This window comes from Polypterus senegalus, chromosome 2 (assembly GCF_016835505.1).
Source record: "Polypterus senegalus isolate Bchr_013 chromosome 2, ASM1683550v1, whole genome shotgun sequence".
NCBI lineage: Eukaryota > Metazoa > Chordata > Cladistia > Polypteriformes > Polypteridae > Polypterus > Polypterus senegalus.
The window spans coordinates 85,214,280-85,286,368 of record NC_053155.1 but is presented as its reverse complement, the minus strand read 5'-3'; the positions used below and the strand labels follow the sequence as shown (position 1 = coordinate 85,286,368).

Sequence of the window (72,089 nt, the reverse complement as noted above, 5' to 3'; positions counted from 1 at the left end):
GTGGGTAGAAATAGTTAGACAAGCCGGTAATAAAATGTGATCACCTTTAGATTTTGAGGTTTGCAAGGCTTCTGGTAGCTAATATACAGTATATGGTATTTTAGATTTTAAGTTTTCAAGTTATTTATTCACTTTCTTCTAGCTGATGGCCTTTACCCAGATATGTCAAATTAGTTAATATCTGCATATACTGTAAATTTGATTCTGTTTACAGAAAACAGGTAGAACTATGCAAAAACATGGAGAACCTGGCATAGAAGTGAATAGAAATATAAAGATAGTAGCTTATGGGTCTGCAGAAATTGTCAAACGCAATTGTGGTTTGTTTGCCTTGCACACTGTCATGGTGTGGTCTTTTTTAAGAATGTTTTCATAACTCATTTCTCCATTAAAGAATTTGTAGAGTGATTTTTTTTTGGTAATAAAATTTACTTTTTTAGTCTCACATACAGTATTTGCATTCTTGGGACTGAGCAATAGGCAGGCTTTTTTTCAGACCTACTAAACAAACTTTTCAAAGTTTTTATCATTTTGCACATCTTCACTTTCAGACACCTGTCTTTCACTCATCATCTGTTACAAAAGATTGATTTTAAATGTAAAAAGACATCAGGCACAATGCAAAGTTAAACCAAGGCAGATTTCTATGGGTTTCTCACAAGCGTAGTATGCACACCACACCAACACTTTGCTCAGTATGGGGCAGGACTGCCTCAAAGAAGCAAGAACTTGTGCTATCCAGCTGGATAAAGTAAAGAATATTTGAAAGGTGCTTCATATTACTTCATTATGTAAAGCTGTCCAGAATGTTTTCCTGCACAATTTTTTATTGCTAGCTAATTTATTGAAAATTAGCTTAAACATACTCTTAGGATATATTGATGTATTTCTACACTTCTGATTTATTCTACAAAATCTCCATTTCAACAACCTTGTGTTAGTGAGAAGGAAGTACACGTTTCCCATTCCTGTGCCAGTCTGAATCCTGCATTCAGAGCCAGGTCTTCAATAATCTTGTCGCCACTTACAAATCTTTTCCTACCGATGTCTTCTTTGATGGCCACTAAGGGGTTGAAATGCAATTGTTAAAGGCCTGTGAATATGTAATACTGATACTTTCTCTTCCACAACAGATTCAAAAAGCACTAAATAAACTGCAAGCATTTCTTGTAATTTTGAGTAGAAAAGGCTACCTTCATACAAATCAATTATTGGGACATGTGATACAGCATGTATTTGTTGTAAAATTTCAAGAAAGCAGCCATTTGTACTCCTCGAACTATCCTCATGATATTGCCAGTGAGATGGCTTCCTTATAAGTTATCTACAGTATAACTGTGGATATTTATCACACATTTGTATGAAACCAAAGGCCAAGTTATGTACATCGCCTCCACTTTGGGGTCAAGTCAATTTATTTTTCTATAGTGCACTTCACAGAGTACAGCTTCAGAGTGCTGTAACAAACTCCAATACAAATTAAATATTGAGCAAAAATATATATAAATTTACATATATACCCACATATACACAACAACCAGAAACAATTGTACCTCCTGTGTTGTAGCACATCTTACAAGTAATACATTATTTAGTTGTATATTTTACATTTAAGCTGAAAAATATAAGGAAGAGAATATATCTAAATTAGGTAAGTATATACTAGAAAAAAAGAGAATGTCAAAAAACTGAAAACAAGCAAAGAGAAAAAAATGAAAAAATAGATACCTAACCTCAGCAACTAAGAATTAGTCATTATTATCCAACCCACTATATCCTAACACAGGGTCATGGAGGTCTGCTGGAGCCAATCCCAGCCAACACAGGGCACAAGGCAGGAACAAAACCCTGGGGAGGGCACCAGCCCTGAATTAGTTAAATCATCAAAATAATACACACAGGTTGTGAACCAGTGACCATGAAAAACAGACATAGTTAAATGAATTCACTTGTCAGTAGGCACCTTAATGAAGTAAAATTAGCAGATTTTGTACTTTACATATAAACCGTAAACTCTCAGTTAACCACAGTGCCAGAAACAGTGAAAAAAGCAGCGAAAAGGAAAAACAGTCAAATTGTGTCCTATTTATAAGAAACAGGACAGTTCATGGAATTAATTCATGAAAACCCTTCCATACAGGGGCCAAACATTTTTTAATGTATGTGTGTGAATGATACCAATTTTAGTTGAAGTAAAACACTTTGTGAATTTTTTTTTTACTAAATGAAAACTTCACTGAAATTCAATTTTGCATGAATCGTAATTAAAATTGAGATTGACAATGGAGAAAAGGAAAACAAAACCTCCAATTAGAAGTATTCCTGGAGATGATAAAGCTCTGGACAGCCATGGTCAGTTATAACAGACAACAACACAAAGTCAGACACAGTCACAATTCTGGTGACTTATCTCAAATGACCTCCTGTTCCCTCCTGGGTGTCAATAATATTACATAGGATTTTTTTGCTCCTGTGATTTTCACTAAAATTATACATCAGGAATATTTATAACACCTCCTAATACAAGTCATATCAACAAAATGGCAGGCTCCTTAACCACATTGCCTATGCCTCATTTATATCTGCAGTATGGCGTATAGGCAGACATCATGAGTGAGGTTTCTGAATTGGTGGAGTTTCTCATTTGTTCTACTTTACCTATTAAGTGGAGTAGAGATACATGGATATAGGGAAGTTTTGAAAGACGAACAATGGATTTTCTTAATGGTAGATGAGAGGGTTGAAAGAGATTCACAAGAGTCATTTCAAGAACATCTAAAGAAATCTCTTAAAGTATGGAGGATGACATTCTTAACTAATCACTTCAATCACAACTTGTTTTTAGGGTAGCCAAGTGAGCATTTAACAAAGACTTAATGGAGTATATTTAAATGGTTAGGCAATTCTAATAATTATTAATACCTGGAACAAATATATACATACAAAAAAGTTTAAGTATGTAGATTGTTTTAATTAAACCCTATTATAAGCTTAAAAGACCAATAAAGCAAAGCTTGTCTTCCATTTCCACAGATGTAATTTTAACTGAAACAAGCAGGACACAGCTTGTAATTCCTCTTCAAAATCCTGTTTAAAAGGTCAGAAGATTCAGTGTCATACCCTACTTCTAGTTGCAGATGGTTTCACAATCAAAAGAAAAATCGTAAAATATTTTTAGCCTCCTTCTATTTTCCAAGTCCCTTTCTCTCTCATGATTGGAAAAGAGGGCTTCAATGTCACGTGCCACTTTGCTTGGATACTCCAGACAGGCCACAGAGAAAATATATCTGAGATTCACTTTTCAAATTCATCAGTAAATTATAGCCTGGTTGTTAGAGGGAAAAACAGGCATGTGTCAAAATCAAATAAAGAATGAGTGAGTTTTTAATTAAATTATCTAATTAGAAGATGGTAAGACTTACTAAAATAAAATTAGGTTACAAAATCCAAATTCAAGATCTCACTAAGCAGTAGTCTACAAAGGAAAATTGGGTTCCAAAGCAGGAGCCAACCTTGGTCAGGGTATCAGTCCATTGCAAGACTCACTCATGCATACAGCCAACTTATGATGGGCCAACTTAGAATCACCAATTCACCTAACATATACATCCACATTGGTGTGGGAGAAAATACAGGCTATCCATAGGAAAACCCACCAGGATTTGACAAGAACATGTAAATTCCACACAAGAATCACTGGGGATGACATTTAAACCCCATATGCTGGATCTGTTTGGCAGGAGCATTATCTACTAGGTGAGCAAACTGCATGAGGGGCTTAGAATTCTGACCAGTATGTCCTGCACATGAAAGCAACCTTCTACTTCAGCACAGCTCGAGCTCTAGAAAGCCCTTCTAATGTACAGCCCCATGACCTCAGAAAATTACTTATTTGTGCATTCTTTTGGGGTAGGATAGTTCTAACGATGTTATAGTTAAAATGGGTGTTGCATTACAGCATAGGCAACTGTACAGTTTCTAGATGTATCCATTTTGCTATTGTGCACAAGCCAACCGTATTACCTGTAGCTCAGACTGAACCTGTACATGATGCTGTTCTAAAGGAGTGCAGATCCCCATGTAATCCAACAGAGAAAACATGAAGCCTGCAGGATGTTCAGAAGAGTTGCTGGTAATTACTGTACTTCCCGAGACCTCAGATTTAACTGAGGCATATTGCTTCCCTCAGGTGAGTGGCAGAAAAAGCTGCAAGTGCAAAACAGTTTTGATTTCCAAGTGCCTGTTTTACCAAATTAGTGTTCATATGCAAACGTTCCGCACTTCTGGCCCAAGATTTTGAAAAAGTACCTAGTGTGTTATATTGCATTGACACTCACTGTGTTCTCTGACTTTGCCCAAAGTTTATTTAGAAAGAATGTATTTGTGTATAGAAAGGCTAAAGAATCACACTAGCTCTTTTATCTAGCAATATTTATGGGACTGTTGTCTTTATGTAGACGTACAATTTGCACCCCTAGGACCCATACTCACGTACAGGAAGACAACTTTATTGTCATCTCCCGCATCACTCCAGCGAATGGAGCTGGCCATGTTCACTCTTAGAAATTGTCTCTTTGTGTTTGCATAAAACCCTTTTTGTATAGTCAAGCAATATTGCTTTTCTTTCTTCATCATGCAATAGGACAGGGGTTACAATTTAAAATGTTGTAAATTTGTAAAATAATAACATACTATGATTTAAAGGGATACATTTAAGAATACTGCAATACAAGTTAAAGAAAAAGATAAATGATATTTGTTAGATGGTCTGTCCATAGTTCTTAATTCCTGACTGGAGCAATTACTGCTGTCTTTCCACAAAAACAAGGAACCAAGCAGACCCAGAACAAGGTCTGTTCCAGGTATTTTTCAATATGTAGCATGAATGCTTAAGGAGGTGTTATTAATTACATTAAACATAAGCAATTAACAGATTTTTTCAATACATACATCATGGAAGATGCAGAGGATAGCTTGAAGTGGGTGAAAGGATATGTAAAAACTGACAAAAAGAAAAGTGAACTTTAAAACATCATTAGATTTCATAATCAAAAGTCACAATCATTATTTGCATGGTAAGCTAGTAAAGAAAGAAAATCAAACAATGAGTCAGGCCTGGGAGAATTACAGCTGTTTGATGGGACAGGCTAAATTCCATTTTTGATCACCCTTTCATCCTGACCTAGTTGAAAGTTTTTCCAGGATGGCATGAGTTCAACCTATAGAGCAGGAATCAGAATCTGAAAAAGGGCATGGAAATAAAATGAGAACTATGCCCAGTTCTGGCTTTACCTGGGTTCCTAAATATAACAGGAGCTACTTACCCAGAAAACTACTTACACCGTCAGAAGGTGTACTTGTTTGTTATTCAGCATTGACATCACAAATACTGTAGTTAAATGATGAAAAGTCTGAGATTGTAATCAGTAAGAACCCATTAGAAGCCAGGGCTCCTTAGTGACCCCATAAGCGGATTTATGTAAACTCAGAGACTTAACATTTATTATCTGTTGTGTGCTGTTGTTATTCATTTTGGTAAATTGTATGGAGCAGGAATAGATTACAAAGCAGCTAAGTTCCAATAAAGACTCAACTGTGGACATAGGCCAGGATCTTACATGACTGACATGTGTATGGGCCTCATGATGTACAGCATGTGCTGGTCACTATCAGACTGGATCTGACAACTGGCCAGCTGTTCTAAGAGTTTCATTTTTTCCAAAGTTGTGTACTATAGTGCAGGGACCCCAAGCCTACTCAGGTGTCACAGACAAAATGAAAAAATAAGCACATGCTGAAGTCTGGTAATAGCATATAAGGATCTTAATGCCAACCACACACCATTTGATTAACACTGTTTCCCAAGTGATTAGATGACTTTTACTCAAACAACAAAAAAAAAAAAACAACAATCTTTTGCCAATACTGTCTATGTGTAAATATGTAAAATAGCTTTTGTTCTTACTGTTCAGCTCTTGTAAAACACACAAATTAACAATGAACTATCTTCTGAATAAAAACAAAGAAACTTTTTCGTCTTAAAATATTTTATGTTCTTCTTTTTAGTTTGTTTGAAAATGTGTTAGTGATCTTCATTTACAGGATATATAAAAGCCACATTTGGATATAATAAAATACCAATTTGTCTAGATATATTTGGTGAGTTCCAAAAGTCTATTCACATGGACTTTGAATTTGTTTCCTATGGTGGATTTATTTAACTATTCACAAAAACTTTTTAGTCATCACAGAGACAAGAAATAGAGGTAAAAGTAAATGTGGTGTGCACCCGCTAGTGAACTTTTTAAGAGCAAATGAGTGCTAATGCTGTGCCCTATTTTCATTGCTGTTAATCGATGGCAGAAAGATCATCTTGTCAACTAAGCATTGATTTAGAGAATTGTTCAGAAGTGGTTTGTCCACTTTCATACTTCTATACAAAGAAATGAAAGTTCCCAAAATCTCAAGAGAAGTCGTCTCAAGTGCAAGCTGAGTGGCTGGTTTGTTCACCAGAACAATATTCCGGCACATCGAGCCACCAAGACCATCCTCTTCATTAGTGCCTCTGGAGTCAATCTTTTCAATGCCCCACACTACTTGTCTGAACAGGACCCTTGTGATTTTTGGCTCTTCCCCAAAATCAAGGACAACATACATGGAAAATGCTATGGGGATGTGATCAAGGAGGTGAATGAAAAGCTGGCAAAGCTGAAAAAAAAATATTTTTCCGAGGTGTTCTGAAAAATTAATCTACAGAATGTAAAATTGCTTTGAGGTCAGCAGCAATTATGAATTATATATATATATATATATATATATATATATATATATATATATATATATATATATATATATATATATATATAATAAAAGGCAAAGCCCTCACTCACTCACTCACTCACTCACTCATCACTAATTCTCCAACTTCCCGTGTAGGTAGAAGGCTGAAATTTGGCAGGCTCATTCCTTACAGCTTACTTACAAAAGTTGGGCAGGTTTCATTTCGAAATTCTACGCCTAATGGTCATAACTGGAAGGTATTTTTCTCCATTAACTGTAATGGAGTTGAGCTGGAAGGGCGGAGTTTCGTGTGACATCATCACGCCTCCCACGTAATCACGTGAACTGATTGTCAACGCAGTGCGTAGAAAACCAGGAAGACCTGCAAAAAGCGCTTAAGAAAACATGCATTATATAATTGAGAACGCAGCGAAAAAATAATAAGAAGCGGCGAGTGACATATACTACCATATTCATGAGTGTTGCTGCCTGGAAAGAAAGCAAGGTGTAAACCTAAACTTTAAACTAAGTTCATAGACAGGCTAACGCTGGCGTTTCACATGCCCACAGGTAATGCGGGATACAAGTTTAATGAGAGGACGAGGATATAAACGAGTTTTGATCACTTTATAACTAAGTTAAAATTGTAGGTGAAGGGGTGTGCTTATGCAAATTCAGAGACTGTGTTTGTGGGGATTGACAGTTAAGGCGGGTGGGGAGTCACGTCATCATCTCCCTCCCATTCATCTAATTTCGGTCTGAGCTGAGCTCAGCGGCTAATGCCGTCTTCCGAAGCAACTTTGTCAGACTGCCACCAAATACTCACAGAAAAATCCACAAGTTAATACACACGCTGTCTCTATAGAGTTTCTCCACACTGAATCCTCCAGACACTACTTACAAAAGGTCACATTGACAATCGTGTTACGTTATTTTTAAAATCTTTCCTTTTCTTAGCACAAGCACAGCTGAGAAGCTTCGATGCATGTGCTCCATAACGCTTAAAAATAATGCATTTAATCACACTTTGCATTACAAGCAAAGGGAGCTTTTGTCAATGCATGATTTCCTGGTACTGTACACGATTACATTGATCAGCGCATCCCGATTCATTTTATCCTCGCACCACCTTAGTTTGAGAAGAAGTCTGAAAAAATATGAGGTTAACACAGAAAAACAGATCACCAATTCAAGCTTTATGAATAATCGATTCGCCATCAATAATTGTTTTGGTAAAGCCATCCTCCTTCCATTTTATAATTTTTCCACCAATAGCCATGATTAAATGAACGGTAAATAAAGTAAGAGCAAAGCGAGGGTGACTTATTTAGGCAGGCATATATATGACAGCAACACTCATGACAATGTCAATCATGTTACGTTATTATTAAAATGTTTCCTTTTCTTTTCATTACTTCTTTAACACACTACTTCTCCGCTGCGAGCGGGATTTTGCTATATATATAATATATGAATGACCTCCAAAGAGCGCTGAGACTTTTGATATCATGAACGTGTCTGCAAAACTGTGGTCTCCTGCCCAGCAAAAGTCGAGCAGCCAGCGCGCATGCATAGCTGTGCCGGCCTTTGAGACGCTGACTGCGCTTCTGCTATTAAGTCAAAGTGAGCACTTTTAATTTTTTTCATCCTCCCCCTGCGCTATAGCCCAGACAAGTGCAAACACGGGACCCCTTTTCTACACCACGGCAAAATAATATTAAGGCGATTCACACTTTCTTTTGCACGTATACGATTATGAGGTCCTCACCTCGGATTATGAAACACGCACACGAGTGGAGGACTGACAGTGCCATCACAGCCGATTAATGGCGGGGCGTCTCACCAGTCTACACAAGGCGATCATAACGTCAGCGAACACATCTCTCTATATACTATATAAAAGAAAAAGGCAACTTTCCTTTCTTTACACCTTTTTCCTTTTATCCCAAACCAAAGCCTTTCTCTCTTAACACTGCAGAGGACACAAAACTAATTTTCTTTAAATGCCGGTAAGGCACATTACCACAGGCACAAATTTGAACGTTCACATAGAAAATGTAATTTCTATACCACAGCCGTCGTGTAGCGCCTTTCAAAAGGGATCAACTACCGAGAGATGATCCATATACATTTTAGCTGCTGTTAGTTACTTACCTGTTGTGTTACACAGTCTTTAAAATGTAGTTTACCTGAAACCACTCCAGTAGTGCTCAATGTACCTGTACTTCTTAAAACGTTAATGTTTTACTGTTTAATAACTTATAGACTATATTTTATTATTTTTCCCTTGCACTCAGTGACCAAAGCTATACACCTAGATAGGTATGTATATATATATATATATATATATATATATATATATATATATATATGTAGATATGTATATAGATATGTAGATATGAAGATATGTATGTGTGTGTGTGTGTGTTTGTGTGTGTGTGTGTGTATATATATATGACAGCAGCAATCCAAGCTGTGAGAAAACACTAAAAAGGAGGCATGTCAGACGTTGTGGTACATTTTCTGATGCAGCTAGATCTAAAAACTTTGTGACGCTGCCAAATACACAAAACAATTACTTTGACAATCATGTTACATTATTTTTAAAATGTTTCCTTTTCTTTTCATAACTTCTTTAACACATGACATCGCTGCGAAGCTCGGGTATTTTGCTATATATATATATATATATATCACATCGACACTCATAACAGTGACAAAACAATTACATTGACAATCATGTTACGTTATTTTCAAAATGTTTCCTTTTCTTTCTCTTTCCTTCTTTAACACACTACTTCTACTATATATATATATATAGAGATAGATAGATAGATAGAGATATATATATATATAGATAGATATGAAAACAACATATATATATATATATAGATAGATAGATATGAGAACAACACTCATATCAATGACAAAACAATTACATTAACAATCAAGTTACGTTGTTTTTCAAATTTTTCCTTTTCTTTTTCGTACCTTCTTTAACACACTACTTCTCCGCTGCGAAGCACGGGTATTCTGCTAGTATATATATATATATATACTAATAAAAAGCAAAGCCCTGACTGACTGACTCACTCATCACTAATTCTCCAACTTCCCGTGTAGGTAGAAGGCTGAAATTTGGCAGGCTCATTCCTTACAGCTTACTTACAAAAGTTAAGCAGGTCCATCCATCCATCCATTTTCTAACCCGCTGAATCCGAATAGGGTCACGGGGGTCTGCTGGAGCCAATCCCAGCCAACACAGGGCACAAGGCAGGAACCAATCCTGGGCAGGGTGCCAACCCACCGCAGGACACACACAAACACACCCACACACCAAGCACACACTAGGGCCAATTTAGAATCGCCAATCCACCTAACCTGCATGTCTTTGGATTGTGGGAGGAAACCCACGCAGACACGGGAGAACATGCAAACTCCATGCAGGGAGGACCCGGGAAGCGAACCCGGGTCTCCTAACTGCGAGGCAGCAGCGCTACCACTGCGCCACCGTGCCGCCCAGTTAAGCAGGTCTCATTTCAAAATTGTATGCATAACGGTCATAACTGAATCCTACTCGCATACATATATACAGCCATAGCCTGCAGCTCGGTTGCTGTGTGAGGCGGTTGCGTCACCCATCACCACACCTCCCACGTAGTTGGCTGCCTGCCCATATCAGGCCATCCGTCAGCAGCAACCCAATAGACACGCTGCCGCTCTGAGACATTTGTCATGCCTAAGACAAATGCGATTTTCGCGAGATACAAGTTTAGTGAGAAGACGGAAGGTATAAACGAGACTTTTGATCACTTTGTAATGGAGTTAAAATTTCTGGTGAAGGACTGTGCTTATGCAAATGAAGATGAGATGGTCAAGGATAGAATAGTGTTTGGCACAATCTCAGCAAAAGTGCGAGAGAAACTTTTAAGTGCCGGGTCTGAGCTAACATTAAATAAAGCCGTGGACATCGCAAGATCGCACGAGATAGCAAACCTTCGATGCATGTACTCTGAGCGGCTCACATGAACTGACTGTGAACGTACACAGACAACAAGCAAAAGCTCCAATAAGCGCTGAACAAAAAACGCATTACACAATTGAGAAGGCAGCAAAAGAATATGAAGCAAGTGACGCATACAGGCATATTCATGAGTGCAGCTACTGCGGAAACAAAGCACACGGTGGAAAAAGTCAATGTCCAGCTAAAGGAAGACAGTGTAAAAAATGTGGTAAATTGAACCGCTTCACTAAAGTTAGCAGGACTGGGAAAGGTAAACCCGTGCATGCAGTGTGTGATGTCTCAGATAAAGAGGAAGACAAGCTGTTTATTGATGCAGTAAGAAAGGAACAACCCTCTGAATCTGAACAAGCCTTTGTAGACATATCAATAAGGAAGCAAGGTGTAAAGCTTAAGTTTAAATTAAGTTCATAGACACACTGCTGCTAAATATTCGCAAGCAAATTCATAAATTAATACCGGGAATTCCTATTAAACATCTTAGATTCACAAGTACCAATTTGGGTAGTGAACACTTAGATGAATGAAACCTGTCATCTTTACAACGGTTGACAAACACGGAATATAACTTGAACACAACACATCCTCCAAATATGAACCTGATTGAAAGAAATAATGATAATCAAATCCTTGATGACAGCAACACTCATAACAGTCACAAAACAATTACATTGACAATCATGTTACGTTATTGTTAAAATGTTTCCTTTTTTTTCATAACTTTTTTAACACACTACTTCTCCGCTGTGAAGCGCGGGTATTTTGCTAGTATATATATATATATATGAATGGAAGAGGTCTGTGATACGGTTTGCATATTTGCACCTGGAGATCCACAAAGGGAGAAAATGAATCACGTATCATATCAGAAAGCTCAGGAATAGAAACTACTTTATGATATGTGATTGATTTTCTCCCTTTGTGGATCTCCAGCTGAATATATATATATATATATATATATACAGTGAACTCTCGTTTATCACAGTTAATCCGTTCCAGACTCTACCGTGATAAATGAATTTTCGCAGGATTCTTTATTTATAAATCGAATATTTTTGCAGTTAGAGTATAGAAAACCTGTTTACGACCTTCTAAATACGTTTTTTAACATTATTAGAGCCCTCTAGACATGAAATAACACACTTTAGTCACCATTACACTCATATTACCCAAAATATTAGACAAAATAAGACAAAATAAGACATATTAGATGTTACAAATATCATATTATTACTAGGCTCACTTTTAAGGCGACCGACTTTTATCCTAAATTTGTGTGTGCTCCATGTGTACATCAGGCATGTAATTGTAGGGAATGAGAACATCAAAGTGCCCATTCATAACATCTCCCGAAAACCTACGTTTTTTTTATCCCCTCGAGTGCCTGTCCAAAGTCGTACAATGTCAGCCCGAATCTGTACCGCTAAAGACGGAGTTTCATGCACTAAATAAGCTATAGATGAGAATAAGCAAGCACCATCTCTCCTGATATTTACTACGCGGTGAGGTATTTGTACTCCATCAACATTAATTATTTCCAGAGACATAATTTTGTCTATTTTTGCAGCGCATCGCGCACAAAAGCAAAGGAACGATGGGAGCACCAGAACTCTGCTCACATCGCGTCGCTTCGTACCGCAAGCCACAAGTAGTAAGTCTGTGATAAGATACTCACGGGATGGAAGGACAATCCCAACCGCTTTTATATAGTAGATTATTGTACTGTACATTTAATTACACACACACACAGTTCTTACACACAACCACTAACCTATGAAGGCACAACCTCAGTAGGAGAGTCTTCAGGTGGTGCGTTGTTGTCTTCTACTGCTGAAGGAGTACTAGGAGTAGGCAGTGGTGCGCGACTGAAGAACATCTTGATAGGCAGTTGCTGGCGCTGTCTTTTCATATGCGTGAGGAGGCTTTTGTAGGGTATTGCCATCTTTGATCATATCCGAGAGTTTCACCTTCTCCTGGATAGTAAGCATCTTCCTCAGGCACTTAGTTTTATTGTCAGAAGGCTTAGAAAAAGCAGCACTTTTAGGAGATATCGTGGGGCTTAGATAAAAGTTCTCAGAAAGCACATGCGTAGTGACGTAAGCATGTATGAGAAAAAATCGCGACAGAGTGAAGCTGCGAAAGTCGAAGTGTGATATATATACATATATATATAAACTGCTCAAAAAAATTAAAGGACACTTTGAAAACACATCAGATCTCAATGGGAAAAAGAAATCCTCCTGGATATCTATACTGATATAGACTGGGTAATGTGTTAGGAACGAAAGGATGCCACATCGTTTGATGGAAATGAAAATGATCAACCTACAGAGCCCTGAATTCAAAGATGCCCCAAAAATCAGAGTGAAAAAATTATGTGGCAGGCTAGTCCATTTTGCCAAAATTTAATTGCAGCAACTCAAAATTGTATGCAGCACTTTGTATGGCCCCTGTGTTCTTGTATACATGCCTGACAACATCGGTGCATGCTTCTAATGAGATGACAGATGGTGTTGTGGGGGATCTACTCCCAGATCTGGACCAGGGCATCACTGAGCTCCTGGACAGTCTGAGGTGCAACCTGATTGCATCGGATGGACCAAAACATAATGTCCCAGAGGTGTTCTATTGGATTTAGGTCAGGAAAGTGTGGTGGCCAGTCAATGGTATCAATTCCTTCATCCTCCAGGAACTGCCTGAATACTCACACCACATGAGGCCAGGAATTGTCGTGCACCAGGAGCCACTGTACCAGCATAGGCTCTGACAATGGGTCCAAGGATTTCATCCTGATACCTAATGGCAGCCAAGGTGCCTTTGTCAAGCCTGTAGCAGTCTGTGTGACCCTCCATGGATATGCCTACCCAGACAATCATTAACCCACCACCAAACTGCTCATGCTGAATGATGTTACAGGCAGCATAATGTTCTCCATGGCTTCTCCAGACCCTTTCACTTCTGTCACGTGCTCAGGGTGAACCTGCTCTCATCTGTAAAAAGCACAGGGCACCAGTGGTGCATCTGCCAATTCTGGTATTCTATGGCGAATGCCAATCGAGCTGCATGCTGCTGGGCAGTGAGCTCAGTGCCCATTAGAGGACATGGGGCCCTTGGGTCACCCTCATGAAGTCTTTCTGGTTGTTTGGTCAGAGACATTTACACCAGTGGCCTGCTGGAGGTCATTTTGTAGGCCTCTGGCAGTGCTCATCCTGTTCCTCCTTGCCCAAAGGAGCAGATACTGGTCCTGCTGATGGGTTATGGACCATCTATGGCCCTCTCCAGCTCTCCTAGAGTAACTGCTTATCTCCTTGAATCTCCTCCATGCCCTTGAGACTGTGCAGGGAGACACAGCAAACCTTCTGGCAATGACACGTATTGATGTGCCATCCTGGATAAGTTGGACTACCTGTGCAACCTCTGTAGGGTCCAGGTATCGCCTCATGCTACCAGTAGTGACACTGACTGTAGCCAAATGCAAAACTAGTGAAGAAACAGTCAGAAAAGATGAGGAGGGAAAAATGTCAGTGGCCTCCAGCTGTTAAACCATTCCTGTTTTGGGGGTCATCTCATTGTTGCCCCTCTAGTGCATCTGCTGTTAATTTCATTAACACCACAGCAGCTGAAACTGATTTAACAACCCCCTCTCCTACATAACTGACCAGATCAATATCCCATAAGTTTCATTGACTTTATGCTATACTCTGATTAAAAAGTGTTCCTTTAATTCTTTTGAGCAGTATATATATGTATGTATATATATATATATATATACTGTATATATATATATATCTGTCTATTATAAAAATATCTTGGAAGGGAGAGTAGGGAGACAAGACCTAATCTTCTCGGAAGACAATTTGATGTCCCGCGAGAGACACTTTGAACTTCACATGAGACAAGGCAGTGAGACAACATTTAAAACAAGTTCACAGACATCTAACCTAGCAATTGCTGAAATGCTTTTGGCAGACACGCTTCATGTGCTCCCAGGTCTTAAAACAATGACAAGTGACAAGCAGAACACGCACCTCGCCAGCAGCAGCAAGCCAGCAGATGATCCGACCGCTTCTCCTTAGCATGCGTTCAGCCAAACCTCACCCCCCCACCAAACCCCCCTACCCCACTTCACAACACGATTGGCAGAGACGCGAAGTAGCAAAAGGACAGCTGCTGTACAGACTTTTAAATGATCGATGAGCAGTGTGACAAGCAGAATACGCAGCTCATCAGCAGAAGCAGCAAGCCAGCAGATGATCTGACCGCTTTTCCTTAACATGCGTTCAACCGCTCCCCCCTTCACAACGCGAGCAGCGTTATACATCCTGCGAGAAAGATTTAACCACTCCCGGGGCCAGAAATAAAAGACAACTACAGTATTTTTTTTACAGAAGTTTTAAAGTAAAAGTGAAAATAATGCATATGTAACAATTCCAATTAAAATAACAATCTCTTTAAATTGTATATGTGGTAAACCAAACCTGGGGGAGGGTGAGCAAAGCAAGCAGGGGGCAGAGCCCCTAGTATATATATATATATATAAAGTTATATATCCGGCTGCTTACAGCATAGTAATGCACCAAATTAACAAAGCAAAATTAATCTAAAACAGGTTTCATGAACATGACAATGAGTTCAGCAATCTTCAGTGGCCTTCCCAGTCACTGGATCTAAATCCAATGGAACACCTTTGGGAAGTGGTAGAACAGGAGTTTTGCAGCATGAATGTTGCATGAAATTGCATGATGCAATCATGTCAATATGTACCATAATCTCAAAGGAATGTTTCCAACATCTTGTGGAATCTAAACCACAAAGAATCAAGACTGTTTTAAAAAACAAAGGGAGACCATACCCATCATTATTATAGTGTCCCTAATAAATTACTCAGCGAGTGTATATATACATGATGCATTATTTTGCTGAAAGTAGCCATTAGAAGAGGAGTTAGTGACATCCATAAATGGTCAGGAAAACACTTAAATAGGCTGTAGCATTCAATCAATGATTGATTAGTATTTATGAGCCTAAAGTGTGTGAAGAACACATTCTCCATACCATTACACTACCAATACTAGCCAGGATTGTTGACACAAGGCAGGTTAGATGAATGGACACATGCTTTTGGTGCCAAATTCTGACCCAACAATCTGTGTGCCTCAGCAGAAATCGAGATTCATCAGACCAGACTACATGTTTCCAGTTTTCAACTGTTCAGTTTTGGTGAGCCTGGTGCTTACTGCAGTCTCAATTTTCTGTCTCCAGCTGCTGTAGCCCTTGGGTCTCAAGGTATGGTGTGCACTCTTTTGTCTTTTAGTGATTGTCACAGCTAACTTCAACCTTGTAATCACTCACCTAGCAAGTCTAAATGAAGAAACTGTTTTGTGTCATACTAAACACGAGTAAGAGAAGGAAAAGCACAGAATTGTCTGAGGAGGTAAGATAGATGGTAACAGACAAGCATGGTCACCATTTCCAACACCATCACTAAAGAGATTGATGTTCCTTTGGCCACTGTTGCCAATATTATTAAGAAGTTCAAGGCCCTTGCCTCTGGACTTGGCTACATGTGGAAAACTAACAAGCAAAACTTCAAAACAGGTCCAAGCTCTCCTTCAAGGTCAAGGTGCAACATTTTTAAGTCACATCTCATCTGTCACTGTCTGGATAAAGACTGGCTCCATGGTAGAAAACCTAGAAAGACCCTTCTATTAAAAAGACCCTTCTATCAAGAGAGAAATATGAACAAGCTCTGCAATTTGGCACAATGCGTGTTGACAAGCCACAGTCCTCCCGAGAGAAGGTCCTTTAGAAGGATGGTCACGATGAAGTTAATTTCATAGAAACAGCAAACTGATCACATAAAAATATAAAGATAATCTGAAATAACAATATCAAAATAAAACAATTTAAAAATAATTTTGGACCCATTCAAGCATATTTTAGAATTACAGTATATTTTTGGAATGATATATTCAATATTTTCTAGAACAGTCAGAAAATTGATTTCTTTCAGTTTATAAATATTAAATTGATAGATAATAAAGTTCATATTTGTTACTCATATGTTTCTTAATGAGGTGGATTTAAAAAAATTAAATGAAAATTATGAATTACGGAAGTTCTTCATAGTGAATAAAATAATCACTACTGTATCACCTTATTTTAAAGTCATAGTTAGTTTAAGTTTAGTTTGGGACTACCCAAAAAAGACATAAATCACTTGCAACGAGTGCAGAATGCAGCTGCTAGAATCCTAACTAGGAAAAGAAAACACATTTCTCCAGTTTTGATGTCACTACACTGGTTACCTGTGTCATTCAGGATTGACTTTAAAATTCTGCTTATGGTTTATAAAGCCTTAATTAATCTCGCCCCATCTTATATATCGGAATGTCTGACATCTTATATTCCAAATCGTAACCTCAGATCCTCAAATGAGTGTCTCCTTAGAATTCCAAGAACAAAACTTAAAAGAAGTGGTGAGGTGGCCTTCTGCTGCTATGCACCTAAAATCTGGAATAGCCTGCCAATAGGAATTCGCCAGGCTGATACAGTAGAGCAGTTTAAAACACTGCTGAAAACACATTACTTTTACATGGCCTTCTCATAACTTCACTTTAACTTAATCCTGATACTCTATATGTTCAATTCATCATAACTATTCATGGTGGCTCTAAAATCGGTACTGACCCCTACTCTCTTTTCTGTTTCTTTTTCCGGCTTCTTTGTGGTGGTGGCCTGCGCCACCTCCACCTACTCAAAGTTTCATGATGCTCCAACAATGATGGATGGATTAAAAGGCAGAAGTCTAAAGTGACCATCATCATCAAGTCCTTCCGTGAGAACCCTAAATCCAAAGAGGACTGTTTCACTTATGTTAGGTAGAATGCCCAGAGGGGACTGGGCGGTCTCTTGGTCTGGAATCCCTACAGATTCTATTTTTTTCTCCAGCCGTCTGGAGTTTTTTTGTTTTTTCTGTCCCTCCTGGCCATTGAACCTTACTCTTATTCGATGTTACTTAATGTTGATTTATTTTGTTTTTCTTATTGTGTCTTTTATTTTTCTATTCTTTATTATGTAAAACACTTTGAGCTACTGTTTGTATGAAAATGTGCTATATAAATAAATGTTGTCATAACATCAATTAGTCCAACTGAGTTGTCAATCAACTACAGGAGAATGGGACAGAGGAGGAGGTGGTGTAAATTGTAGAAGGGTAAATTATATAGTAGTACAAAAAAACACAAATACAAAGCATCCCGTTTCCACTTCAGTGTAAATAAATGTAAATTATGATGTAATAAAGGCTAATTTCTGTCATTTTAAATATTGTAATTAAATCACACATTAATTACTTCAGAGCTACAATTATGTATGGTCTTCAGATTTTGTGAAACAGTTAAACTGTGACATTTGTAGTACAGAGGTGAAAGTGACTACAGCTAAGGAGGGCAATGAATTGTGGGAAATCGTGGTGCAAAGCTCTATTTGCATGTTAAGAAGTTGAAAATGAACATGCAAAGTGGAAAATGAAAATTCAATGAGCAGCAGGTGGCACCAGTGCTTATTTGCGTTTTACTTTTCATTTTTGCAGCTTCATTGTTGTTCAGGCTGACAATGACATTGCAAATGTTGTCATTTCATTTTATTTTTAATTTTTGTAGCATTCTTGCAAGTAGACTTTGAAAATAACATTACAAGATAGAATTTTCATTTCATAATTTTAATTTTTATTACCTTTTTTGTAGAAAATACCTCCCATACTGTGAAAGGTAACTGTCATTAAATTTAGGTCTGCTGTGCAACTAACACAGGAGGAAATGAGTTTAATCTCTGCCAGAGTGTTTTCCTGTACCAATTCCACATGCATTTGCCTATTATTTAGTGTCTGAAGAAAAAACTCTAGTCAAAAAAAAATCATAATACTTATTGCTGGTCATGTGTAGACATTTTGTTCAGCTATGAGATGTTCAGGACATTCCTCCACAGCACCTGGAAGAGAGCATATCCTCATAATCAAGAAACATAAAAGGAAAACAGAAAGGGAAGGGTTCTCATGTAGTGCATTTTCAGCAGGTAAAACACTGGTGTGTGTTTTGTGCAACTCTCTAAGGAAAATATGCAGCATGTCACATTTTAAAAAATGTGCTCCTCCATGGTGTGCTTCCATTAGCTTACCCACAGCATATACTGTATTAAGTTTACTGGGCTACAGTTATTTGGATCAGCCCTATAACCATTTTAAATAATGAGACAATTGATAGTTTCTAATCTTTAACAATTTCCCAATTGTACGTTGATTTTTGAGAAATGCTTATTATGAGTTTATATATGTGCTTACAAGCTATCTTAAGCACTCTAGAATAATTGTTACCTGGTCCTAGTGATGTGCTCAGTTTCACCCTTTTAATCTAGGCAGCTTTTGTCTCTCAATTTCCAATTTCTAAATCACTGAATACCGACTTAGTCTCAGAACATTCTGCAGAGTTTTAACATCTGTACAAGTGAAAAAATGTAAATATAGAACATTTATTTTATTATCTGTTTATTTAAGCTCACTCATACTGCTCCTTATATACTTCGACTCCTCCACTCCTTTTCTTCTGAAATATGGAGAGAATATTTCTCTTCAAATGCCCTTTAGCTTTCTTAGAATCCTCTTTAACCATTTATTGTTCATCAGCCCTATAGATAGTGCTTGAAATGATTGTTACAATATGCAACTTTTCCTTAGCAGTTTTTTTTTTCTTTTGTTAAAAACTCCTTAGCGGTTTTAAGTTCCTTATTTATCCATCTTGGGGTTCTTTTTAATTTCTTAATTTTTTAAATTATGGGATTTAATGTATGTATAATGCTTTTAAACATTGCTCTTCTGCTCCTCTTCATATTTCTATATGATGTTTGTATGTATTATCTTTGCTTTTTGAACCTTTCAAATCATCAAAAAAGATCAACAATACTTTAACTTCTGGGAAAGCATTTTGTTTTTATTTACAAAACAAAAACAATTCATATGATTTTGCTTCTTTGAACATCTGTATATCAGCTGCATTTATCATAAAAACGTGACCATATCTGAGAGATCAACTGTTAAAAAAGGTATTTATTAAAAAGTCAATTTAAGATTTCAAATTCCCATAAGAAAATACTGATTACACAATGAAATGAAAATGCAAAGTATTTCTTCTGCTCTTGCCAAAGAACTAAATCTGAAAAAGACAAAAAGGAGCAAACATTATTGTTTTTCACAATGAAGGAATGCTAACATCTGTATAACTTATGTAGAGTTAAACAAAAAAACTCTTAACCCTCTAACCTATTCAGTCAAAAAACAAATAAACATTAAATGAAAATTGTTAAAAACATATTTCATCTTAATCCAAATAAGTGTGTAAAATGGTCATGCTTATGTTGCACCTGGATTTAACTTTAGTTATGGAAACAAAAAAAAATCACCTTAGAATATTTTGATAACATTTATTGTAAGAAATTGTCTTTTTTTTAAGCAGAAACACTTTTCTTATACAGTTATGCTGTATTTACCAGCAAGGTTTCATATCTCTCACAATAGGCTGCCAGGTGATGTGAAACGTCATAATGAATATTTGGTTACAAGTAAACTTTTGAATCTTCTCCATTACATTGATAGCACCTCAGAGCAGAACAATTTTCTAAAACCTGAATGTTATGTGCTATATGTATAGCAGTGGTTTTATACTGTATTCCTTCAAGGTCCCCCATTGTTCCATTAGAATATGTAAGCCCCCCTAAAACTAATGATATTGGTAATGGTAATGGTATTTACTTTCTTTAAGGCCAGAATTTCACTGGTGGCAGTTGGGGGCCAACAGATTATTTTACTAAAATAAGCCTCAAATAAACAATATTTTCCTTAAATTTCTGAGGCGACAATTAATGTAAACATGTCAAAAAGCAACAAATTATACACAGTGATGCAATAGTAGCACTACTGCCTTCTAGTAATGAGTCCAGGGGTCACCTCCCAGGTGCTCCCTGCATGGAGTTTGAATGTGAGCACACGTGAATTTGCTCCAGTTTCCTCCCATAGTCCAAAGACATGCAAGACATGCATTCAGTCTGTGATGGGCTGGTGCCCTGTCCAGGGATTGTTCCAGCCTGCACCTGTTGCATGCTGGAATAAATCAATGGCATCAATGCTTTCATCATCCAGGAACTGCCTACACACTCTTGCTACATGAAGTCAGGCATTGTCCTGCACCAGGAGGAATCCAGGCCCACTGCACCTGACTCTGAGGTTGTCATCCTGGTACCTAACAGCTGTCAGGGTACCATTGCCTAGCATGTGGAGGTCTGTGCAACCTTCCAAGAATATATGCCTCACCAGAACATCACTGACCCACCACCAAACCAGTCATGCTGGATTATGTTGCAGGATACATAGCATTTACCAAGGCATTTCTAGACTCTTTAATGTCTGTCACATGTGCTCAATGTGAACCTGATCTCATCTGTGAAGAGAATGGGGCGCCAATCACGGAGCTGCCAATTTTGGTATTCTTTTGCAAATGTCAATCTGTCAATCAAGCTGCACGGTGATGGGCTGTGAGCACATGTCCCAATAGTGGATGTCAGGCCCTCATGCCACCCTCATGGAGTCTGAATCTGACAGTTTGGTCAGAAACATGCACAGTAGTAGCCAGCTGGAGGTCATTTTGTCGGGGTCTAGCTGTGCTCTTCCAGTTCATCCTCACAAAAAGAAGCAGATGCTAGTACTACTGCTGGGTTGATGCCCTTTTGCAGCCTTGTCCAGCTCTCCTCATGTAAAGGCCTGCCTCCTGCAATCTCCTCCATACTCTTGAGACTATGCTGGGAGACACAGCAAATCTTCTTGCAACAGCACATATGGATGAGCCATCCTGGAGGAGTTGGACTACCTGTGCAACCTGAATAGCCTGCAGGTACCACCTCATGCTACCAGTAGTGACAAGGATTCAGTCAGGAAGGATGAGAAGAGAGCAAATGTCTGTGGCCACTACCTGCAAAACCATTCCCCTTTTGAGGATATTCTTGCTGTTGCCTCTCCAGTACACCTGTCACAGGTGATGTTGATTCACAATTGCTTATTGTGCTTCCTAACTGGATAGATTGATATCCCTTAGGCTTAATTGATTTGGTGCAAGGCTGTGATGAATAAGTGTTCCCTTAATTTTTTGAGTAGTGTACGAATGGATAGATAGATCTGTGATTTTATTCAAACTGATTAGATTTACTTACAGAGCTGCTATTGTTGCAATAGAGCAAAGTATGTGTTGACTTTTGGAGGCCCACAATACCTTCTCTTGTTAAAGAAACAGAAATAGATAGAGGTGTAGAAAACCAAATGCTTCTCACTCATATTCATATCAAAAGGACATTAACATGAGTGGCCATACTATTCGGTTTTAGTCAATGTATAGTTAGCTTGTTCATTCATCTTAAGCTGATAACCGCAAGCTAAACTCTTGCTTATTCCTTTGGAAGCATTCATACACAGGGTCGTCTTAATGCATGGGCACACTGGACAGTTGCCCGGGGGCCCCACAAGCATAGGGGCACCATGCTAATTTACGTATGTTGTGACTTGCTGAATGGTTGTGTAGGTAGTGGCCCCAGTGCACTGTTTTAATAATGCTGTCATACTTAAGGAGACAGGACCACTTCTAGCTTTTACAAGCTTTTAACAAATTTGGAGACAAAAGATTTCTGAGTCACAGAGAAGAATACCATGCTATGTCTACTGTATACAGTATATCCAGCTCCGAATGACACAGTGCCAAAAATAGTTAAAAGTAGTTTATTTACTTACTTTTTTTAACATCTGAAATAGCAGCAGTACTTTATGCTTCCTGAAACAATGAAACAGTATAACAATGTATTACACACATTGGCAACTCAAATAAACATCTCAGGCACTCTGTCACCCAAATTTTTGAACAGAAAATGGAACCAGACCATCAGAACAGTGGAATTTTAAAAACTGACGTACTCTTATTAAATAGTCAGGATAATCCATCCATCTCTTTTGACTTAAATACATAAATACAGAAGGCCCTTCCATTGATAATTTTTTTTAAATTAGTATAGTAATAAACTGACCTTCAGCTTCAACATTTTTTCCTGCAAAGAAAAACAGAGATTTGATTACAAGTTTCAAACAAAAGCACCCCTTCAGGAGCACTGTGTATCTTGAGCTTAACTGTTGTTCCAAATCATTGATTTTACAAGAATGCATAACATCTTCTTTCACAGTTCTCCAATAGTTTTTATGTTTTTCGAGTTAAGCAGTGGTTTAGTTTTAATGGTTGAAATGGGAAGAAATACGGAGGAACCAAAGGGTTCAATAACCAAAATGAAAGGTTCTATATGATGTTAGAGAAAGCCTCCAAATGGGGCATGGTAAGTATGAATCCTAAATTAGATGTGCCTTCAGTACCTAACCCTCATCCCAACAAGGCTCTAGATGTTGTAGGACTATCTTGGTTGACACGTCTCTGCAACATCACATGGACATCGGGAACAGTGTCTCTGGATTGGTAGACCGAGGTGGTGGTCCCCCTCTTTAAGAAGGGGGACTGGAGAGTGTGTTCCAACTACAGATGAATCACACTCCTCAGCCTCCCTGGAAAAGTCTATTCGGGGGTTCTGGAGAGTAGGGTCCGTCGGATAGTCGAACCTCGGATTCAGGAGGAACAGTGTGGTTTTCGTCCTGGTTGTGGAACAGTGGACCAGCTCTGCACCCTTAGCAGGGTCCTGGAGGGTGCATGGGAGTTTGCCCAACCAGTCTACATGTGTTTTGTGGACTTGGAAAAGGCGTTTGACCATGTCCCTCGGGGAATCCTGTGGGGGGTGCTCCGGGAGTATGGGGTACCGGACCCCCTGATAAGGGCTGTTCGGTCCCTTTACAATCGGTATCAGAGCTTGATCCGCATTGCTGGCAGTAAGTTGAACCAGTTTCCATTGAGAGTTGGACTCTGCCAGGGCTGCCCTTTGTCTCCGATTCTGTTCATAACTTTTATGGACTTGGACTATGGATTGTTGTCCTCTTTGCTTCTTCAGGTCGTGATCTTCAGCTCTCTCTGAATCAGTGCGGAGCTGAGTGTGAAGTAGCTGGGATGGGAATCAACACCTCCAAATCCGAGATCATGATCCTCAGCCAGAAAAGGGTGGAGTGCCCTCTTAGGGTTGGGAGCGAGATCCTGCCCCAAGTGGAGGAGTTCAAGTATCTCGGGGTCCTGTTCATGAGTGAGGGAAGAATGGAGCGTAAGATCGACAGGCAGATCAGTGCAGCATCCACAGTGATGCAGGCTCTGCATCGGTCTGTCGTGGTGAAAAAGGAGCTGAGCCATAAGGCAAAGATCTCAATTTACCAGTTGATCTACGTTCCTACCCTCACCTATGGTCATGAGCTATGGGTAGTGCCCGAAAAAACGAGATCACGAATACAAGCAGCTGAAACGAGTTTCCTCCGCAGGGTGTCTGGGCTTTCCTTTAATGATAGGGTGAGAAGCTCAGTCATCCAGGAGGGTCTCAGAGTAGAGCCGCTGCTGCTCCGCATCGAGAGGAGTCAGATGAGGTGGCTTGGGCATCTGATCAGGATGCCTCCTGGATGCCTCCCTGGCAAGGTGTTCCAGGCACGTCCAACCAGGAGGAGGAAAACCCAGGACATGCTGGAGGGACTATGTCTCCCCTAGAGAGCTGGAAGAAGTAGCTAGGGAGAGGGAAATCTGGGCATCTCTGCTCAAGTTGCTGCCCCCGCGACCCGACTTCAGATAAGCAGAAGAGGATGGATGGATGGATGGTTGGAGCGCTTTGCTGCACCCACTACAAGACGAACCACTTGGATTGGGATCTGAGTGCAATCCTGCCACCAACCCCAAGATTTCCCTGTAAATTGGAGGACCTGTTTGCAGGGCTGGATGCAGATTAACATCATACCCAGGACAAAGCAATTGCAGGTTAAGGGCCTCGCTCAAAGGCCCAATGGAGTAAGGTCACTTCTGGCAACCTTTTGATTGCTGCCACAGATCTCTAGCCTCAGAGCCTCCACTCTGCAAAATAATGTTGAAATTACAAACCTGCATAGAAAACCAAGCTTAGAAGGAAAAGTAGTGTAAATGCACTTGCTATAATGAGTGAAGAATTAAAGATTAAGTAGTTGGACTGAATATACAATTTAAATATGATATTGCAAACAAAAAATCATCCTCTGCCTAAAATCTGAAAATCCAAAGGTAACTGGAGACAAACTTTGCAGATGATTAAATTGCCAGCCATAGAGAGTTCCCTTTTAGAATATTTGCAACCTGATATATGTAAAATAATGATAATGAATGTATCATTTCATTGGCATTTAATGCAACACATGATGAATGTCAAGAAAGCTGGCCTAGTTAAGAAAGACTTCAATTATACAAATTGCCATGGGGCAAATCTTTTTCTGCTGGCCTCTTTTTTCCTATATTCTACCATATTGCGACCGTAGGCCTCCTGTATAAACAGTGCATACGCAAGTCGCACACTGCCCGAAGTAAATAAGAAGTGGACAGATATCAAAATCACCATTAAAAGGCGAGTCGTAGCCCACCGTCTGAGTGTCATATGGAAGCAGGCTACAAAGGAAAGAAAAACAAAATAGGGACGCAGTTGAAAAAAATATCCAAATGTCAACTTTAATCACGAAATTTCCACTTTAATCACGTAGTTTATTTTGTCATTAAAGTAGAATGTCATAAACTTCATCTTAAAATCATTTAATTTACTAGTTTCTCAAATACTATCGTAACTAAAGTACCACGTTAAATGCTTTGGATTGTTTGTGTTCTTCTATGTGCTCTATGTGTGTGAATCACTATGTGCTTCTTAAACTGGTCACAGAATCCATTACATTCGATATATTACAGCTTTCAGGATAATTGAAATATTGCGATGTATACTTGATATCATTTTCATGATGATAGGATTTAAAGCATGTATTAAACATGGGGGTACGGTGGTGCAGTATTAGCGATGAGCTGGCACCCCGTGCAGAGATCGTTCCTGCCTCCTGCAAGATGCTTGCTGTGCCATGCATGACCTTCAATGAAATAATTTACTGCAGTAGTACTGTCTCTCTCAAACATACTAACCCCCAATTCCTGTCCTTCCTTTTCTTTCTCCATGTAACCAATCGCCACACGATCAGCTCTATAATAGATGCTAAGCTGTCTGTAAGCTTAGAACACTGATTCTTCAAAACTTTTAGGAAACACTGAAATATCTTCGTAGTGCATGTTTAATTATTCCATCCATCTATCCATCCAGGGTTGTGCCAATCCCAGCAAGCATACAGCACGAGGCAGGAACAATCCCTGAACATGGCACCAGCTCGTCGCTACAGCTGTCCACCGTGTCCGGCCTGGGGACCAGGCGAAGCACAGAAACCCGTCCTGTTGCCATGTCCAGAGGGCATGGGGACATGGAGGGAAGTGCCAGTGCTTTACTTGTACTAATCACGGTCACAGGTGGAGGCGGTGTCTGTATACACTGATGGATGATGCCATGGAGTGGCGTCTTGGACACGCTTCCCCGACCTTATTGTGTTTATCTTTTTCAGGGCGGAACTGTGACCCAGGACAGGCCGGCACCCCAACCTGTCGAAGGACAACCCTTGCGGGACAGGCCGCTTCAGCCCTATGGGCTTCAGCTGGAGGAGCGGCAGTGTGATAGACGACCAGGAACACTGCCCCGCTGGGATGCCTGGAGGAAGGAGGAACCAGGAGAGTGGTACTTCTTTTCCATGGGAACCCGGCTGGTCCTTGATCCCTGGGGGACAGCACTTCCGCCACAGTGGGGAGTGCTACTAGAAGATCATCGCCAGGCACCTGGGGCACATCCAGGACAGTAATAAAGGGGCCACCTCACTCGAATCAGAGAGTCAGGTGGAAGAAGGATGGAGCTTGCGAGACAGGAGTGGAGGCGGCTGAAGGATACAAGGACTGACTAAACTGTAAATAATAATTGTAAATAGTTGTATAAATAAGCGTGTGTGTTGTGGACACTGCGTTGTTGTGTCTGTGTGTGGCCGGGCTAACCTCTTACAACTTATAAGTACAAACAGTTCTACCAGGAGCACTTGATGAAATGATTAAGTGTTTTTAGGGCACTTTCGATTAAACTGTTTTTGAACTGCGAGGTCCCTACAGGAAAGGCTCTAAAGCGTTTGCTTTACTGCATGGGTGAAGTTCAGATAGACTGTGTGCATTAATGAGGTTGCATGTGCTAGATCTTGTATCCCAATAATCCGATCAGCTGCTGTGCAGCTGTGATTCCACACTCAGATACAGTGGGTTAAATACTCGGAATGGTGCATTGAGAGTGACAACGCTAAAGCAGCTATAGTATTTGGATTCTGTGCACCATTATATGGTTACAAGTTGATTACAATGAGATGCCTTAAACTAATAAATGAAATGCGATTAATTTCAGTGCATTTGATAAAGCCACGTCAGGGATGTGAATCTAAAAAATGGGAAACCACACAGGAACAGTAGAACTGCTTTGACGCTGGGTGCCACCAGTTTGCAAAACCGAGCAGAGAACTTGCATACTGGGACTGAGCTGGCGTGAAAATGTGCGTGGCTTTATGCCAAGTTTAGTTTTTATATATCGCGATGTGAGCGTGGGAATGGGCGTACGCAACATGAGGTCCCAGATCTTATGGCAACCTGGCTTATAGTAATAGTAGAAATAATAATAATAATGATTCTTTACATTTATTTAGCACTTGTTCTCACTACTCAAAGTCCCTTTTGTAATGAGTGGGGAGCCACTTCAACCACCACTAATGTGTAGCGTCAACCTGGATGTTGCAATGGCAGCTGTGTTTGCTCTAGTATGCTCACCACACCATAGCTATTAGGTGGTGAAGCTTTGAGAGAGATAGCTAATTAGCGACAGAGGATGATTAGGGGGCAAGAATGACTAGGGGGCCAGAATGACTAGGCCATGGAGGGCAATTTAGGGTGGACTTCAGAATACACCCAGCTCTTTACGAAGAATGTCCAGGTAGAGTCAGGACCTCGGTTTTACATCTCATCCAAAAGACGGCACCATTTCTACAACACAATGTCCCAGTCACTGCACTGAGGCATTGAGATCCACATTCAGACCACAGGGTAAGCGTGACATCCTGGCCTCGCCAACCGTTTCCAGCAGCAACCCTTAATTTTACCTAGATGATCTTTCATTTAAATACAGGTCAGGCCCTTTATTCCCATGTTATGATTACTGTAAAAGTCAACATTACTTAGGCAAATACTGTATGTCTGTCATTATGGATATAGGCACATTTGTTTTATTTACTCTAACATCCTAATTTGATAATTTTAACAATTTGTCTCTTTTATTGTACTGCTTCCAGTTTTGTAATTTTTTTTTGCATTTGATCCATTACATGAATTCTGTACAAAAACTGATTATCTTACATTTTAATAATAATGGTGTATTTAATGTGGCTAAGGGCCATAATAGTTTTTTGTTTGATGAGAAAAGTGAGCATCTCCATCAGTAGTGAGATTTAAAACTGTTCTAGCCATAGTAGAATTGTGTTCACCATGTACCACACTATGAGTAGTGGTACTTTGAGCTTGTGGCTTTAGACCAGTGTCAGTGGTGTTTGCTGAATTATATGTATTTCAAACATGCATTACTGTCCAGGCTTTTTCTCAAGCTGACAAGAGGCCTATTTTCAACACTTTCCAAATAGTAATATTGTTTTAAGCACAAAGAGACTACAGATATTGTATTTCTGCTCAACATATGTAAGTTCTTCTTGTGGCTTCATGTCAAAAAGAAAACAGTGGGAAATAAATTTTATGAAACTGCACATTAATGATAGTTCTGCCTTCCACCTTGTCTCATGCTTATGCCAAAGTGACCTATTGCTCCATGTTATTCCCCACTGCTAGGCCACAGGCTGCTTTACACAACTGATGATCAACGTGCCCCCAGGGCCATTAATGAAATGTATGGCACACTGCTTGTGACTTGATCTCCTGCCCACTACAGAGACAGCACAGGTCCTAAGTTTGCAGCCCAAATCATCAGGAGGACTTTCCTCCAGTGTGCCCTCAGATGCATTCACAAATTTGAACTACTAATATTGTAACAAAGACTTTGTGGTGCAACAATTATAGGAATGTTTTTGTTGATGGTAATATTCCTGGTTTGAATTTTTACTACTGAATGAGAATACATCCATCCATTTTCTAACCCGCTGAATCCGAATACAGGGTCACGGGGGTCTGCTGGAGCCAATCCCAGCCAACACAGGGCACAAGGCAGGAACCAATCCTGGGCAGGGTGCCAACCCACCGCAGGACACACACAAACACACCCACACACCAAGCACACACTAGGGCCAATTTAGAATCGCCAATCCACCTAACCTGCATGTCTTTGGATTGTGGGAGGAAACGAGCGCCGGAGGAAACCCACGCAGACACGGGAGAACATGCAAACTCCGCAGGGAGGACCCGGGAAGCAAAACCGGGTCTCCTAACTGCGAGGCAGCAGCGCTACCACTGCGCCACCGTGCCGCCCCTCTGAATGAGAATGGTTATTATTATTAGTAGTAGTACTACTGAACACACATGAAGAGACTCCTAGGAAGGGCAGCCCTTATGTTTATTTAGCACATTGAATAATCTGAGAGTGTTCAAACCTTTCAAAATCCCACTCATTTTTGCTAACTGCAAGTCATTGGGGCAGCAGGCTGAAGTCTAAACAATAAGAACAGGCTAAGATGGCCTACTAAGATGGCCTACTTCCTTTACATACCTAACAGAAAAAGTTCTCAAGAGACTTACTTGATAACTCTCCCTCAGTTCCTGTTAAGAAGAAAACAAATGCATTTACATTTTCCATACAAGAAACCACACAGGCAATTCTTTCTGGCTTCATTCTGTTTCTTTTGTACAGTTATAGCTTAATGTACATGTTAAATTATTTTAGCTACAGTATAATCTGTTACAATCTGTACAAAAATAAGTGCAATGCAGTAGTTTATATCCAATTCACTTACTTATGCCAACCTGTGTAAAATGTGAATTTGAACATGCGGAGATAAATCAAAAATACAGCAAGGGACACTTATCACCTTTCTTGAGGTTGCTACTGCCAATGCTGCCTGAAGGAAGATGAGGACTTGGGATTGCTGAGCTTTCTCTGCTTCATAACTGTTCTTATGTAAAGTGCATACATCCACTCACAATAACAAATAATAAAAATACACTCACTTATTCCTTGCACCTCCATTCCTGCAATAAATAAAATGATATTTGATTAAGAATTTAATTTAAAGTCCATCCCTTGAAGACACTGTGGTCATCAACACAGATTGCATATGTGTTATTACATTGAAACATGATGTTATAATTATATTTAATTTTTTAAGATTTATTTAAATGTTGCCTGAGCCCAGATAAATTGGACCATACAGGCTTATCTACAATAGTCTAAGTTTTGTCATTCTGTTGCAACTACCTTCACATTTTTGAAGAAGAAAGAAGTTATAGTATACTCTGCTTATCAGTCAGAAACAGCAGAACAAATATTGAGCTTGGTCTGAATTAAATCCAGAATGTATCGAGGCCATCAGTACTGTAACACTAATCAAATAAATATCATGTCATTTACTTATAAGATAGCATGATATTCTGTAATTGAGATCATTTTCATATACTATTATTGCTAGTGGTGAGTTTACCAGTAGCGAGAACAGTAGATATGTAACTACAGCAGTTGTATCTACCGTGTCAAGTAAGTTCTGTCTTTAACTGATAATCCTTTCATATGAGGTAACTCTGTTCAACATTTGCACCCTAAAGATGTAACATGAATGAAGGGTTTCTTCTAAAATATATAAAAATATTAAAAACGCCCTGCTCACTTACAGCTTTGATATTAGAATTTGAAGATCTTTTCAATTCATTCATTCATTTAGTCATTTTCTGAACCCACTCTTACCATTCTAGGGAAATGGAACCTCGTAGTACAACTTAAGTACAAAAATGTGCTGACAGGCAGAATGACTAAAGCAAGAAATGTGCACTGATTGTACATCCCACCTAGTAATCATTTTTTCACTACATATATACATATGTTGGCGTATTTACTGACCAACATGTTAAATAAAAATGCACTGATAACACCAAATGCAATTAAACTTAAGAGGGTGCACCACATGCACATCAAATCATGCAAATGAAGTTAAGTAAGACTAAGTGCAAGGGTGTATACAAACATTGTGGATGTGTCCCAGGCTCTCAATTAAGAATTTTGAATTACTGTAACCTGCACATCTATGAAATGCTGGAGGTAAACTAGAATACCCCAAGAAAACCCACTTAGACACAGGACGAACATTCAAACTGCACGCAGACAGGAACCTAGAGTTCAACCTATTCCCTGAAAGTATGAAGCTAGAGTACCAAATATTATGCCCCCATCTTGCCCCATTGGCCTTTTAATTTAGGGGTAATTCTGATTGGCAGTGCATACTGAGAATAATATTAAGGAATAATATGCATAACATTAATTCCAGTATAGCAAATATTTTCCAGAAACTCACTTATTGCATCTCCATCGCTCCCTGTCAGAAGTAAAGAAATGTCATTTGATTAGTAAGAATATGAAAACACAATCTATGACACAGGCCAAGATGCTGTAAAAGAACTAAACATTAGTGCATTCAGGGCCAGTGAGGTATACTGTAGTCCCCACCATATAATATGCAAAATAAGTGAAAAGTTTCCCACATTCATTTATTATTAAAGTGTTTAACAACCCTCGTATTTGCCTTCTAAAGGAATTATTTTTTTCAATTTTCTATTATATGTTTAATGTAATTACTTATCTAAAAATAGATGTTTTGAAATGGTGTGATTTGATGGCGCAGCAGCAAATGTTCAGACTTAAAATCTTCAAGAACTCAGGATTGGGGTGTAAAATGAGGATGGATGTTTTTTACTACACAGCACACGAAGGACTAAATGTATTCTCTTAATTGAGATGTCTTATTGACACATTTCCAACATTCAGTGTTAAAACAGGAAAACATACGAAGTTAAACACATTCACTAATACAAATCAGTCCAGAAAGGCAAAATCAATGCAGGCCTTACTTAGCACTGTGATACGGGAATGTTAGCTTTGTGCTGTCATTCTGCCTATATTAAAATTTCCGTGCTAAACTTACTGAACTTTAACGTCATTAAAACTGAATGTATGACTATAACTTTTGTTCAGCTCTTGTCACTTGATTGTAAGCTACACAGATGCTTGATCTTTTTGTCAATAGCTGTGACTAGACTACCAGACTACCAGAGAACGCACATGCACAATGATAACAGCAGCAGCTGGCAAGAAATTTGTAAAATAATGCAATAATTATTGGATAATAACATAATACTTTTGAGAAATAATGCAATAATATATTTTTGTGAGTGGTAGGAGTAAGCTTCCATAGTTTTTTTTATAAAGTATCCTATAATAGTTACTACTAGTGTTGATCGGGAAATTTTGTCAAAGCGTTTTTCCCTGCGAATATGCTGTGTTTACCAGTGGCCTTGTTCAACAAGTATTTTCCTGAAAATTCGCAGTGCAGCCAGCTGATTTGAACATTTTTTTCAAAGTATCCCATGATGCTTTGCAAGACCAATGTGATATCATAGAGCTGAAGCAGCCAGGTGTGGAACTTTCACACATGCTTACTGAAAGATTGTTGCCGACTTGGCCATCGCTGTGTCTCAAGCACACAAGAAAAAAAAATGCTGCTTGCCGTTTCAGCTACTGAGATGTGCTGAAACAACCTTCTCCCATACTATCCACCGAACTATGCTGCAATATTTTTCCACTGGCTCTTTGATTCACATATGTGAGTCATCAGTGAACTTAAAAAGATAAAAATGTATCACATAGCCAATCTTGAAACATTTCTGTGATTTCACGGAATTTAAGGTGAAGTGCATTCAGCAGGATTCGCTCATCACTAGCTATTACTAAATATGATTTTACTAATTTTCTACTGTTATTTTTATTTAGTATTTTCATATTTATCGAATTTTATGTGTTTTTTTTTTGTTCTTGTTCTTGTCATGTCTTAGTCAGGGTTCCTACCCTGGCAGAAGTTCAGATTCATGTTTTATGTCTCTTTTGTTCATATTTGATTCTTTAAGTTTTTTATGTTTATTATTCTTTGTTTTTGATTTTGTTTATGAATTTAAGCTGCATTTATTATTTTTCAGGTGTTTTTTGGGTGGCCCCACCAGTCAGTTGCCACTAGGAATTGCCCTCCACCCTATAAATCCACCCTATAAATCCAAAGGATTTCTAACACTTCCCGGTGGTTCATTTCAAAGGTCTTCTGCTCAGTTCCTTTTGATGATGTTTTTGGGTTCTGAATTGGGGCTTTATTCGCTTGGGTTGCCTTGTGTTTCTGGTATTTCCTTTTTACTTTTTGTGCTCCCCAGAGCTGGCTTTTTGTTACAGATCATCTTTTTTATTTATCTTATTTATTTATTTATTTTATCTAGTCAGAATTTGGTAGTATACCCTCCTCTAGTGGACATTTTTGAAAAGTGCTTTTAACTCTTTTGTGTCTGGGACTCCTAGTGCATGACAGTATTCCCATCATGTCAGTTCAGTTTGTCATTTTACTTGTTCTGTTAGCTGAGCCCAAATGGTGGGCTGTTCTGACAATGCTGCTGATGAGGCTGCTGGTGTGGGCCTATCTAAAGACCAGAAGCGCCTCAAGCCAGTGCTGATGCATTAACTCCTCTCCATAATGCAAGATGTAATTGAGTTATTAATTACTAATGTACAATCAGTTGTGTTCTGGACATGAGAGAAATTAACTCTTCCTCAAGTTACAATCTAATTTGAGTTTACATACTGTATAGTGAGCCAGCTTATTGAAAAGGCATTTGAATATTTCTATGCAGGTATTAAATAGAGTTATAAGTGTTGACTTTATGAGAAGTGTCTGAATTTACAAATTGAAGTGTGCAATGTAAAAACTGAAGAAGACTGAATAAAATGCATAGAGAATTGTTTTTTTTTTTACTTCAACTGCATTAGGATTACTGTTATTATTTCATATCACACGACATTTTTTGTTTCAAACAAATTCAAAGAATCCAATGACATAACTATACAGTTGATCATATAACAAAAAGCATATAAAGCAATCCCTCAAATAATTTATGCTATGACCTGCTATATGAAGCCCTCGATAAACGGGCAATCCTCAAACTCTCAACCAATTTCAAAAGAATAAAGAAAGATATTTGTAGAACGACAGATTTAAAAACTATTTTCTGTTTGGTAATTAATCGATGTTAATCAGATTTATTGTACATTTTGAATATGATTACAGGTTACAATTTTAGTATTTAATTGTTTAATGGAAGCAATTCCTTGTCAATATAAAATATAAGCAAAAATTGTTTTGTTTTGAGGAAAAGATGATGGCAACAGGATAAAAAAATTGCAGAAATTCATAACTATTAAGTTTAATACAACTTCTATCAAATACCACAAAATCAATCTGAATGATTTCCAGATCATAGGAGTGTTATGCCCTCATGATAAAATTGATATAGTTTGGTCTTAACCATATAAGTAAAGCAGAAGCAAAATATCAGTAATTTAACCCTAATCCTAACCCTGATTTAACTAATAGTATTCTGGAAACCTTGTTTTAATAGTTCTGTTTTGTTAAACAGTTTTGTACAATATTAAGCCTTTAGTACTTACTTATCGCCTGCATATCTCTTCCTGTAAATAAAAAAATAAATATTATATTAAACACTGGACATAAAAATACAGTTCTTTAGAACTGCAGGATTCCTTTTCATCAAACGCTGATGCCTTGAGGAGTAGGAGTTCTCTACAATCACTTAAGGGAAAGTGAACAAAATATTAGGGGTGACCAAAAACTGAGTTGCCAAAACTATTCAGATTAATGCCAATAAAACAAAATAAGCTTTTTTTTTTCAAATATGATTTCTGTGAATATTACAAAATACTTCACAAAGGTTTCCTATATCACTCAGATGAGATGTTTTATCTGGCTTGTGCAACCATGCATCAAAAGTCATCTTGATGTCTTCATCATTGGCAAAGCACGACTAAAGGGAGTAGGCAGTAATTTAGTTTTGAGAACAGACGTAGTCACAAAGCTGTGACTTCCCTTTGAATTTATATTTTCACAGAGCAGCTTCTGCAACCCATGAGACACAGAGTAGGCTGGCAGTAAACAACTCTCCTTGCAGCCTTTCCTTGACTAACTGCTGTAAACACCAAAGCAAGTCAGCATAACATTAACTGATTATGTGGACCTCTTGAGGCCCCATCAACATCAAATGCACACAATCATGATGAATCTCTCTTTGAATTTGAATGTTTTTGGTGTTGGAGAATCACTATGCTTCCATTGTTTTGACTGTTGTTTGGACTCTGCATAAGAGTGATATGTCAAAGATTTATTCCCAATTACAAAGATTTTCTTAAATTTACCCCAGGCTGAACTCATTAGCTTTATTTTCTCCTTGAAATATTTCAGCCTGAAGAGTTAACATAATGGGTACATAGGTATTGTTTTATTGGATGGTTGGAAAATATGAACTATATAAAACCAAATTCAGGTTCAGGCTCAAAAACTTTTGATTACTTCTCCTCTGTATTCTGTTCACAGTCAGGTCCATAACTATTTGGACAGTGACAAAATTTTCATAATTTTGGCTCTGTACACCACCACAATGATTTGAAATAAAGTAATCTTTATGTGACTGAAGTGTAGACTTTCAGATTTAATTTAAGGAGTTTACTAAAAACATTCTGTGAGCCATTTAGGAACGACAAGACATTTTTCTGTGTAGCCCTCTCCATTTCCAGAGGCTCAGAAGTACAGGGTGAGTCAAAATTATGTTAACACTAATGGTACTGTTATGTATATACTTACAGTATATACAATTTTTGTGGACAATTTATGTGCCACAAATGGTACATGTGTTGAACATGATGGTGCACAGGTTGAGACATTCCTGTAAATCATCTTGCACATATGAAGGATGTTTTGTGAATAAATTGTTTCCGCCATTCAAATGGTAACATAATTTTGACTCACCCTGCATATGGACATTAGACTGACAAGCTGTTCCATAGCCAGGTGGGAGCATATACACGGGAGCTACACTGTATACATTCACTGTATATAGTGTAGCTCAGTATTGCGGCAGTTAGTGCTAGTGCCTCATAGCTTCATTGAACTCAGTGAATCACTCTCTATATGGAGTTTTTACATTTTCCATGTCTTTCTGTGTGTCTCCTTCCAAAGATATGTAGTGTAGGCTGACTAGAGACTCTGATTTGCCAGAGTGTAAGAGTGAATATGCCCAGAAATTGATTGTTACTCCTTCCAGGTTTTGTTCCTGCCTTCCATCTTCTTTTGTCTTGAGAAGCTCCAGCTTCACATGCTCATGTACTGAAATACGAGGATGAGCTGGTGCTCTTTTCATAGTGAGGAAATTTGCATTGTAGCCTTAGACATGCCAATTATTACTTTGTGACATGCTTTGCAGTTTAAAATGGCACCAGAAAGTCAAAAGTCAAGTGAAAATCTAATCTAACTATATTTTGTTACCCATCTATCCAGTTTCTGAAATCATTTCTAGTCCTGGGTTACAAAGAGCTACTGTATATTTCAGCAACAACAGGCCAAAATCAACCCTCGAAAAGATGAACATTATATATTTACCAAATACTTTCATAAGTAAAGGACATTCCAGAGATGAGTAAAATGTTGCCTCCTGTCTGAAGCACCTTTTCAAAATTTATAAATTCGGTTATTTCTGTCTGAGATTTACTGGGTACACATTTCCATCATGTGCATGCTAGGTAAACTGGCAGGGTGTGCTTGTGCCATCTGTATGATCCTGGCTGGAATCCATTAAATAAATAAATCAGTTTGAAAAATTAATGAATGGATAAATAATTTACTTTAATCTACAGTATGTATCTATATACTGTATGTCTGGTGAAATATGTTTTTCTGTCTTGTCAAGACTGGTAAAAACAGACTTAAAGGTTGGAAATATGATGTAGTTTTGTAGGTGTATAAGACTGACAAACACTTTTTAGCATTTGATTATTTCATTATTTAAATTCTAAAAGAGGTGCAGACAATTGAGCAAGAATATATATAAGATTATACAGTGGTGTAGCATATTCTATGTATTCTGATATACATTAAACATTTACATTTGTAAGCTGATAAAAAAAATATGCAGGGCAAAGTTAATGGCAGTATCATAGACAGATTTGAAAACTCACTTATTGAATCCAGCTCAAGACCTGTAAATACAAAAAAAACCCAAAATGAGGTGATATATTGCAATGAAGAAGGAATGGCGGGTGTCATTTTTTCTCCCCAAAACATACTTAATTCCATTTGATCTATTTGCATTTGCATTTTTATGCATGAGTTTATACAGTACCATCATTTTATGTTGGATATAAAATTTTCTTTTAAGATGTTTCCTAAATGTGATATTTTTAAATAGAAAATTAACTACCAGAATTATCTGATATGGAGTACATTGTATTAAATATCAAAATCAAGAGCATGCCAAATTATTAAAAATCATATTTAAGGACAATGACAATTAGAAGAGAAAGAGGTGGCAATCGATGGCAAAACCTACACCATACTTGAATTTGCCATCAACATTATTAAAAAGTTGTATTCTGGAGGTGATAGCACCCATTATTAGGTAATGGTGGCCACCTTGCATAGTTACAAGTGTTGTAGTTTAGATGATCCTAACACAACACTAATCATTAGACCAATACTAAGATGCTTACCTGCGCATTGTCAAAGGTTAATTTCATAGAAATAAGCCAGCACAGAAATTCACTTTCTCTTTCCTTAAATAAAGCTCAGACAAAGATGCCATGCTTCAAATAAAATGGCCAACATGATATCACATGACGGTGCATGTACCAAAATAACAGCACGTTTAAAGCAAGTCTCCATTGACTTTACAAGAATCAGCGTGTAAATAAACGCATATTTAAAAACTGCATTCACACACTACCAGAAAATGACATGTTTTCAAAAGTATTTGAATGGTTTCTGCATTTGTTTTTCAGTCTTTAAGATATTTTTTGCTGCATCTGGTGTTCCGACTTCTTGCCCACCATCAAGGTTTGATGTTTTGTTTGTTTTGTCCAGTTCGATTTCCTCTCAGGGCCATCTTAACAGCATTATAGGCACCCGGGCAAAGCCCTGCACTTCCTCACCTACCTACACAACCACTCAGCAAGTCACAACATACATAGATTAGTATGGGGCTTCTATGCTCGTGGGGCCCCTGGGCAACTTCCCAGATTGTTCATGCATTAAGACAGCCCTGTTTCCTCTTACTTATTCTTTATGTTGCAGGTACCTTCATTCAAGGTGTCTCAACTGTTAACCATAATACATATAATTTGAGTGACTTTTGAGCTTGCTTAAAGGAAGAGTTTAATTTTGATAAACTCCATTTTAAAGGATCCATTTCTTTATCATGTGATGGGGGCATTTAATCTTGCACAGAAATATAAGGTTTGTGGCAAGTTAACTTATTACTTTCAAAATTAATTTACAAATAATGTAGAAATTCATCAGCAGCATTTTCTTGAAAAGTATCATAGACAGATTTAACAGCTACTTGTAGTATAATCAACTAGATCTCCCCATCTTCTCAGTCTACTGTTCTGTTGCTTTGCCTGGCAATCAGATGTATACAGCCAAGCCAAGCTAAAATAAGATAAAAATAGGTTCTTCATCAGCTTCCTGGCTGCACGTCAGGAATATGTCAAAAAATTCACTAATTGCATCTTATTAATTTTCTTAAAAAAGACATGTGGCTAAGCATTTCTTTTAAAAAGCATAAAAGACAGCTCCACTCTTTGATGAAAATAATGCCTTCTGGGCTTTAATACAGCTACAGTCTTTATCTATCTAATTATACTATACATTTGAACATATGTAACAGTTTTTAAATCTCTTGTAGAAGTGTCAGCTTGTTAAATTAATTTGAAAACTATAGAACAGTTCTGGATCTCAAGACGCCCAATATGGCAGCATTTCACTGAGCAATGCTCATTAGTTGAGAAATTCAATATTACTTTCAATTAAACAATGATTCCAGAACCCTAGTGTAAATCAAAACTATTCAGATAGCAAGAGTAATAATACTGAAAAACATTTCCATGTTTGGATTGCGTATAGAAATGCTTACTATTTACTGTATCATTGACTATAGGGCCTAAATAATTTGTAATTATTTATCAATGCTTTTCTTCATGATGGTTTGGGTTTCATATATGATTACATTTTTTTGAAAAGTCTTGCTTCCTGAAAAGTTGCTAATTGTGACAGGCACCTACTGGGTTTACACAAATATAGTTTTGGTTTTACTGCATCATGTAGGAATTCTGAGAAATAGACATTTATATGTTTATATGTTTACTGACAATAACGTATTTAGTCACGTTTATGTTTCGCATAAGCTATTAAATTAAAAAGAATTAAAAGTGTTTTGCTCCTGATTATCTTTTGTATTCAATGTCTGGTGCATCACATTACAGTAGTTTCATTTCTCCATCGTAGCAATGTCCTGGTGAAACCTTTCACCGTGTTCGTCACTGACAGCACCGAGATTTCCGGGGAAGTTGTCCAAGTGTGAGTGACAGAAATGAATCTTGAGTGAAATGTTGCACTTCATTGTCTTGTATACTTTGAGAAGTTGGTCTACCAGCCGAATGTCGTTTGGGGCTCTGTAATTGCCCAGAAAATTGTCAACAGCATTTTTGAAGACTTTCCAAGCAATTTTTTTCGGCCCAACTAACAGATCTTCAAACAGCTTGTCACTCATAACATGTCTGATCTGGGGGCCAACAAAAATGCCCCTTTGGATCTTGGTGTCAGTTATTCTTGGGAACACCTGTCTCAAATAACGAAAACCTTCACCTTCCTTGTTCAGTGCTTTCACAAAATTCTTCATGAGTCCCAGTTTTATGTGAAGAGGATGCAAAAATATCTTTGTCGGGTTGACAAACGATTCATGTGCCACATTTTTCTGTCCTGGAATTAACTTTTTACGAAGTGGCCAGTTCTGTCGAAAATAGTGCGACTCTTTGGCATGGCTGTCCCATTCACAGATGAAACAACAGTACTTTGTATAGCCGAGCTGCAGTCCTAGTAACAGAGCAACGACTTTAAGATCTCCACAGATATTCCATTTGTACCTGATATACTGGATGTGCTTCAGGAACAGTTCCATATTCTCATACGTTTCTTTCATGTGTGCTGCATAGCCATCAGGTACTGAAGGATAAATGTTGCCATTGTGTAGCAGAACAGCTTTCAGGCTTAACATTGACGAATCAAAGAAGAGACGCCACACTTCTGGGTTGTGATCACAACTCAAGGCCGAGAACAATTCTTCAATGTCACAACAGAAACAGAGACTGTCGACTTGTGCAAAAAATTTGGTTATATCATGATGTCGGCCTCGAAACACAGAAAGTTTTGTACCTGGTGACAGCAAACACCATTCCTGCAGTCTCAAACCCAGCAGCTCAGCTTTTGCTTTTGACAGACCCAAATCTCTGACCAAATCGTTCAATTCGGACTGTGTTATCAGATGTCGATCACCTGATGAGCACGTTTCAAAATCCAGGTCAATGTCACTGTCAGTACCCTGCATTGCAGTCATCTGGTTTCTAAAGTCCAAACCTCTGGTGGTTTTGGAATTGGAAGACTGTCATCATGTAACACGGGTTTCATTGCTGAAGGCAGATTAGGATATTCAATTGACTTCTTGTTTATGGCAGAGAAACCAGATATATTAGTCAAACAGAAGTAACAGTCTGTCACATGATCTTTCTGTTCTCGCCAGGCTGTCAGACTGACAGCACATGTCGCAGAGGAAATGTGAGGCGCCCATTCCTTGTCTTGATTACCAGTTTTGCAGCCGAAATACAGATGATAAGCTTTCTTCACAAGAGCAGTCATTTGGGGCTACTCTTTTGTGATTTTGAATCGCATTTTGCTAATCTGCAGAATGCCATATAAATGAGCAAAATAAGTAATACAGAACAAATGCACCACCTGATGCTACTCACCAAACAGTTGTTGATCTGAAATACTCCAGTGTTATTCTCTTATTTGTGAGATAGCTAATCCCAGTAAATTTCAGATGATTAAACACACGGTCCATATTACATCCTTGTTAAAATGAGAGATTCGATTGCAAATCAAAATCCCTAATCTAGTGATTTACAGTTAATCCTGATATTCAGCTTCAAGGTATTATGAACTATTTACTGAAAGCTATAAAAGAAACAACCTACGGTAATGCAGTGTTCACTTGTCAATGCATAAAACATACTAAATACCCAAATCAATCATGAAGGGCTTCAGAATTGTCATCAAATCATTGCAGTTAGCTACTGTAGCTTCTTCCTGTTTCATGTGAACTATGTTTCTTTTGGATTTGTCTAATAGGGGTTTTATAAGGTTGTAATACTTTTTTAAGATGAAATGTATTTTTTTTTAAATCATTTTAATTCCAGTCTTACTACATTATTAATAAATTTTGAGCAGATTCTGAAAAGATAGATAGATAGATAGATAGATAGATAGATAGATAGATAGATAGATAGATAGATAGATAGATAGATAGATAGACCAAAAAATAAGGTGTATAATTAGACCAAGGGATAAAACCAGACACTCCACCAGGGGCATCTGTAATAGAAATTTAATTCAAATTAAAACAAAAAATATATCAGCAGTTCAGAAAGAACCATGCAGTTTTAAATGCTGTTTATTGAACATTCGCTCTCTTGGCACTAAAGCTGTTTTGGTAAATGATATAATATTAAGTTCAAAATCTGATCTGTGTCTTCTTACTGAAACCTGGCTTAGTAAATGTGACACTGTTCCCCTAGCTGAGGCGTCACCAGATGGATACTCGTTCCTTCATAAGTCTAGAGATTCTGGTCGAGGAGGAGGCCTTGGAATAATTCATTGTAACAAAATGCAAATCACTCCTAAAAATTTAGGCAACTTTACATCCTTTGAGGCATTCATTTTAAATATTAAAACAGATTCCAACACAATTATAGTGCTAGTCTACAGACCACCAGGGCCATATTCATTGTTCATGACTGAATTTAGCAACCTTCTGTCTGATTTGGCAATAAATTATGATCACGTAGTTCTGATGGGGGATTTTAATGTACACATTGATGTGGAAACTGACACTTTTAGCAAATGTTTTACTTATTTGTTAAATTCAGTAGGATTTTGTCAGATTGTCAAAGGTCCAACTCATAATCATAACCATACATTAGATTTAATTATAACTTACAAAGTTGAAATTCAAAATTTAAATATTACTCCATTAAATGTAGTTATTTCCGATCACTTCTTAATTACGTTTGATTTAGTTCTGCCCATGCCAGCACTCGCAGATTAAAACAAAGACAGTGCGACATCTAGATTGTAATTCTGCTTCAAAATTTATAGATACCTTGAGTAAGTCGAGTGTAATTGTGGAAAACCATTTAGATCAGTTAACATCAAATGTAAACGTGGAAAACAATTTAGATCAGCTAATATCACATTATAATGTGACCTTGAGAGATGCTCTGGACACAGTGGCTCCCCTAAAACAAAAGTGATCAAAGCACATAGAAACTCTCCCTGGTTTAATGAAAACACTCGAGCTCTTAAATTAGAGTGTCGAAAACTGGAGCGCAGATGGAGAACAACAAAGCTACATGTCTTTCAAATTGCATGGACAGAGAGTGTTAATAAATATAAAAGGCCCTCTTTAAAGCTCGCTCAGAATACTATTCTACATTAATAGATAGCAATAATAAAAATCCTAGGGTACTTTTTAGAGCAGTGGCTAAATTAACAAATGGGAATTCAGATCAACAGTGCAAAATACCAACAGATATTAGCAGTACAGACTTTATGAACTTCTTCAATGAGAAAATTAAAAATATAAGATCCCAGATCTCAGCATCACAGTACAAACCAAATACTAGCTTAGCAGACCCTGCTCACATTGCATTCAGCACTTTAATAATTTTAATCCTGTAACTGAGCAGGAAGTCTTAACTTTAATTTAAAATGAAGCCCACTACTTGTTCCCTAGATCCAGTGCCAACAAAACTAGTAAAAGTGCAATGGATGTTCTTGTAGCACCATTCTAAACATTATCAATAGTTCATTATTGCATGGCACAGTACCTGATGCACTAAAAGTGTCAGTCATTAAACCTTTACTTAAAAAGTCAGACCTAGACCCACACATACTAAATAACTATAGGCCTATTTCAAATTTACCATTTCTCTCTAAAATACTAGAGAAAGTAGTCGCCAGTCAGCTTCAGTCACACCTTACATTACAATTTATTTGAGAAATTCCAGTCTGGCTTTCGCACTGGTCATAGTACAGAAACGGCACTAACACGGGTTGTAAATGACATTCTGATATCCTCTGATGAAGGAAATTCCACTGTAATTATGTTGTTGGACTTAAGTGCAGCATTTGACACCATTGACCATTCTATTTTACTGCACAGGCTAGAAAACGATGTTGGGCTTACAGGCCCGTGCTCGCTTGGTTCAGTTCTTATTTATCAAATCGATTCCAGTATGTACAGAAATGTGCTGACAGTACTCCATCATTATACACAGAAGTTCAATATGGTGTCCGCAGGGCTCAGTACTGGGACCTTTACTGTTTTCACTTTACATGCTTCCACTGGGATCTCTCATTAGGAAACATAATGTTAATTTTCACTCGTATGCAGATGACACCCAGTTATACCTTTCATTTAAATCAAATGAAGTTTCTCCGATGTTGTCTTTAATTAGTTGTGTTAGTGAATTAAAGGAATGGATGAATGAGAACTACTTGTCTTTAAATACAGATAAAACAGAGATGTTAATTGTTGGAGGGAATGACGCTGATCACAGCAATATTTTGTCGTCATTTAACTCAGTTGGAATCCCAATTAATTTTACTGAATCAGCCCGCAATCTAGGAGTTATCTTTGACTCTAGCATGTCATTTAAAGCGCATATTACAAAGTCGTCCAAAACATGTTTTTTCCATCTTAAAAATATTAGGAAATTAAGGCGCTTTCTAAATAAACAGGATTGTGAGAAATTAATTCATGCATTTATCTCTAGTAGGATTGACTACTGCAATGCGGTGTTCACTGGCTGTTCAAACTGTTCTCTATACAGCCTCCAGTTAATCCAAAATGCGCTGCAAGAATTATTACAAGAACAAGAAAATATGAACACATAACCCCAGTTCTTAAATCTTTACACTGGCTCCCAGTTAAGTTTAGGGCAGATTTCAAAATCCTCCTTTTAACATATAAAGCATTAAATGGCCAAGGTCCGCTTACTTGTCTGAACTTATCATGACTTACAAACCTGAGCACATTAAGATCTCAAGATGCCGGTCTGCTTAGGATTCCAAGGATTAATAAAATAACAGTGGGAGGTCGAGCTTTTAGTTACAGGGCCCCTAAACTGTGGAATGGTCTTCCTGCTTCCATAAGAGATGCCCCCTCGGTCTCAGCCTTTAAATCCCGGCTGAAGACTCACTACTTCAGTTTAGCATATCCTGACTAGAGCTGCTGATTAACTGTACATACTGCATCTCTGTTGTTAGTCATTAGCACTATAACATAAGTAACATGATAATTATATTTGAATACTAACCCTCACCTATTCTGTTTCTTTTCTCGGTACCCAAATGTGGCCATTGGTGCCACGGCCCACCTGCCAAGTTGTTTGCCTGCCTATGGTAAAGTCATCCCTGATGGAGGATCACAGGAATCATGGGAAAGAGGGTCCTTTCATCGGAGCAATGTTTCAGCCGTGGCATGGCCAAATGGAGATGCAGCTAGATGGATGAGGTCTCCAGGACTCTAAAAATATCCAAACCTAATTATGTCATATCATCTACTGTTAAACCGTAATTCTAAAATTTTTATTATGCTGTCTTAAGGAATTGTTCTGTTGCGTATATTGTATTGTATTGACCCCCTACTTTTGACACCTACTGCACGCCCAACCTACCTGGAAAGGGGTCTCTCTTTGAACTGCCTTTCCGAGGTTTCTTCCATTTTCCCTACAAGGTTTTTATTGGGAGTTTTTCCTTGTCTTCTCAGAGAGTCAAGGCTGGGGGGCTGTCAAAAGGCAGGGCCTGTTAAAGCCCATTGCGGCACTTCCTGTGTGATTTTGGGCTATACAAAAATAAACTGTATTGTATTGTATTGTATAGATAGATAGATAGATAGATAGATAGATAGAATTTTACTATCTATCTATCTATCTATCTATCTATCTATCTATCTATCTATCTATCTATCTATCTATCTATCTATCTATCTATCTATCTATCTATCTATCCATAACCAGAATAAGATTCTAAAAACTGTGAAAATTGAGAAAAACATGTAAAATGCTGGGATCACCTTCAGAAGAAATGGTAAAACTCTGCAAACATATGTAGTCAGCCCACCAATACAAGTTTCTGTGAACAAATAGCTGAATTGGAGGCACCTGCATAAAATGCTGATAAAAGTACAATTCAGGATCCAGGTGTCCCATAAAGAAATGCTGTTTAGCAAAAAAATGCCTAGACCTTGAAACTTTTTAAAAATGCTGTCTGTAAATCTATCATTAACCCCAGAAATAATCATACGATAGGAAAAATTGGATGCCTACCTTGAGAATCTGTTCAGCAGGAAGGACTCTGCAAGGGATCGATCAGAAGCAGCTTAAAGTGTAATTGTCTAGCTCTTAAGGTTCTGGACTTCCTTTTTTGCTGCACACATATTTAGAAATTTATTATATTCACTTTGTTGACTTTACATTTAGCATTCTAAGAACTGTGACTTAATGACCTCGTTGAACTGTTTCATTACGGTTACTCCTTCTACTACACCCTCAAACCTGAGAGATGTTCATATGTGCATGTAAATATGTGAAATCAATGCAACCACCTTATTTAAGAGTGACCTCCATACATATGAATTGCCTGTACTTTGTTTCAAGAAGAATGTTGCAAAAAAAATATTTTCTTAAGTCAAATATAATAAATTCAATATCATTTGTGACGGACAAATATGTCTTTCCATGATGGTATGATTCTACTGATTGAATACAATAATGGCAAAAAGACCTCAATAAAGCATGTCCAGAGAACAAGCCAGAGTTAAAGTGACCCAAAAGAAACCACCAAAACCAACAATCCAAAACTTTTTGTCAGACCAGTGCACAACCCAATGTAACCCACTAACAGAAGCCCATGACCCGAAAGTGGGTTTCTGCCCAGTAGTTGAGATACACTACTATAAAGGGTACTATTTAAAATAATTTTAATTGATTTATTAGGATAGTGATATCCACAGCAGAACAGTTTTATAATATTTGTGGTAAAATATAACTAATAAACCTGAAAGGCATAGTGAATTACACATATAGGAATGAAAAACATAACAAAAGAGTACTTGCAGAGCATTGCCCCCTTCCTAAAAAGAAGTTAGCAAATTTGAATGGGAGGGTCATACACCTTGAGAATTTAAATCACTTACTTTCATTACGGTACTGCTCAAAAGATTACAAGATACCGATTGCAAAACAACAAAAAAGTCTGTAAAATATTCAACCTTGCAAAACTGCCCCTTATTGTATCTAGAAATGGTTGGCACTATAAAGTGCCCATTCATCCATTAAGTGAGAGCTTTGCAGAAACAATAATGAAAATATCTTCTTATAAAGAACACATTTAAGCACCAGAACACATCAACATATTAATGTGCCATAATATTTGCAAAAGAATACTTCAAGAGCTTGATGCAAACACCACTTTCTCATGTTGACGGCTGCAAGTCTCAGTGGTGCAGTAGCAGTTACCTGAGGTTTGCACCATAATGTCTGAAGACCTTGGCACTTCTACATAACACAAATATAACCATAATGCCAGTTAACCAACAAGCATAGCACATCATTATTAAGCTTTCACATGCCTCACATGCAATAACATATTAGAATTGGAGTACACATACAAAGACTTGAGAGTAAATTGTGGTATAGGCTTATTAACAAAAATATACTTGATAGAAAAATGATTAAGCAAAAATCGCCCCAGCTGTTTTTGCAATGTACGACCCTTAAAGTGACAGTTGTGGATGATGAGTTTTAGATCTTCAGTCACAACAGATCTCACACAAATGCATTTTTGTAATAGTTTCTAGTACTTTCCTCCATTTTCAAACACAATAAATGTATATAAAAGAATAACTTACTAATTGCTTCTAAAGTCCGCACTGTGAACAAAAAACAAAATTGTTATAGATATTGTGTGTTATTGCTGAATATCTCACATTTGATTCTATGGCAGGACGTTCATTAACTTTTAATTTTTAACAATCTTTCTGCCAATACATTCAACATTATTGTCGGTTAATCAATTTTTTATGAGTACTGTTACTGTTGTCCTTTTGTTATTTTGGAGTGGAGTGTTGATTTTTACTTAGATTTGTATGTCACATCCATTAATGATAATAATTAAGACTAATAAAAATGATTCAAATTAAACAATTCCAGTTAATTTCTCACCATGTCTCTGTGGTATAGCGGATCCACAGCTCAGATGAAAAAGGCCAGTTTTTAAATAAATAATCGCTGCACTCACGGCTTATAAAGGGGGCGTGGTAGTGTGGCTGGAGCAGTTCCCGGGCACTTCGTGATGCGGGCGGTCCTCATTTAAGTGCACAGGTGAGGAGTCGTCTGCGTCCATAATTGATGCCGGGAGCTCCTAATCACCACACTTGAGCCACGTACCCCATTATATATAGTAGTAGCGCGAGTGCGGAGTGGGAGGGAGAAAAAAAAAAAGAAAGTGAGCGGTGGTTAAGGGAGAAGAAGGCGACAGGAAGGAGAAAGCCTGTGTGAGGTTGAGAGAACGTGTGATCGGGAGCAGACTCGCTGGTGGTTTTGCAAGCCCCTGGAGGGAGAGCCCCCTGGACACTTGGTGGGGCTGAAGAAAGCGGTCGCTCCAACTGAGCGATCAGGGAGCTGGAGTGACCCGGAAGGTGGTTGGCTTGCCGCGTAAGGCCACGGTAGGCTGCGGGAGCCAGGAAGGCTTAAAGTAGGAGAGTGAACCCCAATGTGAGCACCCTAGCTGTTGGGGAACCTAAGTCTTGGTCTGATGGAGCCAGGGACCGAAAGGTAACCAGAGCAGAAGGCAGAGAAGGTCAGCTGCAGACAGGGTGAGTCCTCTGGTGCATAGCCTGTATGGGAGAAGCAGTGGAGTCGCCAGTAGAAGAATGCACCGGGGCTTTGTTTTAAAAGACTGCTTCCAGCCATTGTTTTTAACCTCGTTTTTAGGGATTTATTTATGTGATTTTAACCTCCATGTTTTCACTGGTTTTATTGGATTATTTATTTATTTGAAGCACTGTACTATTTGTTTGAACACTTTGCTTTGACTGTATTTAAATAAAAGCACTCTCTGCACCTTTTTGCACCATCCCCTTGCTTCATTGTGTCTAATCTGATCAGCTCATCTGGTGACATTACCAATGGTGTCAGGTTCAAAAACTCCAAAAAATGGAGATGGGAACATGAAGTGGAACCCGCATCATCAGTCTCCCACCAAGAGGCTAATGTACTGGACTATGCTGGACACTGGTCACGATTCATTCCTGTTTGTGTGAGTCTAAAGCAACTGTTTTAACCTGTCAGTGCCTGAAATCCAGAATAAGGAAAACAAATGTATTTTCATCTATCCATTTTCAAACCTGAATAACATAGATCAGGGTTGAGGGATTTGGAAACTATTCTAGAAACACTGGACACTTAGTATTACAGAGCCCAGAGTGCACGCTTCTTGCACTTGGGATTTGGAAGTCACTTGGGTTAAGGTGTCAACATTCAAAAGTAAGAAGTGATGCCTTATCTGGGGGCAGTACAACAGTAGTGAACATTACTGCCTCACAGTTGGAGGACACTTGGATCAAATTTTGCATCCATTTGTCTGGAGTTTGCACATTCTCCCAAAGTTTAAAATGCAACTTGATGTTAGGAGAAATTATGTTGATAGGATTAATAAGCGTTTATGGACTTAATGGCCTGTTCTCATCCTAATTGTTCTGATATTCAAAATGTATTTTTTTCCCTCAGCACGCTTTTCTCAAACATCCCAAACATTTGCATGTTAGGTTGATCACCAACTATAAAAACTGGCCCAGTGGGTGGGAGTGTGTGTCCTGTTTTGGACCTTTTCTTGCTAATGCCTGGTTGCTGCTTTGCATCTGATACTTTCAGCACACCCTAACCATGAACGTGGATTTAGAAGGTCCATTAAGTAGACCCATTAATGATACTGTATAATATTTGTTGCATAGTTTGATACCCTCTTGAATTATAATAACTTAAAACTACTGTGTATAAAACTCTTTATGAAAGAAAATACAGTATATGAAATGGTTAGTTTAAAATTAAAATATTAAAAAAATTATTCTAACAACATTTTACATTGAATCATTTTTTGACAAAAAGCCATCTATTTTTACACGTCATACATAGCAGTTTACAGAGATATAGACAGACAGACATATAGTACAACTATAGTTGCATAGACTGGGTTTTAGCTCAGGCTTGCTAAGTGAGTCAATCATGACATTTTAGTCTAACGTGCAACTGTTTAGCTGCTGAATTATTGTTAGACGTCTTCAATATGAAATGTAATAAAAATAAACTATTTTCAGACTGCTGCACAGAAGCACGAAGACTGCTTCAGCTTCCTCAAAGCTTCAGACCCATGGATTCAAATGTCAGTAATGCAGATTGCTGTCTATGTGGAATTTGTACATTTCAGATCCATTTTTTCACCAATATCCTGAATATATGCATTTTAGATCAATTAATAACCTGTTACTGGGCCAGTCTGAGTGAGTGTTTTGTGAAGCAGTTTGTGGTGCCCCTTCATCATGGTGTGATCCCTTCAGTGGCAACAGAGTTTGGTGGCTGCAGCATTTCACTAAAATAAGTAGGCTTGGAAAATAAATTAAGGATGTGAGTGAAAGTTGGAGTAAATGTGCCAAGGTTGGCTCCTGCCTTATGCCTAATAGTGCTGGGCTGGGACCCCGTGGGTTCAGAAAAAGGACAGATGAATATAATAATTTTAAAAGATATTTTAAAACTAAAGTCAGATGACAAATGGTGATCCATAGCAAACAGCACTTTGAAATCTAGAGCAGTTTTGGGGTGCCAAAAAGGCAAATATACTGAATTTCTGAATATACAGTATATAAGTTAAATTGTTAATATCTAAAGTCATTCCTAAATATATAAAGTGGGACCCCTTTCCAGGTAGGTTGAGCATGGGATAAATACAGGGCAGGAAACAGAATGCAAGTAGTCCTATACTCTGAGCTAGAATATATACTGTATACATATATATATATATATATATATATATATATATATATATAGTGCCACACACGTGTGAATAGGAGGCAGCTGAAGGGCTTGGAGAATAATGGTAACACATCTGGCCAGGGGTGGCGGGGTGCACTAACGCTCTTTCTAAGTTCCCTGCAGACCTTTCCCGGGAAATCCCACCAGGAGCCACTGCCTCAACTCAGGACACGCCACTTGCGGTCCCGGCCTCTAGGATGACATCACTTCCGGGTTCTGGCCCTGAGGACAACATCACTTCCCCCAGACTTCCTATAAAGCCTCACTCCCTTCTTCTGGAATTCAGTTCTGTTTTGAACTCTGTCTTGTGAACATTACTCACTACCCAACTACCCACTACCCAACCTTTTTATCTCACTCATGAAACATACATTTTTACAACCTTTATTTTTGTAGATAGCCAAGATCACAATTCATTATTGAGATATATATTACTTTTGCAGCCAGGAACACATTATACGGGTGTCTGCCCCAAACTTTTACAATGTCTTGGGTCTCTTCTTGTCACAATATATAGAGAAAGAGAGAGTACTTTACATATATGTGTGTGTGTGTGTATACAGCATATGTGATATATATGTTTACCATACTGACAACTATATTTTATTGATGTTATCTGTATTATATATAAATAGGGTCCTACAATTGCCATAACTAAAATTTGTAATATTGATGAAACATGCATTTTGTACATTTACTGTGTTAAATGTTTAAGTATTTATATAAAATGTATTAAATAATTAGAAAATCAAACTCACTTATTGCCTGCACATCTCTTTCTGTAACAGAAAAGGAAAGTTAATTAATTAAAATCCTAGTCAGTAATACATCTTGCATTTCAAAGCAAAAGGAAATGTGAATTGAAGCACTATAAAGCATTTCTCACATACTTTTATGCCATCACTTCTTATTGATTAAAATATTTATTTAACTAATTTAATTTCTGAGATGCAGCATGAGTCGATGGTTGGATTGCTGAAGACTTTCAGCCTGCAGTTATCACGAACCATAATACCAAAGAACTTGAAACAGCAGTAATTTAGGCTTGCCTGGATGAGTACTGATTACCTTAAATTTTCAAATATGTACTTATAGCACCATATGTTTTTTATATATTTAAAATGACTCAAATAATTGTCCTGTCATCATTAGAGCTGCATCATAATGATCCATTATCAATCATCCAGTGGCACATCTTGGGGTAGGGACAAAAATCATAGAGCAATGGTCTAACTTTGATCTATATATTTCTGCTAATGTAATGATTTATTTTTTATTTTTAAGAAGTTCCCAGATAGAGTGGTTTAAAGTAGGGCCGGTTTATGAAATATGTGGAAAATTTCCCTTTTTTTTACAGTACATTTCAATATCTGCCATTTTTATCTCACTCATGAAACATACATTTTTACAACCTTTACTTTTGTAGATAGCCAAGATCACAATTCATTATTGGGATATAAATATGTAGCCATTCTCAAAGCTGCTTAACCCTATGTGGGGCTGAAACCTACCCTGGTAGTACTGGGTACAGGCAGAAAATCACTCTAGACAAGGTGCCAGTCCAACACAAGCCCAACACAAATATACACCTGAAACGACATTTTTAACGGCTAACTTTTTAATTTGACACATTTCAAAGAAAGCTTTTTTTAAATTTTGACTTCCTAGGCTACCTTCTGTATTAGATTTAAAGGTCTAAAATTTAATTTAAGAAAATCAGAACACATCACACCAGTCTTAGCGTCACTACACTGGTTACCTGTGTCATTCAGAATTGACTTTAAAATTCTGCTTATGGTTTATAAAGCCTTAAATAATCTCGCCCCATCTTATATATCAGAATGTCTGACACCTTATATTCCAAATCGTAACCTCAGATCCTCAAATGAATATCTCCTTAGAATTCCAAGAACAAAACTTAAAAGAAGTGGTGTGGCGGCCTTCTGCTGTTATGCACCTAAAATATGGAATAGCCTGGCAATAGGAATTCGCCAGGCTGATACAGTAGAGCACTTTAAAACACTGCTGAAAACACATTACTTTAACATGGCCTTTTTATAACTTCATTTTAATCATAATTTAACTTAATCCTGATACTCTGTATGTTCAATTCATCATAACAACTATTCATGGTGGCTCTAAAATCGGTACTGACCCCTACTCTCTTTTCTGTTTCTTTTTCCGGTTTCTTTGTGGTGGTGGCCTGCGCCACCTCCACCTACTCAAAGCTTCATGATGCTCCAACAATGATGGACGGATTAAAAGGCAGAACTCTACGTGACCATCATCATCATCAAGCCCTTCCGTGAGAATCCTAAATCCAAAGAGGACTGTTTCATTTATGTTAGGTAGAATGCCCAGAGAGGACTGGGCGGTCTCATGGTCTGGAATCCCTACAGATTTTATTTTTTCTCCAGCCGTCTGGAGTTTTTTTGTTTTTTCTGTCCCCCCTGGCCATTGAACCTTACTCTTATTCGATGTTAATGTTGATTTATTTTTTATAATTATGTCTTTCATTTTTCTATTCTTTAATATGTAAAGCACTTTGAGCTACTGTTTGTATGAAAATGTGCTATATAAATAAATGTTGTTGTTGTTGTTGCCTCCAGCTCTGTCTCCTGCTTTGTGGTCAGTGCTACTGCTCCAAACCATATAAATTAGCTGGTCTCACTACTGTCCTGTAGACCTTCCCTTTCACTCTTGCTGATACCCATCTGTCACAAATTACTCCTGATACTCTTCTCCACCCATTCCACTCTGTCTGCACTCTCTTTTTCACCACTCTTCCACAATCCCCGTTACTCTGAATTGTTGATCCCAAGTATTTAATCTCATCGACCTTCACCAACTCTATGCCCTGCATCCTCACCATTCCTCTGACCTCCCTCTCATTCACTCACATGTATTCTGTCTTATTAATACTGACCTACATTCCTGTCCTCTCTGGAGCATATCTCCACCTCTCCAGGGTCTCCTCAACCTGCTCCCTACTCTCGCTCCAGATCACAATATCATCAGCAAACATCATAGTCCATGGGGACTCCTGTCTAATCTTGTCTGTCAACCTGTCCATCACCACTGCAAATAATAAAGGGCTCATAGCCGATCCCTGATGTAATCCCAACACCATGTTGAATGTATCTGTCACTCCTACTGCAGTTCTCACCACTGTCACATTTCCCTCATTTAAATCCTATACCACTTCTACATACTTCCCTGCCACTCCCGACTTCCTCATACAATACCACAACTCCTCTTTAGGCACCCTGTCAAATGCGTTCTCCATGTCCACAAAGACGCAATGCAACTCCTTCTGGGCTTCTCTATACTTCTCCATCAACACCCTCAGAGCAAACATTGCATATGTGGTGCGCTTTCTTGGCATGAAACCATACAACTACTCACTAATCATCACCTTCCTTCTTAACCTAGCTTCCACTACTCTTTCCCATAACTTCCTGCTGTGGCTCATCAATTTTATCCTCCTGTAGTTACTGCAGTCCTGCCCCCCATTCTTAAAAATATGCACCAGTACACTTCTTCTCCACTCCTCAGATATCCTCTCACTTTTCCAAGATTCCATTAAACAATCTGGTTAAAAATTCCACTGCCATCTCTCCCAAACACCTTCATGCGTCCATAGGTATGTCATCTGGATCAACGGCCTTTCCATTTTTCATCCTCTTCATAGCTGTCCTTACTTCCTCCTTGCTAATCCGTTGCACTTCCTGATTCACTATGCTCAACAAACCCTCCTCGCTTGTGAGTACATTTCCATCTTTATCCTTTATCACCCTAACCTGCTGCACATCTTTCCCAGCTCTGTCCCTCTGTCTAGCCAATCGGTATGGGTCCTTTTCTCCCTCCTTAGTGTCCAGCCTCTCATACAACTCATCATATGCCTTTTCTTTAGCCTTTGCAACTTCTCTCTTTACCTTTCACCTTTATCTCCTTGTACTACTGTCTATTTTTTGCATCTCTCTGACTATCCCACTTCTTCTTCACCATCCTCTTCCTCTGTATACTCTCCTGTACTTCCCAATTACACCACCAGGTTTCCTTTTCCTCCTTCCTCTGTCCAGATGTCATGCCAAGCACCCTTCTTTCGGTTTACTCTTACTACTTCTGCTGCAGTTGCCCAGCTGTCTGGCAACTCTTCACTACCACCCATTGCCTGTCTTACCTCCCCACTAAACTCAACCTTGCAGTCTTCCTTTCTTAACTTCCATCATTTGATCCTTTGCTGTGCCCTCCCTCTCCTCCTCTTCTTCTTGATCTCCGACGTCATCCTACAGACCGCCATCCTATGCCCCTAACTACACTTTCACCTGCCACCACTTTGCAGTCTTTAATTTCCTTCAGATGGACTCTTCTGCATAGGATATAATCTACCTGTGTGCAGCTTCTTGCACCATTGTACATCACCCTATGTTCCTTCCTCTTCTTAAAATACGTATTCACCACAGCCATGCCCATCCTTTTTGTAAAATCCACTATCCTCTGATCTTCTTCATTCTTCTCCTTGACACCGTACCTACCCATCACCTCCTCATCTCCTCTGTTCCCTTCACCAGCATGTCCATTGAAATCCGCTCCAATCAACACTTTTTGTCCCTTGGGTACTCTGTCCATTACTTCATCCAACTCACTCCAGAATTCTTCTTTCTCATCTATCGAACACCCAACTTGCGGGGCATATGCACTAACAACATTCATCATCACACCTTCAGTTTCCAGCTTCATAATCATTACTCTGTCTGACACTCTTTGCACCTGCAAAACACTCTTGAAATACTGTTCCTTCAGAATAACCCCTACCCCATTTCTCCTCACATCCACAGCATGAAGAACAGTTTGAATCCACTTATGATCCACCTGACCTTACTCCCCTTCCATTTAGTCTCTTGTATGCACAATATATAGCAACCTTCCTTCTCTCCATCATATTAGCTAACTCTCTTCTCTTATCAGTCATACTGCCAACATTCAAAGTTCCTACCCTCAGTTCCACTTTCTTTATCTTCCTCCTGTCCTTCTGCCTCCGGACACGTCTCCCCCCTCTTCTTCTCCTTCTTCGGCCAACAGTAACCCAATTTCCACCAGCTCCTTGTTGGCTAACAGTACTAGTGGCAGCCATTGTTAACTCGAGCCTCGACAGATCCAGTATGGAAATTTGTATCATTGTCCACATATTGAACTGGCAAAATTGTATCAAAAGTAATATCTTGGCAATCAGTATAATCTGTTACTGATCCTATAATATTTTGTTTCTTTTCTTGGTATCCTGATCTGGCACCATTGACAAGCTCTGTCCCTGATGATAGAAACTGACAACAAAGATTTTGGCCTCCATTAGAATTTCATTTGTTCATTACAGTATTGTAATTATGACATTGTAGAATGCCGTTTGGTAAGGGCCATACTATCTTGGAATTTGCCCATAATTACTGACCATGGATATCTTCTAGTAGTTCATTTTTGGAGTTTTTATTTTCTTCATCACCACCATCAAAAGGACTTATCTCAGCTGATATGCAAAGTGTGCACTGGAAGCTGATGTTGCTGACTAAGAGTTTGAAACACATTCATGTTTTGATGGAAACAGGTCATTCAGCTCAACATAGAACTCCCACTTTCTTTACTAGCCTCTCATGCAGAAACTTAACAATATTAAATATGAAAATTGCAAAGCCAGGCAAGTATGTGATTGTTAATGTAATTGTATATTATTTGTAAGTGATATTTAAGCTACTGTGTGTTCTGTGAATTATCGAGGAATGAAGACAGAAGTTTCAAGATAAGGTAGTTATGCTCACTAATAATGGCACCAGAGATTGGTGACATGTTTCATGTTGATTAGCACATACAAGTAAGAATTTCACTGTACTCTGCACACATGACAATAATGACCCTATAACCTTAATTAATTAATTAACTTATTGTGGTCATATTTATTTGTGTTAATTATAGAGAATATGTGTTCTGACATTGTCCTTTATTATCTTTTCCTATTTCTATAATTTTTTTCCTTTTCTACTTATAGTTTTTATTGTTGTTTTAGATGTTGTTATTATATGATTTTTTTTCAAATGACCATGGCCATATTGTTTATAACAATATTCATTCAGGTCAGGTTAGGTCTTGGCTGTCCCATCGCCAGTCATGTGATCATGCACCAGAATGATGAAATCATCACAACGTGAACCCTATTCAAGATGGCAGCACAGCATTCAGTATCTAAGTACTGGATGATTTTTTTTCTGAAAAGAAACTGCAAACCTCATTATAATTATAGGCAAAAAGTACAAGCCAGTATAGAGCTTGCTATGTTTATTTTGACTTTAACTCTGGTTTTATAATTTGGTGGTTTGGCTTAGACATATTCTTAGTACTGACCTCCCACTCATGTTTACATTCTGCCTCTGTTAGATCCTTTTATGCCTTTCACTGTATCTCCAAGTCTATTCCCTTTTCACTCTAAATCTCCCTCAGCTCCTTTTCCAGGCGTTCATAAAATTAACCATTTAGATTAAATTCTGTCTCACTGTGTGTTTAAAATAACTTACGTATCCAATACTGTACATATTGAATGCTTTATAATTTATTGTTAATTGATTATGTATTTATTAAGACTGCTATTCAGAAACAAATTGTCAGTGAAGCATGAATTTACTTGAACATTTTAAGCTCAACAACTGTATTACAGTGTTGCTTTTTGATATTCAACAAAAAGATCTATTTTGACTAGCATCTGAAATGTTTTTGTCAGATTTCATTTTCAATGCTTTCAGTTTTCAACCACCAAGACAATGCAAGAATCCCAATCTGAAATTATAAGTTTAACAATGACTCATCTAACTGTCATGGAAAGATTACTGCTAATGCACATGTATTAATATAACTAATATATGAAAATCACTTATTGTGTCTTTGTCAGTACAAACAAAATGTCCCCAATGCATGTAAACACAGAAAGAGGAAAGTAAATGGTGGAATCATTGAGCTCTTTAAATTTGGCGGTTGACATTCCCTTAGTTATTCACCTATATGCAGATCATCATCAAATTACTGTGTTTCTCTTTTGTTCTTGTAGGGTTTAGATGTTTGTTTTAATGACATGTTATACCTGCTTGTGATGAGCCATGTTAATGAATCTGTGGCAGTGTGACAGTTTTTAATTAAAAGCAGTGTGACTTGGGCTCTGTGGGTGAGGCTGTGGCTGAGGAGGCTGTCTGGTTTGAAGGCACGCTGATTATTTATTTGGTCAGGTGTTCCACATCGGCTCTTCATGGATTATAATTAGGGCATGGTGCCCCCAGGAGGAAAATAAGAAAAAGCAATGATGAGGTTAAAGTGAAGCAAGTGTGAGAATCGAGAAAAAAGCAGCAAAAGTGTTGAGGCAAGAGACTGGGAGATGGCCTCGGAGAAGAGCAAGTGGATGGCACTTAAGGAGCAGGGTCACTCCTTTTGAGTGCCCTAATAGCAGGAGCAAACAACCACTCTGAATGAGCTCCTGCAGAAGTCAAAGGAGGGTGGTAAGGAACACAATTAAGTTAAAGGGTTGATTGTACTCAAACCAGGTGTCTCTTCTGGCAGAGCAGACCTGGTCAGGTTGAGCAGCAAAAATGTGGTTTTGATGAAGCACCGAGGCCCAGTGTGGGTTTTAAAGAGGAGGAACCTGACTGTGTTTTAAGATGGACTTTAACTGTATTAGATTATTTATATATTTTGATGACTGTTTTTAACCTCCACTTTCATCTCTGCTTTTATGGATTATTTCTAGCTGAAGTGCACCAAATTTTAGACATGGTTTTGCTTTGTTTTAAAAAGGCACTGAAAATGTTTTGCGCCAACCTCTTATTGGTATGTGTCCTCCTTGCCCCGCTCATCCTCAGACATGACTATTGACTACTCTGGGCTCAAGGTAGTATGCCAGCAGTGGGCTTCACACCATCACACTATATTCCATCCAAAAGCCTTTTCTTGTTTGCCATATTAATGGTGGCAACAAACATGGCAATGTTAGAAAATTGACAGGCCACACAATACAACTAATTGGGCATTTTAGGTTGGAAACAATTTTTTTAATTTGTGTACGATAGCTAGCTATAGTGGATTAAATTATCTGAATGAATCTAGCCACATGAATGACCTTCTCAAAAGTGTTTACACAATTCCAACTACTTTCTTTTATACTCTTCAGATTATTGTTAAAATGAAGCTAATAACTAGATTACTCTCACTAACAGATCATCACTGACTCCTCTTTTTTACAGGTTATCTGGCCTTCAGTGGGTTTCCAGCAGAAAAAGAACCACTGCCATAGTACAGAAGAGCAGAAGGAATCAAAATGTGACACTGAAGGTATGACATATCTATGTTGGCAATTGGAGAGTACCTATTGAAAACTGGTGGCAAAAGGTGACAGTAAAAAGTGACAGAAGTTTCACAAAGCCAGCGTTACACCCCCAAAGCACTAGGCAGCCAAAAAAAAAACATTTGAAAAGAACCCCTGGAGATCAAATAGATTCTGGTAATGGCAGGAAAACCATTGGCCATTTTGAACACCTATGTAACTTAAAACTTGGGTAGTGAAACAAGAGCCCTACGACCAGTAAGAGAACAGTCAATGATTCAAACCATTTCTTGAACATTCCTAACCGTATAAGTGATTCCAGTATTATATATTAAAATAATCTCTGAGGCAAGCCGTAATGTTTATGAAAGGAGAAATTTAAAGTGAAAGAGAGGGAAAACAAGAGTTGGCCAACAGTGTTGTGACTGTGACAGCATTGTGAGGGTGACCGAGTGGGCAAGTCATCCAGCTGGACAGATAGTCAGGCCCAAGCTTGGATTGACTTTTTTGTGGTTTCATTCAATACCCGTAACCCCCCCAGATACAAGAAAATAGAACAAAACTAGAGAAAGGCAAAGTGTACTACATGATTGTAATATTTCCTTGCATAATTAGTTATGAGTTTCCTTAAAAAATATTTTCTGAAAACAGGCATTAAATAAATACTGAAATGTTGACTTTTTAGGCTGAACCATTGCCATATGTAAGTAGAGATCATGCAGAGCAAAACAATTATGGTAGTTTTGATAGGCAAATTTCATAAAATGTTTGGAGGAGTGAAAACTAAATGTTTCAGGAGGTTAAAGACACAAACAGATAGTAGCAGAAATGGAGATGAGCTAAATTATCTGATTGGTTCTGTTTAGGTCATTGTCGGGCAACCGGTGCACAGCAGCCCCACGGTATGCCGTGGAATTTTGTAGGGGCGCCACGAAAACTTTTGCAAAATATTTAAACTTTTGGTTTATTAAAAATATAACTTTAAAAAAAATATATTTATGTTGGAAAAACAGATAACGGAACACTTACGGAAATGAAGTCTAAGAAACGCGAGAGACTTCAAATGATCGACAAGGAAATGCGCATCTGTCTTTTGAAAATTGATCCTCGCATCAAGCTCATATGTGCTGAAAAACAATTTAAACATTCACATTAATTAAATTTAAGATTTATCCTTTGATTCCTTTATTAATAAAATGTCTTTCAAACTTGTAAAATTAACTGTTTTTATTGGCGATTGTCCATAGATTGTGTCGTTACGACTTTATTTATTGGCAGTCCCTCAGGTGCGCCGCAAAAGAAAATTTTTGGACTTAGTGTGCCACTACTTTCGAAAAAGGTTGCCTTTCACTGGTTTAGGTAGAGGTTAGCAAAGAACCTAGAATGTCCTGTTCAATACTGAACTAAAATATATTTAACACATTTTATTTGGAGAGCTTAATGTACTTCACAAAAGTTCAATAGCACACAGCAGAAAGAGAAGCACAGTACATACAGTCCTAGAAATAATACTAGTTAGAAAAATATTAATTCCAAATGAGAAGATAAATAGAGGAAATCATGAATGTGTATTAGAACAGCAATTCTACTGTGAACTAATAAATACAATTCTAGATACAAAGTTATATGACAGGAAGCTAAATGGGCTTTACTGGAACTGATGCTTGAATTCAGTTGGTGGGCATAGGAGTCTTCGGCAGTACTTGTTAAGGGCAAAGTGGAAGTAGAAGATGAACAAATAAGAGAATATGAAAGAGCAAGATATCATCACACAATGTGTGGTATTTAAATGTTTCCTCAGCTTCCAGTTTTTCAAAAAACTCCTCATACAGTAAAGAAAGCTTGTTCAACATTGGTGTGCAAATTCCACAAGTGTATGAGGTATGTAGGCCAACCACAAGCCATTAATTAGTAGAGCAGGTTAAATTAGTAAGAATTATTTCTGTATATGTAAAAGCAAAATTTTACAAATGTCTTAAAGCTACTTAAGATACTGTATGTCTTTGTGGAACACCTGGGGGATGGATTGTCTTGAGTTAATGGTCCCAAGAGGTTATTGTGCATTCTGTCTTGAGAGTCTCCTTTTCTGTTGTAACAGTACTTGTAGCTGGCAAATCATCCAAAAAAGTATATTAATATAATTGCACAACCTGATAAATTATTACTGCTTGGTCAAATCCTACGTATACACTTTACATTAGTAAAAAGCCAGACTATGACAATATACTTAGAAACTCAATTTTCATTGTATAATAGAATAACATCAACAGACCTGGAATTAGTAAAGGAGCTGTAAAGAAAAATAAGAAATAAGATTAAGTACTTCATACAAAAAAGTTGGGCTGTTCAATTTAACTGACAGCATTGTAGGCTTCTGAGGAAAATTGAAAAATATGTTAAACTGTATGAATTAAGTCATAATAGTTTGAATAAATAGGACTATATTTAATATTTTCTCCTGCTGTCATTTTAAGCTATAAGAATACTCCTGGCTTCCTGTAATCTTTTTTGAATATGTTAAATAATGACAGAAAACATCAAGAATTTTTCAAAGTCAGTGTTAAAAGAGGAGCATTACAGACTGCAACATACGGCAAGAATTTGTGGAGGGGATGTGCAAGTGTGCACTCGTAGACCATGTTCACATTTCCAGCCTGATGTGACTCAAATCCATTTTTTTGGCCTTAATTTGACACGAATGTGATGTTTTCAGGGCTGTGTGGACACATAAATTCGATCTTTTCAAATCAGATTTGAGTCATTTTCATATGTGGTCCTAAATCAGATACATATTGTGGCCATGTGTCATGAATGAGAGCGGTCAGCTTGGAATTCATGTGTTTTTTTGCCTATATGTGCGGGCTGAGCATTGTCATCATCAGCCAGCAATAGCTACAACAACAGCAAAAGCTATCTGTCTGGGGGTTTTTATTGCCTTTTTGACCTAATCATATACAGCTGATGAACTGTTTGCTGTCCTCCAGAGCAAAATGCGATGTGCACACTAGCTATTGGCACAATACCACGGTGTACCATTGTCTCACAAATTTGATGTTTTTTGTAGTTGGTGACTCAAATTAAATGTATCAATGTGTGTATGCATGCCGTATCTGAGAAGAAATGTGTTCACATTACAGTTAGGTACAGGTCTTTAGTACTTATGACTGTGAACCATCAATATGGGCAAATCAGATCAGAGCAAAAAATCTGAATTGAGCAATAAGGCTTGTAATGTGGGGGCGGCATGGTGGTGCAGTGGTAGCGCTGCTGCCTCGCAATTGGAAACCCGGGTTCTCCCTGAATGGAGTTTGCATGTTCTCCCTGTGTCTGCGTGGGTTTCCTTCAGGAGCTCAGGTTTATTCCCACAATCCAAAGACATGCAGGTTAGGTGGATTGGCGATCGTAAATTGACCCTAGTGTGTGCATGGTGTGTGTGTGTGTGTGCCCTGTGGTGGGCTGTCGCCCTGCCCAGGGTTTGTTTCCTGCTTTGCATCCTGTGTTGGCTGGGATTGGCTCCAGCAGACCACCGTGACCCTGTAGTTAGGATATAGCGGATTGGATAATGGCTGGATGGATGGATGGCTTGTAATGTGGATGTAGCCCAAGAGCAAATTTGCTACCTTTCATTCCATTGAAACAGCCTTTCTAATCAATCAGTCCTCATGTAGTCACAATGGTGTTGAATGTAATATCAAATATTGGTGTCTTGCTAAGATTTTGCATAGAATTGTAAAGTATTTTGCTGTGACTAGAACCAATAACACACATTTATCTTAAAGTCTAATTTTTGTTTCACGTAAGGAGCATAAACTTCAAATTTGAGTTGCTGATTTAAATGTAGTACTAGGGTGTTTGTACTGTGTTAGCCATTATGAATGTAGAGAAAAGCCAAGCAAAATGACACCTTTTATTGGCTAACTGAAAAAGATTACAATATGCAAGCTTTCGAGGCAACTCAGGCCCCTTCTTCAGGCAAGATGTAATCCTGAAGAAGGGGCCTGAGTTGCCTCGAAAGCTTGCATATTGTAATCTTTTTAGTTAGCCAATAAAAGGTGTCATTTTGCTTGATTTAAATGTGAAATTTTAATGACACTGATGGCTACTTTTCCAGTTAGATTTTAAGTGTATAATGTAAGTTTACTTTAACTTAATAATGAAGATCATTCATGGAATAGTAAAGTTACAAAGATCAGATGTATGTATGTAATATTTATAAGAGAGTATTAACATTGTAGGATAGTGTTAATGTTATTTAAAGAATAAGACATGAAACATCTTCACAAAACACCAGAATGTCTAGCCATTCAATCAAAATCGCTACCAAAATATTATGACATTATTATTTATAATTAACAGGTATGAGCTGAAACCTGTTAAAATGTTAAATACCCTCATCAGATTCTAGTGAGGGCAGCACACCAATCACCTGGCATTTGCAGACATCATTAGATGATTTTCTGTGTGAGTAACGCTCATTTTTTTTTCTCTTGGCTGATTTTCTGCCACATATTTGAGTCGCCCAAATGATAGATAAAAACAGTTTTTCAGATTCTGGCATTTATTAGAGTTAATCGTCCAATTATCTATTTAGCTGCTCATTTACTCTATCAGGAATGTGACTGATATAATTGACAGCAATGTTTATGCTCACTGACAACCTATTTCAGATTCAGGTGGGTAAAATAGTAGCCTCAATTTATTATTTTTCACAAACATAAAATAGTGCCATTTTTAAATAGGAAAAGTGAAGTCCTCTATACTCTCCCAAATGAAACAAATGTAATAATTATATATAAACTGAAAAAGGTTCAGTGCTCAGAGGTGTGCTTAATATTCATACGGAAATAAAAATCATTAACACCCAAACTAAATATGCATCTAAAGTAGGTTGTCTATTGTATCCTTTAAGACATCTTCAAAGACACATTTTGTGTGTTATAAAGAGGTAGAGTTTTGAATTATTGAGGAACACAAAGTGTAAAATTAAAGTTTATATATGGAAATCGTTTTTACTTACATAAAATAGTAAGAGTTAATTTAGCTATTATATATCAGTTTTGAAAGAGTGCATTGCGTTCAACACAAAGGCAACCCAATAATCTTATTGACACCTGACTAGCTATAAGCAGAAGTCAGTGATTAAAATTAAACATAATGGAATTCTTCAGAAGAATCCAAATATCTGAATTTCACTGATACTGCTCCGCCAACTGAATGCACTAAAATGAAAATGAAATATTTATAAATATATGTTTAAAAAAAAAAACTTACGTAGAAATCCTGATCGACCTATAAAGGAAAAAACAGACCTCATTACAGACTCATCCTTCTATCTGTGAATAAATTTACATTCATTTGTTTTCAATGATCAAACTGCACCAAACCTAAGATTTTATAAAAGTTTGCAATGATTGTACAATTTTATTGGTGAGCCTTCAGAGATTTTCCATTTTACATTTTAGTGAAGGAAACAGTGCATTCACATTAGTAAAGTATATACAGTATATGCTTAAGAGATATTAAAATAATAAAAGGTTATTCAGTTATTCAGTCATAATCTGTGACTGATTCATTCATTCTCACTGTCAAGAGTTTTCTTTTGATTGATATGACAGCCTAGCATTCAATCCAAGCTTAATTCTACGCATGCAATGAAATGAACACTGATAAGCTTCACTTTAGATATGTACTGTATGTATCCTGACTGTAGCCCACAGAATCCAGAAATGCTGCATCAGTGAAACTGATGGGATTATATACTCATTGCTTAATAACTTTAATTCCACTATTGTAATTACAGCTGTCAAACATCCATGTAAAGTTACATTTTCATCATCCACTATTTTTTTATATGAGTCACAGATCAAAAGGCAGGTAGCAAACACCAGTTCTGGAAATGACTAGCTCATTGCTTGGCACAGACAACCCAAACTCACATTCAGTGTGGAGTTTCCAATTCACTTAGCAGTATGTCCTTCTAAGTCCGAGTCAATAAACAAGAACATATAAGCTCATACAGCAGTAGGGACGTGTGGTCAGGGGAGGCAAAGTAAAAAAAAGTTAATAATGATAAAATAAAACAAATGTGTCCACTGGTCTGTGCTATAAATTTGTTTTCTGTATGATTCCAATAGTTTTGAACATTTTTATAATCAAAATCACTGAATTTGCGCATTTCCTATTCAAATACAGGGGTGAAACGTGAGTTGCAGTAGCAACAAGCCTCACTTCACCTCGGACTGCACTCTCCATCACACACAGGGTTGAAGCATGCAATTGGAGAGTGTCTGTTTCTGTCTCTCTGTATGTTGCCAATATAATCCACAGGCTGGCTAATATCTTTAATGAATGTTTGTGACATATTCAGTCTTGCTAATCGGACATAAAATAACAGTGAAAAGAGACAAGGTGAGGCAGACAGTACCGTGCCGCACCGAACAGGGTGGATGTGAGCCCAACAGGTGCTTGTTTCTGCTGTTCTTCTAAGCAGAGGCTCTGGGAGCCAATAAGATGGCGATATCAGAAAGTCAAGTGCACTTAAGCAGTCCGTTTATTTTAATTTTTTGTGCCGACTGCCTGCCAAAAAGGAAAATTAAGACTTTTAAAACTAGAGGAAAATTTGGACTTTTACAAGAAAGTGACGGAGATTTTTGTGGAGAAGGATAAGCCATAAACAGTTTTCAGTTTTATAAAAAATGGGATCAGACTCAGAAAAAAACAATCCAATATTTAAAAACTAAATTTTGACCTTAAATGAAATATTCTTTCTTGTTACCCTTTAAGTTTTGAAAAACAACTAAATATTTCAATGAAGATCAAAATTGAAATCTGTTTTTTTACACTACTCCATACTTGTCATTTGTATTTAATGAGTGTGAATTGTGAAATTGCAACAGCAAATTTAGAACACATGGAGGGTGCAAAGCAAATGCGCTATGCTCCGCTCTCTCTCTCTCGCCGCTATAAATGTAACATTCTTTCTTAGCCAAATATGAACTTTACCTATGTGTATATAAAGAATGCTGATTAAATATGAAACATAACCAGTAGTCAATGTGCATGCTGCCAACTGAATAGTGATTAAGCTCTTTTGGGTTCATATATTTGTAAATCTCACTCTGAAGGACTCAGTGCCCCAGCAGCCATGAACCTCACTGCAAGTCACTGTACAACAGATCCAAGTGCTTTAAAGAAGCAATGAAACTAATACAGGCACTGAATGATACCCCGTCTACCTACCTGCTTTCAAAAACAGGGAAGTCCTCAGACAAAAGGAAACACAGCATGAGCTATGTGTGTTTGCGAACAAGAAATGCAACCAAATAAATCAACAGATAATACCATTTATAATCCTAGAAAATTCCACAAAGCTGCATTTTTTTATTGTGTTTCACATTTCAAATACTGTACAGTACTTCAAAAGATTTACTGCACTGGATTCAAGCAAGTTTGAAAGTGACAGTAGATGGATAGATTTGTTTCTTTAGCCAGAATTTTATTTTAACAATGTGGAATGCAGATCAATTTAATATTCATGGACTATGCTGAGGCAGATAAAGATATGTTGTTTTCTTTCTTTATTTTTTGTTATATAGTCCTTCTATTAACATCCCCCATCCCAGTGCATGACCAAACACTGAAAATAAAAGCAGAGACTATTTTTTCCACTTTATGTTTTCAATCAGTACTCATAACAATATGTTTGTATACCTGCCTGACATAGTGGGATTGTATCCAGCCAGAAAATATTTCAGTCTACTTTTCAGATGTAGTATTTCCAAAAAGAATGCAATTCTGTATCTCTCCCACACACTTTCCACATTTTATATTAAGATTGAAAACTGAATATATCCTGGATTAAACAAAATATACTGCTCAAAAGAATTAAAGGAACACTTTTTAATCAGAGTATAGCATAAAGTCAATGAAACTTATGGGATATTAATCTGGTCAGTTAAGTAGCAGAGGGGGTTGTTAATCAGTTTCAGTTGCTGTGGTGTTAATGAAATTAAACAACAGATGCACTAGAGGGGCAACAATGAGATGACCCCCAAAACAGGAATGGTTTAACAGGTGGAGGCCACCGACATTTTTCCCTCCTCATCTTTTCTGACCGTTTCTTCACTAGTTTTGCATTTGGCTACAGTCAGTGTCACTACTGGTAGCATGAGGCGATACCTGGACACTACAGAGGTTGCACAGGTAGTCCAACTTCTCCAGGATGGCACATCAATACATGTCATTGCCAGAAGGTTTGCTGTGTCTCCCTGCACAGTCTCAAGGGCATGGAGGAGATTCTGGGAGACAAGCAGTTACTCTAGGAGAGCTGGAGAGGGCCATAGATGGTCCATAACCCATCAGCAGGACCAGTATCTGCTCCTTTGGGCAAGGAGGAACAGGATGAGCACTGCCAGAGCCCTACAAAATGACCTCCAGCAGGCCACTGGTGTGAATGTCTCTGACCAAACAACCAGAAAGACTTCATGAGGGTGACCCAAGGGCCCCATGTCCTCTAATGGGCCCTGAGCTCACTGCCCAGCAGCATGCAGCTCGATTGGCATTCGCCATAGAATACCAGAATTGGCAGATGCACCACTGGTGCCCTGTGCTTTTTACAGATGAGAGCAGGTTCACTCTGAGCACGTGACAGAAGTGAAAGGGTATGGAGAAGCCATAGAGAACATTATGCTGCCTGTAACATCATTCAGCATGAGCAGTTTGGTGGTGGGTAATGATTGTCTGGGGAGGCATATCCATGGAGGGTCACACAGACCGCTACTGGCTTGACAAAGGCACCTTGGCTGCCATTAGGTATCAGGATGAAATCCTTGGACCCATTGTCAGACTCTATGCTGGTACAGTGGCTCCTGGTGCACGACAATTCCTGGCCTCATGTGGTGAGAGTATGCAGGCAGTACCTGGAGGATGAAGGAACTGATACCATTGACTGGCCACCACACTTTCCTGACCTAAATCCAATAGAACACCTCTGGGACATTATGTTTTGGTCCATCCAATGCCACCCGGTTGCACCTCAGACTGTCCAGGAGCTCAGTGATGCCCTGGTCCAGATCTGGTAGGAGATCCCCCACAACACCATCTGTCATCTCATTAGAAGCATGCACCGATGTTGTCAGGCATGTATACAAGAACATAGGAGCCATACAAAGTGCTGCGTACAATTTTGAGTTGCTGCAATTAAATTTTGGCAAACTGGACTAGCCACATTACCCAGTCTATATCAGTATAGATATCCAGGAGGATTTCTTTTTGCCATTGAGATCTGATGTGTTTTCAAAGTGTTCCTTTAATTATTTTGAGCAGTTTATATAAAATAAAATTGCAGACAGAATGTGCGGTCCAATTTGCATGAGAATTGCTCTACAAGTCAAATGAGTAAGGAAACCCAGCATAAAGGATTTATTGATCCAGGGTAGGAGCACACATTATAATATCAGAACAATATCAGCCCAACAAGGTCATCCATCCTATTCATCTACATTCTCAAAGATAACATCAAGTCGATAAAGTCCCTAAAGTCCTACACTCTGATACAACACTACTTGGGAATTTCTGCCATGTGTCTATGTTTTTTTACCTGAAGAAAAACTTTCTGATATTTGTGCAAACTTTATCCTCAAATTTCCAGCTGTGTCCCTGTGTTCATGTTGAAGAATTTATTATAAAATGACAGCCAGGATCCCCTGTACTAATTCTCTACAGTCATGACACCTCTTAATGTCCATTGGATTAAACTGAAACATTCAGCTCCTTCAGTCTTTTCTCTTAGCTCATTCCTTTCAGACCCAAAGTCTGCCTAGTCACTCTTCTCTGGACTTTCTCTAGCACCACTACATCTTTTTGTAATATGGAGACCAAAACTCTACACAGTACTCCAAGAGAGACCTAACAAATGTGCTATATACAGTCATATATACAGGTTTGGGAACCCCTCTTAATTCTTTGGATTTTTGTTTATCATTGGCTGAGCTTTCAAGGTAGCAATTTCCTTTTAATATATGACATGCCTTATGGAAATAGTAGTATTTCAGCCGTGATATTAAGTTTATTGGATTAACAGAAAATATGCAATATGCATCATAACAAAATTAAACAGGTGCATAAATGTGGGCACCCTGACAGAGATATTACATCAATACTTAGTTGAGCCTCTTTTTGTAAATATAACAGCCTCTAGATGCCTCCTATAGATTTGATGAGTGTGTGGATTCTGGATGGAGGTATTTCTGACCATTCTTCCATACAAAATCTCTCCAGTTCAGTTAAATTTGATGGCTGCCGAGCATGGACAGCCTGCTTCAAATCATCCCATAGATTTTCGATGATATTCAAGTCAGGGGACTGTGTTGGCCATTCCAGAACATTGTACTTCTCCCTCTGCATGAATGCCTTTGTAGATTTCGAACTGTGTTTTGGGCCATTGTCTTGTTGGCATATCCAACCCCTGCGTAACTTCAACTTTGTGACTAATGCTTGAACATTATCCTGAAGAATTTGTTCATACTGGGTTGAATTCATACGACCCTCGACTTTAACAAGGGCCCCAGTCCCTGAACTAGCCCCACATCATGATGAAACCTCCACCAAATTTGACAGTAGGTAGCAGGTGTTTTTCTTGGAATGCGGTGTTCTTCTTCCGCCACGCAAAGCGCTTTTTGTTATGACCAAATAACTCAATTTTTGCCTCATCAGTTCAAAGCACTTTGTTCCAAAATGAATCTGGCTTGTCTAAATGAGCATTTGCATACAAAAAGCGACTCTGTTTGTGGCGTGAGTGCAGAAAGGGCTTCTTTCTCATCACCCTGCTATACAGATGTTCTTTGTGCAAATTGCACTGAATTGTAGAACGATGTACAGATACACCATCTGCAGCAAGATGTTCTTGCAGGTCTTTGGAGGTGATCTGTGGGTTGTCTGTAATCATTCTCACAATCCTGCTCATATGCCGTTCCTGTATTTTTCTTGGCCTGCCAGACCTGGATTTAACAAAAAAACTGTGCCTGTGGCCTTCCATTTCCTGATTACATTCCTTACAGTTGAAACTGACAGTTTAAACCTCTGAAATAGCTTTTTGCAGCCTTCCTCTAAACCATGACACTGAACAATCTTAGTTTTCAGATCTTTTGAGAGTTGCTTTGAGGATTCCATGCTGTCACTCTTCAGAGGAGAGTCAAAGGGAAGCACAACTTGCAATTGACCACCTTAAAAACCTTTTCTCGTGATTGGACACACCTGCCTATGAAGTTCAAGGCGTAATGAGCTAATCCAACCAATTGGGTGTTGAAAGTAATCAGTATTGAGCTGTTACATGCATTCAAATCAGCAAAATTACAAGGGTGCCCACATTTTTGCACAGCCAGTTTTTCACATTTGATTTAATTTCATACAACTAAATACTGCTTCACTAAAACTCTTTGTTCGGAAAACACCACAGTACTCAGATGTTCCTGGGAAATGAAAGACATACCGCTGTTATCTTTTTTGTTGAAAGTAGAGTAAATTATTATGCAGGCTGAGAGGGGTTCCCAAACTTTTTCATATGACTGTAAGTTATGCATAAACGCTATCTTGAAATAGACAGTGACAAGTCTACTTTGGTACTTAGATTACTCTCGTGAGGCATAATTATAAAAAGCAGATCTGAATATACAATCTTACATCATGTATTCAAATAAGCTTTCTACTTTCCACGTGCAATACTTTATATTTACATACATTACATTTCCTCTGCCACAAATCTTCATAAGTCTGCATGCTTGTCCAGGTCCCACTGTAACGATTTAGCTGATTCCCCATTATCTGCCATGACACTCATTCCTGGCCTATAGTTGTTGCTGATCGTTTTTCTTATACAGCTGGTAGATTAGTCTTGAATAAAACGTCAGTGACTAATGATACAAGTGTCACTATGTGACATAGACTCATGCCAGTGCCGCAACATTGTGCATCTCCTGGTCTATATAATACAGCGGCCTGAGAAGGGTATGAAGTGGGCTATTACTGACATCTTAGAATAAACATTACATGCACTTTTGGAGAAAGGTCACTGTGCACTGCTAACCAGTGAAAAGTGCTGACATTTCAAAGCTATCCTCAGGAGATGACAACCACATGCAGTGAAACATTATACACTGATGTCTTACCATGTGACAGTATATTTAGGAGATCTAATCCCATACATTGTGTGCCAGATAAAACACCCAACCCTCTTTCTTTAATGTTACCTGTGAAGTTTAAGATTTTTTCCTGTATGATTCTTATTTCCCCTCTTCTGTGACTATACTGTATTATTTGCACTTCCCTTGTTTCCAGTTGGAATGGAAGATACACATATTTTCGGACATGAGTGTCTGCTTTGTTTAGTTTGTCGGTGTTCCCTTCTAATTTTGTGATATTATCATTCTCCCTTTTTACGTTGTTCCTTACTTTTGCATGGCTTTCTTTTTAGTCATTTTATCTTTGCTTAGTTGACCGTATCTACAGTGCTCATCTCCAGCATTTAACTGGTGTTTTACCAATTTGTTGGAATGATCAGAAATCAAGGAGTATTAACTGGCTTGCTCAAAGGAAAGCTTCATTTTCTTCCATTCCTCAAATGCGGTCTTTCATTCTTTCCAATAACTTGTATTCTATGCTCTTTTATGTTCTTGATGCAGTTTTTTGGTAAAGGCTAACCAAAAAAGGCCATTCCATATTTAAGCAAAGAATCATTTAGGGGTGTCAGAGCAAAAAAACAATAGGTCAACATCCACTATTTTCAGTAATTTACCTTCTAATATTTCATTTAGAAGTCTGAACTTGAACAAACTTAAAATTTAAAAAGGTTTCAGGGAGGTCTAAATCCTTTTATGTACTATGTAGTGAATTAAATAATATTGATTTTTTGAAGTCAATAAAAAATACTGTCTACTACCACACACTAAATCTAAATCCCATACTTGTTAAACTTACATTTGACAGTAAACTTGATTTATCTGGGATAATAGAATGAGTTCATCAAGAACACAGGGTCACTGATGGAAACGTAAAGGGCAAATATCGCACAAAAATTAGGACTTTTTTTTCAAACTCTCATGCACGTGCGTCAGTAGATTGCCCTCAGGGCTCATCTGAAGTAAGTAATACCATACCAGGATGACAGGGGGCACTGGCACTAATCGTGTCCTCTTTCATTGCCTCCGAAGTGCCGAGTGAGAGCTGCTGACTTTGCCCTTTCTGGTCTCCCATCTGTAAATCTGCTGCCAGAAGGAGGCGTCACTCTGTGATCAGTGCACCCTG

General features: G+C 38.1%; 1 protein-coding gene and 1 long non-coding RNA gene across 2 annotated transcripts in view; one reads left to right on the top strand and one right to left on the bottom strand.

Moving 5' to 3' along the window:
• Nucleotides 1-5,828, top strand: part of igsf11 (immunoglobulin superfamily member 11) — a 329,356-nt gene extending 323,528 nt beyond the window's left edge. The window contains exon 7 of the mRNA XM_039744088.1: nt 1-5,828. This exon is cut by the window's left edge and continues 2,932 nt beyond it. The gene's annotated coding sequence lies outside the window, so the exon portion shown is untranslated.
• Nucleotides 5,829-22,917: 17,089 nt separating this feature from the next.
• Nucleotides 22,918-70,669, bottom strand: LOC120524227. The gene is made up of 9 exons (XR_005632779.1): nt 70,527-70,669; nt 64,062-64,079; nt 51,193-51,213; nt 47,257-47,277; nt 37,193-37,213; nt 34,616-34,636; nt 30,097-30,117; nt 29,668-29,688; nt 22,918-22,939 (listed from the first exon to the last, which is right to left on the bottom strand). It is a non-coding gene; the product is annotated as an uncharacterized LOC120524227 (long non-coding RNA).
• Between the last annotated feature and the right edge of the window lie 1,420 nt (nt 70,670-72,089).